The 71040-nt window shown below is 47.2% G+C and overlaps 1 protein-coding gene across 4 annotated transcripts; it reads right to left on the bottom strand.

Annotated features, from left to right (window-relative positions):
* Window positions 1-17754: 17754 nt before the first annotated feature.
* CDC25A (cell division cycle 25A) lies at window positions 17755-41501 on the bottom strand. Of its 4 annotated transcripts, none has more exons than XM_032867931.1 (15): window positions 40826-41501; window positions 39750-39823; window positions 38354-38396; window positions 37808-37844; window positions 37022-37120; window positions 34484-34603; window positions 31712-31846; window positions 31069-31143; window positions 26242-26415; window positions 23552-23650; window positions 21813-21875; window positions 21619-21717; window positions 20441-20571; window positions 18384-18495; window positions 17755-18173 (listed from the first exon to the last, which is right to left on the bottom strand). In XM_032867931.1, exons 1-15 carry the CDS (start codon window positions 40993-40995, stop codon window positions 18033-18035), a joined length of 1572 nt encoding a protein of 523 aa, XP_032723822.1. In that variant the 5' UTR covers window positions 40996-41501; the 3' UTR covers window positions 17755-18032. The 4 variants fall into 4 exon arrangements, with proteins under 4 accessions (XP_032723822.1, XP_032723821.1, XP_032723824.1 ...); XM_032867930.1 differs by having other exon boundaries at window positions 37022-37123; window positions 40826-41500; XM_032867933.1 differs by lacking the exon at window positions 34484-34603.
* Window positions 41502-71040: the final 29539 nt, after the last annotated feature.

Raw genomic sequence — 71040 nt, forward strand, 5'->3', positions numbered from 1 at the left:
CCCTTTCAGTGAAATGGTCTCTCAGGAACTGCCATCCTTGGCTGGCCCCCCAGGTCTGCCAAGTCCAACACTGGCCCTGGGCCAGGAGTTAAAGATGTGCATTGAAGTGACGGACAAAGCTACATTTTTATGTAGGAGTGAAAGGTTGGGGGACTTAGGCCAAACTGTTGGGAAATGCCTGGGCATTTACTATGTTGTGGAAAAGATCATAGCAAGTGGGACAAGAGTAAAGGCCTGGACTGTGAATCCCAGCCTTGCCACCTACTAGCTGTGTGACCTCAGGCAAGTTACTTAACATCTCTGGGCCTCAGTTTCCTCATCTATAAAATGGAAATAGGCATCTTCCAAGGTTACTGTGAAAATTAAGTGAAAGAATGTATGTGACGTTCTTAATTTTGTGCCAAAAGTGACATTTTTCTTCAAGTTTTATTTTTTTAAAAGATTTTATTTATTTATTTCAGACAGAGAAAGAGAATGTGTATGAGAGCAAGAGTGGAGGGAAGGGGCAGAGGGAGAGGGAGAAGCAGATTTTCCACTGAGAAGGGAGCCTGATGCAGGCTTGATCCCAGAACCCTGAGATCATGACCTGAACCAAAGGCAGATGCTTAAACAATGGAGCCACCCAGGCACCCACGTTTTCTTTTTAATAAAGCATTTCCTGAGTACCTGCTGTGCATCGGATCCTCTAGGTGTATGTTCATATGTCCATGCAGTAGAAATTTTCAAGTGCCAATAATGTGCTAGAATTTATGAAATACTCTACTAAAAAAAGAAAGTGGGGTACCTGGGTGGCTCAGTCGGTTAAGCGTCTGCCTTGGGCTCAGGTCATGATCCCCGGGTCTGGAATTGAGCCCCACATTGGGCTGTCCACTCAGCAGAGAGTCTGCTTCTGCCTCTCTCTCTTCCCATCCCCCCTGCTTACTCTAAGTCTTGCTCTCTCATAAAAATGAATAATATCTTAAAAATATATATTATTAAAAAAAAAAAGAAGAAAGAAAGAAAGTGAAGGAGCACCTGGGTGGCTCAGTTGCTTGAGTGTCCAACTCTTGGTTTCTGCTCAGGTCATGAGCTCAGGGACCTGAGATCGAGCCCTGCGTCGGGCTCCACGCTGGGCATGGAACCTGCTTAAGGAATTCCTCTCTACCCCTCCCCACTCCCTAAAAAAAAGAGAAAAAGGAGCTCAAAAAGGATGAAGTGACAATCAAAAAAAATAAGTGAAGATTTATATAGCGCTGGACCACTTTCAAAGCTCTTTTGCACACACTGCCTTGTTTTACCCTTGTTTTAGCCTTGTTTTACCCTTATTTTATCCTTCAAGGTGAAGATGAGGAAACAGAGGCTCTGGGGATATGGTGATTTGCCCAAGATACCAACTAAAACGTGCCACAACAGCCTTAAACTCAGGTCTTCAGATAGTAAATCCAGTTGACTTTACAGGGCACCCCACTGCCAGAAGGACAGGGCAATTAATACATGAGTAAGACGGGACACCTCCCTGCCAGTCTCCACCACTGATGCTTCCAGAACCCTGGACACCTCCCCTCATTTAGTATCTTCCGGGGTGCCCTATTGTATTTACCTGCCGTGACTCATCTCCATATTCCAGGAGCCTTCCCCAAATGAGGTATCATGTTCAGTGGACAATGCCTGAGTCCATCGGGTTCTTAGTTGCCAGCAAGGGCCCAGGTCGTGGCGGTGCCCCGGCTGCCAAGAGGCTGAGGAAGTGAAGGTCTAGCTTCTGTCTGGAAGGGGGGACTTCAAGCAGGAGAGTGTTCAGTGACTCTGGAAGCCATAGAGAGTGCCAGATGTTCTGCGTCCTGGCCTGAATCTGAAACTGGGTGGGTGGGGAGACCATATATGTATACTCAGCCCTAATTAAAGAGCAGAGAATCCTTCCAGCAGAGTCTTGGAGACCCCTATGGGTGCTCAGAGCCGGGATCCCAACCTTCTGATGGCCAAAGGGGTTTGGGTGGATTCCCGGCCAAGGAGTCCTTACTCCGCACAGGCATAGAGACACAAGCCGCCAGCCTTGCCCTGTCCAGGTGCATCAGCCGGGTTCACTGGGATCTGGTCACCCGGAACAGCGGGAGCCTCAGTACTTAGAGGCAGGGTATGGTTTCTGCTGGGGCACCAGATTTGCGGGGAGTCCTCAAGTCCAACCTTGAGCATTCCAACCAACAGTGCCCTGCCCGAGCTGTGGGTTCCAGGGAACAATCTGGATTCCCAAGCTCTGACACCCTGGAAAGTACATAAGCCCACTCCCCATCTCAGTTTCTCTAAGAGGAAACTACTGAGCTTAGGGAAGAGCCAGAGAAACAGGAAAAAAATGAGAGAAATGGCAGGATTAGGATAAATGCAAAATAATCGCATGGACAAGCCCTGGAGAGAGAGAGCAGAGGGAGAGGTGATCGATGTTGCCCAGTGGAGTCTGAGAAAGTTCTTGTGGGGGAGACTGGCAGGAGTCCCCCTGCAAAGCAAGGGAGAGAAAGGTGTTTTGCACGAGGGCACAGCATGTTCAGGGAGAAAATTCTTCGAGCAGGCAAGCTGCTGAGGAACGCTGACCAGTTGGCTGGCTGGACGGGAGGCAGGAAGCAGGCAGGAAACGCCAGTGGGGCAAAATGGGAACAGGAGACCTGGCTGTGACCTTCAGACAGGGGCCAAACGGCTTGGGACATTGAGCAGCTTTGTATGTGAAAGGGCAATTGGCATTTGTGCGGAGAAATAAAGCTGTGTACGTGGAGGGCCAACTCTGCTGCCCATGGCTTCCTGAGAACATTTTCTGTCACACCCTGTGCCCATTTTACAGATGGGGGATGAGACATAGCAGGGGGTTTTCTACAGCAGTGGCTTTGGGTGAGCAGAGAGCTGGACAGAAGAGACCTTGGCAGAACCAAACCACCCCCTTGAGGGTGAGGACCTTCTCTCATGGAAGGAAGCAAGTCCGAGTTGATTAAAGAATTCTCTCTGGGGTGCCTGGCTGGCTCAGTCAATGCAGCTTGCAACTCTTGATCTCGGGGTGGCACGTCTGAGCCCCACGTTGAGTGTAGAGATTATATAAAAATAAAATCTTAAAAAAAATTCTCTCTTCTGATCTTAAGATCTGAAACCTGGGTCCCCTCTCTGGGCCACCACAGCACCACCCTCAACATCTTAAACAAGGCTCCTGGTAATGCTGCCTAGGGCCAGAGTGCTCCCTCCCCAGTCAGGAGAGTCAGGGAAGGAAAGCTTCCAGGAGTAGGAGAGGCCCAGCCCAGTGACCTGGGCTCAGGAGTGAGGACAGAGGCTGATGGAGGCCAAGTGGGGAAAGAATGTCAGCTTCTCACCTGCGGGGCTGTGTTTCCCCATCTGTGAAAGGCAGAGTCTCATACCTGCCTCAGCAAGATTCCCCGAGGTGGTGGGTGTCGGGAGAGGGTGGAGGAGGGAAAGAAACCAGCCCTGCCTGAGCCAGCATATGGAGCAGGTCCGCTGCTGGGCGGGCCACTCCGTACCTCCTTGCTACACGTCAGCCTCAGCTGGTTCTTTGTGGTGAGTCACAGGCCCTCTGTGCCTGCTTCCCCCCTCGACCAAATGGGCTCCATAACGACACTGACTTCCCAGGGTTTCATGACATCTTGGTGTGAGGTGATTTTGGTTGCTATCTTGATCTTGTCTGCTGTTTTGTTTGTTTGTTTGAAGATTATTTATTTATTTATTTGACAGACAGAGATCACAAGTAGGCAGAGAGAGAGAGAGAGAGGAGGAAGCAGGCTCCCTGCTGAGCAGAGAGCCCGATGCGAGGCTCGATCCCAGGACCCTGAGATCATGACCTGAGCCGAAGGCAGAGGCTTTAAACCACTGAGCCACCCAGGCGCCCCTCGTCTGCTGCTTTTGCAGCGAGGTGGAGGATAAGAGATGAACCAGATGCTGAACCTGCTGTAACTTACGTGTTGGGCTCCTAATACTCACACCTGGAACTCTGGAGCACTTATAGGGACTGTTCGGAGTTCCTTGTATGTATCAAGTCCTTTGAATTCCCAAACTGCCCTGCTGGCATCGCGTCTTGTAGGTCAGAAATCTGAGGCTCCCTTCCCCGTTCCCTTATTCGCTCAGTTGCCCACCGAATCCTGTGCTCCCCAGGCGCTCGGTAGCCTGGCGTTGGGTCAGCCCACACTTGTCAACACACCCAGCCCTCCTGGGCCAGCCAGGTGTCTGGGCAAGGCCTTGGAGCTCCCTGTCGCCGCACCCTGTCTCGGCCCCACCTGGCCACCTTCCCTGCCCCACTGGGTAGCTCAGCAGCTGCCAAGGCTTGTCATTCTTCCCCTGCGCGCCCAGTTGTTTGGGTCCTGGCAAATGCCAGGCAGGTGGGGAGCCGAAGCTCTCCCGCCGGCCCAGCTGCCCTCACCCTCAAGGTACAGGGTAGGCGTGGGGCACGGAGCAGGGGAGAGACAGGGTGTCTCCCAGGCTCAGGAGTGCTGAGACTGGACGGCAGCTGAATCATAGTGTTAACTCATCTAGAACTGGAACCCGGGAGAACAAATGCCTGTACATGTCCATCTGGATCCAAGGAGAGACGTGGCGTCCTTGAAACTGACAACAGTGATGTCCTCCACCCAGGAGTGGGGACAACTGATCTCGCTCTTCAACCTAGAATTCAATGGGTCCCAACTTCTCCCCGGATTCTGAACCATGCAGGGCCCATCAGGAACCAGGGAAAGAGGGGACAGCAAAGCTTTCCAGCATAAGTTAGGAAATTAAGTCTCACGGGAATTCAGCAGCTTTGCAGTTCCCCAGGGGAGCGTCTCTGAGCTCAAGGAGGTGAAGGCCAAACACAGAACTGAAGGCCCAAGAGGGGTGGCCTGTCCCAGTCCTCAGAGAGCCAGCCAACCCCCACCTTGGCCCTTCCCACCACCCTGGGCGGCCTTGTGTTGGAGGAAGGAAATGTCCTATGTAAAAGTACTTCGAACATGGGACGCCTGGGTGGCTCAGTTGGTTGGACAACTGCCTTGGGCTCAGGTAATGATCCCGGAGTCCCGGAATCGAGTCCCGCATCGGGCTCCCAGCTCCAAGGGGAGTCTGCTTCTCTCTCTGACCTTCTCCTCGCTCATGCTCTCTCTCACTGTCTCTCTCAAATAAATAAAAATAAAATCTTAAAAAAAAAAAGTATTTCGAACAGAAAAAGAAGACAAAAACAGGTAAAGAATGCTATAAAGGACCTTGAAAATAACGCCCCATCCATTCGAGGAGCCCTGTGTTCCTTGGTGGGGTGGGCTCAGCATGTTGCAGAAAGGGGACAGTGTGTCAGGTCTTAGGGAACTTTCTCTCCTCCAGACCCTCTTCTGTGGGCTCTTTTCCTCACGGCCCTGCACACCTGGTGTACAGGTCCCTGGCCGCTTTCTCACCCTGGTGTTCCTGGAACTCCACCTGTCCCCTGACCTGCGTGTCCCATTCACCTCCCTGTGGCCAGAGACCATGCCTTGATGGTGAGTTGGGGGTGGCCAGTGGCAGAGGTAAGAGGGCCTCAGAGGCTGGGCCCTCACTTTCCTGTTTGGGCAGCAGAAGGAATCACCAGGATGAAGCCTGAAAAATACAGCATGAAGCTTTGTCCCACTCACTCAACCCAAAGCTCCCCACTGAGGGCTCCTGGAAACGTCGCCTTCCCCCTCTGCACCAGTCTGGTGTTCTCCGCAAGCACGCTCAGCTTCATGCATCAGAGCAAGTGGCTTCAATGAGGAGAAAGTCAGGAATGGCGTCGGACTTGGAACCTGCTGGTTGTTAGCTAAGGAACCAGAAGCAACGCACCCATTTTGCTGAGCCGGCATGTTCTCATCAGGAAAATGGGGATAAATCCCACTGGATGAGATTCAAGTGAGCCTGGCCCCATAGAAGCCAGCAGCCCCCAAGTCAGCCTTCAGGAACTTAAGTCTCATGAGACTCTCCACGGAGAAAAGGCTCCATGGGCATGGAGTTTGGAAAAAAGCTGTATCTTCTAGAATGTATGCTGGCAGGGCAAGGATTCTGAGAAGACCTGCCATAAAGAAACCAGATGGAGGGGCGCCTGGGTGGCTCAGCGGGTTAAAGCCTCTGCCTTCTGCTCAGGTCATGATCTCAGGGTCCTGGGATCAAGCCCCACATCAGGCTGTCTGCTCAACAGGGAGCCTGCTTCCTCCTCTCTCTCTCTGTGTGTCAAATAAATAAAGAAAGAATCTTTAAAAAAAAAAAGATCTCTTGGTTCCCCTAGGCTTTAAAAAAAAAAAAACACAAAAAAAAACCCAGATGGAAATTCTTTAAATCGAGGTTTCCCAGACTTGCCCCAGAAATCATTTGTTTGTTTGTTTTTAAGAAGTATTCCACAGGTGGTGTTCTGAGTGTCCTTTCGGCAAATGTTAGATGGCCGTGGGGTTTGGAGAATGGCCACGAGTCCACTTTTGTGGGAGGGGAGCGTTCTACTTAGGAGGAGGGTGGCGCCGCCTAGAGCTTAGGTGGGCCTTCCCCCTGCTCCTGCCCTGCAGGCAGAAGTGGATCTGACATTTACATGATGAAGGGCACTTTGCACGGATTAAAGTGCTAAAGGCTGGTCCCAGGGTCCTGGGATAGAGCCCAGCATCAGGTTCTCTGCCCAGCAGGGAGCCTGCTTCCCACCCCTCTGCCTGCCTCTCTGCCTACTTGTGATCGCTCTCTGTCAAATAAATAAATAAAATCGTAAAAAAAAAAAAAAATAAAGTGGTGAAGGCTCAGGGTGCCTCGAAGGCTGAGTCGGAAGAGCATGCAATACTTGACCTTGGGGTCGTGAGTTCGAGCCCTGCGTTGGGTGTAGAGATTATAAAAAGTAAAAAAAAAAAAAAGAAATTTAAAAAATGTTAAAGGCTCTACCACGTGATTGGCAATTTCACTTCTAGGAACTAATCCTAAGTAAGTCCTTGTGTTTAATGTACACACAAGAACTTCAGCTGAAGCATCACTTGTAAAGAGAAAGAAAGAAGAAAGAAGTCATCCACCTCCAAGGTAATGACTGTCCGAACCTGTGTGCTTCAGTGAAAGTGCAAATCCCACTTACATAAAAAAGAACTTTTTCTTCTCTCTCTGTGTATGTACACAAATACACAATATAATATATATGCTTTGTTTTGATGTTTATGAATGATGCTTCGGTGAACATTCTTGTATCTAGATCTCATGTAGTTACTTATATAGGATAAATTTCTAGAAGTGACATTGTGTCAAAAAAACATTTTAAGGTGAATAAACACAGAAAAATAGAGATAAATGTAGATATATGTCTACATATATTTCCTTATGTATGTATATATGTGTACATATATGTATCTATGGATACATGTGTCTAAATACAGGGGACACACACCTTTATCCATATATCATATGTATTTATATTCTCTATATATTTATAGATGCATAGAAAAGGGTCTAGAAAGGTACAGGGCCAAGTTCACAGGGACAAGCTCATCAGAGGGGTGGGAGGATCAGGAAAAAGGGAAAGGGGGAGAATAGTGAGACTTAGGTACATTTCCATAGTTTTTATTTGTTACCGTGAACACGCATGACTTTGGAAATTTTGGGAAAACTTTGGTTTTAAATTGGGAGGAAGAGCCGCTGAAAGCAGGTTGCAGAGGACGGCTTTTGTTACGTAGCCAACTTGAAGCCTTTGGTTTCCTGCAAACCTCAAGGTCTGGGTGTTTGTTACAAATACAAGCACTACATGGCTGCTGGATCCTCCGATTCACTGGCCTGTGGTTTCAAATAAAATCACTTTTTTTTTTTTTTGCTTGTTTATATTTTAAAAATACTGGAGATCACAATAACGCATAACGTACCACTTAAAAGAAAGACGTCAGAGCTGTGTTCCTTAACCTGCCCGGTCTTCTCTCTGGAAACAGCCCTTGTAATAACCTCCAGTGGACAGGTTGGTGCAGATTCTTGGAGGATTTTATTATTGTTGTTGTTATTTCTTTAAAAAAATATTTTTATTAGGTAAGCTCTACACCCAATGTGGGGTTCGAACTCACGACCCCCAAGATCAAGAGTGGCATGCCCTCTCGCATTACTGACCTTGTTTCTGGGATTCTTGCCCATGCTTTGGAAGTATAGCCTTTATTTTTATTTTTTATTTTTTTAAGATTTTATTTATTTATTTGACAGAGAGAGATCACAAGTAGGCAGAGCGGCAGGCAGAGAGAAAGGGGGAAGCAGGCTCCCAGCTGAGCAGAGAGCCCGATGCAGGGCTCGATGCCAGGACCCTGAGACCACGACCGGAGCCGAATGTAGAGGCTTAACCCACTGAACCACCCAGGCGCCCTGGAAGTACATCCTTTAGAAGTTCATCCAGTCCTGTTCTCTTGGTGTGGACCTTGTTATTTTTGTTTATTGGTCTTTCTTTTTATTTTACACTCACTCATGCAAGGTGGCTCGGCTGGTTGGACTGTCCTGATTGAGAGAGATTTTCTGCATTTTGGGGGAGCGTTCTGTAAGCTTCAGTCTCTGCCTGCTGCCGGTAAGTGGCCATTAGGCTGTCCCTGTGGAAGGACTCAGGCCTTCTAGGCGACCCATGCTCAAGATCCTATGTCTTTGCCATTCTGCCCACATTGTGTGCCCAGCTGTGGATTTCTCATTTGCTCTGCTAAGGATTTATGAGTTTCTTGATTTTGTGGATTCAAGGTTTTCATCAGGCAGCCTTTTAAAAAAAAAAATCGCCTTTCCAGGGGCGGCTGGGTGGTTCAGTTGGTTAAGCGTCTGCTTTCGGCTCAAGCCATGATCCCAGGGTCCTGGGATCGAGGCCCACATCTGGCTCCCTGCTCAGTGGGAAGCCTGTTTCTCCCTCTCTCTCTCCCACTGCTTGTGTTCCCTCTCTCGTTCTGTCTCTTTCTGTCAAATAAATAAAATCTTAAAAAAAAAAATCACCTTTCGTCTATTCTCTTATCCTTTCTTTCTGGGACCCAAACTTGATGAAGTTCGACCTCATTATGTTCCGTTTCTCTCTCTTTCCCCCTCTTTAGGCTCTCAAGTAGGCAGAGAGGCAGGCAGAGAGAGGGGGAGAAGCGGGGGGTGGGGTAGGGAAGCAGGCTCCCCGCTGAGCAGAGAGCCTGATGATGCAGGGCTTGATCCCAGGACCCCGAGACCATGACCTGAGCTGAAGCGCTGAGCCACCCAGGCGCCCCTAGGCTCTCTTGATATGTACTACCAATATATGCCTTACAGTTGCATTTTAAGTAATTCCTTAACATACTTCTCCAGTGGATTCTCTTCAGTTGGGTCTAATCTGTATTTAACCCATCAGTTGAGTTTTAGATTTCAATAATTATTCAGTTTTATAAGAATAATGAGTTCTGGATGTTAATTCAGAAACCTCCTAGTTATACAGTCCCCAGACATGCGGATTTAATCCATGTGTTTGTTTCCGGAATAAGTTCGTAACTTTTGGGGTATCATTTGAATTTGCTTCAGGGACAGTTCTCCTCTCTAACCCCTAAGACAATATACGTGCCTATGTTTAAACAATCATTTCAAAATAAACAATGATAGTACAGTGATTGTGAAAACAAGTTAAAAGCAAAAACAAAAATCTATTTGGTTTAAGTTTTATTTATGTATTTATGTATTTATTGGTTTAAATTTTAAAACATGAAACACAGTACAAACTGCAAGTGTTGTTGTTTTTTTTTTTTTAAAGGAGAATCTACATCCACCATGGAGCCCAATGCCGGGCTTGAATTCAGGGCCCGGAGATCAGGACCTGAGCTGAGATCGAGTCAGAGGCTTAACTGACTGAGCCATCCAGGTGCCCAAAGGGTAATGTGTTTTTTTTTTTTTTTTCCAAAAGGTAATGTTTTTGATGGTGCAAGTCGTACTTTATATTTGAACTATTTTACTGAATCTGCATATTGGTCTAAAATGGAAATTTATTTTCTCATTGTCATTCTTTATATTTATTATTTAATGGTTGGTATACTCTAACATTATTTATTATTGCAACAGGCCAATATGTAAATGTAAGTTTAAAAAAAATACATGAATATAATTAAAAATTATCAACCCATTGGGGCGCCTGGGTGGCTCAGTGGGTTAAAGCCTCTGCCTTTGGCTCAGGTCGTGATCCCAGGGTTCTGGGATTGAGCCCCACATAAGGCTCTCTGCTCAGCAGGGAGCCTGCTTCCTCCTCTCTCTCTGCCTGCTTCTCTGCCTACTTGTGATCTCTGTCTAATAAATAAATTTTAAAAATCTTTAAAAAAAATTATCAACCCACCATCTTTCCCTTCGTTGTAGTAATATTTTTATTTTTTATTAAAAACTTTTTTGCTGGCTTGCTTAAAGTTCAATAAAACAGTAGAAGAAGAAGAAGTAGTAGCAGTAGTTCTGTGTAAAAAGAAGGCATCCCTCAGAGGTGTCAGCATGACATGTGTGAGGACATATACCCAGGGATGGCACAGGAGTCCTGGGTTGGAGGGACGGGGGTGTTGCCCAGGCTCATCCTATTTGGATGAGACCTCTATGACCCAGAGAAGTTAAGTTTTACTCAGGGCCACACAGCTAATTAGGAGTGAAGTCAGAATTGGAACGTAAGCTTTATTTCTTGATTAGAGCCTAGCAATTGCTCGGGACCATCCAAGGGGGAAGGATTTAGGAATAGAAAAGACTGAGATGATTCCCACCCTGTGTCATCCAAAATAAACGCAACAAAAGGGCACCTGGCTGGCTCAGTAGGTGAAGTGTGTGACTCTTGATCTCAGTGTTATGAGCTCCAGCCCCAAGTTGGGTGTAGAGATTACTTACAAATTGTAAAATCTTTTAAGAAAGAAAGTCAGAAGAAAGAAAGTCAGAAGAAAGAAAGAAAGAAAGAAAGAAAGAAAGAAAGAAAGAAAGAAAGAAAGGCGCCTGGGTGGCTCAGTAATGTAAGCGACTGCCTTCAGCTCAGGTCATGATCTCAGGGTCCTGGGATCGAGCCCCACATTGGGCTCCCTACTCAGTGGCAAGTCTGTTTCTCCCTCTCCCTCTGTGATCTCTCTCTCTCTCTCTCAGATAAATAAAAATCTTAAAAAAAAAAAAAAAAGGAAAAAGAAAGAAAGAAAGAAAGAAGAGAACTAAAGAAACCCAACATAGATCTGGTGTCTTTCCATGAGGACCACTTTACTGTATTTATTAAAAACGTACACTGGGGTACCTGGGTGGCTCAGTTAGTTAAGCAACTGCCTTCGTCTCAGGTCATGATCCCAGGGTCCAAGGATCGAGCCCCGCATCAGGCTCCTTGCTCAGCTTTGTCTGTCAAATAAATAAATAAAACCTTAAAAAAAAAAAAAAGTTAAAAAAAATATACGTACACTAATGGCAGGGCGCCTGGCTGGCTAAGTCTGTAGAGTATGCAACTCTTGATCTCAGGGTTGTACGTTCCAACCCCATGGTGGGTGTTGAGATTAAAGCAAAACAAATGAAAAACAAACGAACAAAAAAACCCCAAACACTGATGGGGGCATCTGGCTGGCTCAGTTGTAGCACACGTGACTCATTCTCAGGGTCTTGAGTTCAAACCTACATTGGACATGGAGCCCACTTGAAAGAAAGAAGTAAAAAATAAGTAACTAATTTTATAAAATATATATACACTGATAACCCACTCTCGTCCGTCCTTTTTCTTCCTCTTCTGGTGCTCCTGCTTTGTGGTACGTGAAGCACATGCTTTGTACTAGGCCTTCGGGAACTGCAGCCTGAACGAGGAAGAACAGCACCTTTGCCACACTCAAGGCAGGCAAAATGCCTTTAAATACAACCGGAAGCCAGGGTGGAGTGGGGAGCTCCTGCAGAGACCCCAGCTCCTCCCAGTTACTGGTTCCGGGGAAGAGAAGCTGAAAGGCCAAGGTTTGGGAGGCTAAACTGGGGCACTATCGCCATCTGGTGGCATATTCCGTCCATGGCCATGTTCGTGGCCGCAAGCCCCGCGCGGCGAAATGAGAACAAAGGACGCCCGTAGGTGGAGGCGTCCGGCCGGGCGATCTGTCTCTGCTGGAAGAGGTGACCCGCCCTGGCCATCGCTGGAAGGGGCTGCCTCCTGGTGAGGGTGAGCTCCCTGACCCGGGAGTGTGCAAGCAGGGAGCCCTGGGCCGAACTTGACACGACCTGCAGGCATGATCACTTGCAAATCTGAGTGGCCAAGGTCTTCAAAGATTAGAATCATCAAGGTCATCCGGACTTCCAACCCTCCCGCTAGGTCACAGTCACACGGATGCTGAGAACAGCCCGGGATGCCCCTGCTCGCTGGTGACGCTGTTTCTGCTCCCCTCCTAGGCGCTCCTCCGCCTCCACCCCAGTGTGGGAAGCCTTTGTTCAACCAAGGTCGTGGGGCGCGTTGCAGCCCCAGCCAGCAGAGCTTTCCTTTATCTCTCGGGCCTTCCCGCGGAACGGCCGGTGGCTCCACTCCCCTCCCTTCCCCGTCCCGTCCCTGTCCCTGTCACTGCCATCCTGCCCTCCGGGCTCTCACTGCTTCCCTGGGGCCCTCGGCGCCCCTCCTTCTCCTCCCCCTCCCCGTTCCCCGCGGGGGACCTCTCGCGTACACCAATGCCATTTGGGTGTTTGGGACAAGTTGCTGCCACCACCCTGGATATTTCTCCAAGACCGTTCCTCACGTTCATCCCCCGACCACCCAGGCTTCTGGACAGACAGACGGCTGCCCACACCCGCCCTGTCCACACAGGAGCCTAACCGGCAAGTCCTCACCTCTTAAACTTCTTTTGAAATAATTTCATACTTACAGAAAAGTTGCAAAAATAGTACAAAGAACTCCCTTAGACCGTTTATCAAGAGTCACTGATTTGGGGAGCACCTAGCTGGGTCAGCTGGTAGAGCACAAAACTCTTGATCTCCGGGTTGTGAGCTCCAGCCCCACGGCTGGGCCTAGAGTTTACTTAAAGAAAAAGCCATTGATTTTCCACACTTGTCCCCCCCCCCCCCCCCCCCCCCCCCCCCCCCGCCTTTTAAAGATTTTACTTATTTGTCTGAGAGAGAGCACAAGCAGAGAGAGGACAGGCAGAGGCAGAGGCAGAGAAAGAAGCAGACTCCCCGGTGAGCAAGGAGCAGGATGCAGGACCCAATCCCAGGACCCTGGGACCATGACCTGAGCAAAAGGCAGCTGCTTAATGAACTGAGTCACCCAGGTATCCCTCACCCTTGTCCAATTTGCTTTCTCTCCTCTGTATCTTTTACACACACACATTTACATCTTTTTGTTACTGTTATTAAACCACTTGGAAGTAAATTATATCACAGTCCTTTACTTTTTTTTTTTTTTTTTTTTAAAGAGAGAGAGAGCCTGGATGTGGAGGGGTGAAATTTTTTTTTTTTAAAGATTTTATTTATTTATTTGACAGACAGAGATCACAAGCAGGCAGAGAGGCAGGCAGAGAGAGAGGAAGAAGCAGGCTCCCTGCTGAGCAGAGAGCCCGATGCGGGGCTCGATCCCAGGACCTGAGATCATGACCTGAGCCGAAGGCAGCAGCTTAACCCACTGAGCCACCCAGGCACCCCTAGAGGGGTGAATTTTGAGCAGGCTCTATACCCAGTGAGGGGCCTGACACTGGGCTTGATCTCAGGACCCTGAAATCATGATCTGAGCCAAAATCAAGAGTCTGGCGCTTAAATGACTGAGCCACCCAGATTGCCCCCGCCCTTTTTAAGTAGGCTCCACACCCAAGTTGTGGTTTGAACTCAGGACCTTGAGATCAAGAGTCGCGTGCTCTACTGACTGAGTCAGCCAGGCACTCTCCTGTCATAGTCCTTAACCTTAAATGCAGTGTTATTTCCTGAGAATAAGGATATCCTTAGATACTTACCGAAATCAGAAACTTTAACCCTGAGGCAATCTTTCAACCTTGGTCAACAGTCCATATTGCAATTTCGTGAATTATCCCAAAAATGTCCTTTACAGAACTTTTTGTTTTGGTCCAGGATCCCATATTTCATTTAGTTGTTGGGTCTCTTGAGTCTCCTTTAATCTGGAACGTTCCTCAGCCCCTCTGCGACACTGACATTTATGAAGAATCTAGGCCAGCAGCTTTTCAAGTTCGTCAAGGCAGACACTTCCTTTCCTCTTATATTTTTTTGCTCTAAGTGCCAATGATCTGCCCAGTTCCTCAGGCTTTGCCTTTTGGGTGGTATGCTTCCTTCTGTCCCTCTTGAGCACTATTGGCTCTACACCTGTCTCAATCCCAGCTTCTCCTCCCTGGAAGTGTTACTCCCATGTGCTCCTGGTCTTGAAGGGACTATTTCTCCCACTAGTTGGTGAGCTCCTTGAGAAGAGCCTGCCTGTTACACATCGCCTCATCCTGGGGGTCTACCTAGCACAACTGAAATGTCTGTTGAAGGAGCACGTGAAAGAAACAGATCTTCCACAGCTGCCCTTCTTCCCAGTAGATCTGAAGTGGGTACTGGGGCATCCAAACACCTGAGTTACGGAATGTTGGGACAGGAGTAGCCACAGCACGACATCAACTTCAAATGCCCTTTGTTACTTGTGAGCAAAGGCACCAGGGAGTGAAAAGTGACTTACTGAAGATTCCTTGGCTGGAGAGGTGTGGCCCTTGAGTCATCGCTGGCTCATGCTTTGCTCTTCCTAGAGTCAAGTGGCCTTATGTGGTCTGGTGTGAGAAACAGGGTCATAAAAATCAAAGTGAGGGTCACCTAGGTGGCTCATTCAGTTGCGTGCATCCAGCTCTTGGTTTGGGCTCTGGTAGTGATCTCAGAATCACGGGATCAAGCCTTGCATCGGGCTCGGCGCTCAGCAAGGAGTCAGCTTGGGATTCTCTCTCCCTGCCTCTCTACCCCTCCCCATGTGCATGCACTCTCTCTCAAATAAATAAAATCTTAAGAAGTGAGATGCAGAAAGTGCACAAAATGGAGACATTTATGCAGTTTTACAACATGAAAAGCAGTTCTGTATCTGGTTGCTTAGGAAGCAATCACACTGCCAATGGCAGCAGTTACCTTGGGGGGAATGGGTGGGACTGGACAGTTGACCATTAAGCTCGAATTCACAAACCCCAAGCTCCAGTCATATGCTCTACCGACTGAGCCAGCCAGGTACCCCTGAACTTAAACATTTTTTTACTGAAACCAAGGGATTATGTCTTGCATACAACAGTTGCCCCTAATCTTTTTTAGTGAGCTGTCTTAAGATTCTCAGGGAACTAGCTCTCAACCAAATTTCCAAGCAAGGCTCCAAGGGCAGGGTACATTCTAGAAACAGAACTCTGCCTGTTATTGGAGCATAAGATGAACATAGGGTAAGGCTGGCTTTGTGTCTTAGCACATGGGCTAGAGTTCAAGTTTAATTTTATAGGCAACAAGGAGCCATTAAACTCTCCAGTAAGAATGGGCTGACCTAATTAGACATTTAGCGAGTTGATTATGGCAACAATAGGCTAAGCCAAAAAGCCAGTGGGCTTTTGCAATAATCCAGAGAAGTGTTACTTGCTCGGAGTAAATTTAAAGAGCAAAGTCAGGGAGGAGTGAGGAAGAGAAGACTGGCTCTGAGTAGATGTTGTGGAAGCTTTCTAATGGGCAGAAAAGTGGTTCATTATTCTTTTTGGAGTTCTCCATGATTAAAAAAAGCCCATTTCTTGTCAAGATCATATACACTCACATGACACGTGAATCAAATCCTTATAAGAATGGATACTTGGGATAAATAAAGTTTTCATACGTGAACTAGAAAGATAACAGTCCTCTCAAATAATTTGGGGTAAGAAGATGGGTTCAAGGAAAGTAGTAAAGTCTGGAAACAAATATTAAAGTTTTTTTTTTTTTTTAAGGTTTTATTTTTTTGACAGAGAGACAGCGAGAGACCGAACACAAGCAGGAGTGGGAAAGGGAGAAGCAGGCTTCCTTTCAAGCAGGGAGCCCAATGTGGGGCTTGATCCCAGGACCCCAGGATCATGACCTGAGCTGAAGGCAGACACCTAACCAACTGAGCCACCCAGGAGCCCGGTTCGGGTAAGCTTTTGATATCCCTATTTCATCTTGCGAATCAATCTGAATGCCAAGTTTTTGGAGTCAGGGTAGTAACTGGCAGTTATTCCGGCCATCCCTGGGACCATGCTACATAGGAGCCCTTTGGCCTCTTGAGGAAATAGCCGCGCCTACCCCCGAACCAATGGTTTTAGTCAAGTAGGGTCCCAGAACCTTAAAGGGAAACACAATTCTCTTAAATCCATCAAGAACTAGGCAGAGAGTATGGGTTCAGGATTGTTTTTATTTTCAGAGCGTGCAACAGTTGGTCACCCATGCGAGCTAAGCTGGTACAGTCCGAAGGCCATCCCACCTCCCTTTCCAGGCATCCAACCAACAGAATCCCTACCAACAAGATTAGAGACCAATTGAGAAGTGTCTCAATGTGTGGTGAGAGAGAGAAGAGGCCTTTCTCTTTCTTCCTGTTCCCCTCCTCCCCCACTGACTTTTTTCTAACAAGATTGTTTTATAGCCAAATACAACTCAAACCCGTAACAACAGCAACAAACCATCTCCTGTACCACTGCTTCCCTCCCTACCTCCTGAGGAGGAAGGGAAGTAAAAGGGGAGACTGGCTCTTGTGTTTAAGAAAAAGTTGGCTACACCCCAGTGGAACAAAGATGGCGACGAGGCTGGTGCCTATGGGGGGGGATGAGCAGGAACCAAACAGGCCTGTCCAGAATCAACCAAGTCAGCCCCAGCTGACTTGAGACTGCTCCTTTGAGACCCCCATTTCCACACGGCTAGATGAGGGGGCAACCAGTGACGATCCATCACTCCCTGTCCCTCAAATTCAAACATGATAAACTCAGAAAGTTTTACCTTCAAAATCCACCACGCTGCCTCCTGAGAACCACATTCGGTATCGTCATCTGTATGCACCCATGCCCCTCTCCTAACGCCCAGGACTTCCAGTCCCTCTCTTCACCCTTGGGTGGCCCAGCCAACACTGATTTGATACTCCCTGACTCATACAATGACTATTTTTAGAAAATCAAAAGCTATTCAAGAGTATCAGAGTAACAGAAGACACTCAGCATACACTCTTCTCCCCTATCCCGCAGAGCCCCCCCGCACTGCCCCCCCCCCCCCACTCTAGGACACCTACACTACCACATTCCAACAATGACCTGGGGGTGGCCCAATGGAAGCTGCCTGAAGTGCTTTCCTGACTGGGACTCCTGTACCAGCCAGCGTCACAGGGAACCGGGGTGGGCAAGAGCAGGGTCACCCCCCCCACACACACACATTGATCTCAGTGGCCTTCGAGGTAGTTCTGGGAGGTTTAGCTTATGTCCTGTAGTCAAGTCTGAGTCCAGTGCCCACTCCTACTGGTACCTCAGTCCTTGGCTTTAAATAGCAGCAGCCCCAGTACCACAGTGCCTCCTGGGGGTGACAGAGCTCCTAGGTCTGTCCCTCGACACAAGTTTGCTTCTTCTCTCCCATCTTTTTTTTTTTCTTTTTTAAAGCAGAGGTAGTCCCTGGGATGATAAAACCCTACCCAGAATGGCAGTATTATGACTTAAAGAAGCAGTTAAATAAAAGTCTCCAGGAATTAAAAAAAAAATATTAAAGTGATTGATGAAGTTGAATAAATTAAAGATACGGGTTATCCCACTGAGACGGTTCCCTTCCCAGGCTGTCTTTGGTATCTGGCCAGCAGCATTTCTGCTTCCGTGACTTCTCTCTCACTCTCCGACGCCTCCCCTCCGGAGAGGACAGTGGACCGTAAGGCCCCAGGTGGTCTGTCCAATGGCCGGGGGTGGTCGGGGCGTGAGAAGTCAGAACTTCCTGACTCGGTGCTCGGAACGATGCTGTGGCCAGTGACAGCCTTGGCAGCCAGTCCCGAGGCAGGAGGAAAACGTCTTACAGGGACAGAAGAGGCTCCCAGCCCGGGAGCGCAGAGGCAGGGGTAAGGCGAACCAGCCCCGGTCCTCTCTCTGCACGTTGCGCACACGGCTGGCCCCTTCGCTCACGTTTCTCTGCAGCGAAGAGGGAAGGGGGAAGGCACGGAGGGAAGCTCAGGCTGCTGTAGTCTGGCGTGGCCACCCTCACAGCTTCTTCAGACGGCTGTACATCTCCCTTTTGCTCTTCTCCCCTGCCCAGGTCCGGCTCTTGGTGCGGAACTTCTTCAGGTCTTCTTTGAAGTCCTCGTGGTGCATGGGGCGGTAGCCGGGGGGCTCACAGTGAGACTGCAGATGGGAGAGGACGAGATGAGGGGCCCCCGCCTCATGGCTCCCCCCACGTGCAAGGCTGGGAGCAGCGCCCACTGGACAGCACGTTCCAGGGCCCTTCTCCGTGCAGGGCAGATCCCCAGATGAGACACAGCCATGCCCACCAGACAGATCGGACCGTTCAAGCTGGGTGAGGGGGCACTACGCCCTCCATAGACTCCCCCTTACCTGGCATTTCAGGAAGAACTCCTTGTACCCACCCTTCAGGACATACAGCTCAGGGTAGTGGAGTTTGGGATACTCGTTACCAAGCCGATCTCTCTCTCTCACGTATCGGCACCTACGAAGAAGGCAGGCCAAAGCGAGGTGAGCCCTTGTGACGCAGAGAACATGACACAACGCAGCAAGCGCGGCGGGGCGGTGCAAACACTCCTCACACAGCTTCCCAGTCTCCCGGTCATTCATGGAAACATGTTGAGCTGTGCGTTCCTGGCCACACGTGATCTTTAGGAAGAGTTCCCAGGTGGTGGGAGGGAGACAGTCTCTCCCCAATGGTCCTTCCTCTGAGTTAAACAGCCCTACCATCCGGCCCCTGCCCAGCGTCCTCCCTGCCCCCACCAGAGTGACATGCAGCTGCCCACATGGAGTGACAGCTTCTGAGCCAGCTCCCCACTGCAGTCTCCGCTCCTGGCACATCCACGACCCGGGGTCCCTCCCTTACTTCCTGTGTAAGCCGGCTGCCTTCTTCCTGTGGCTTTTAAAGAGGCTGAGCTGTCTCCTGCCTCAGGGCGCCTCCTTCCACCCTCTGCTTGGACTGAATTCTGAAGATCTTACTAACAGCCCTCACCCGGCCTTGGCTCCTAAGCTCCCGATCCCTGATACCAAAGCCGAAGTCCTCCCAGGGGCCCACAACGTGGCACCCCACCCCCGCCACTCTCCCCATCTCCCCACTCCAGCCACTCCTGCCACCTTGCTGCTCCTCCAACGTGCTGGGGGCACCCACCTCTCATCTTATTTGTCTCCAAAGCACCTTCTAACACACTGAGTAGCTGACTTATTTTTTTGTTTGTCTTTTCTGCCCACCCAGAAATGCAAGCTCCGTGAAGACCAAGATTTTTTGCTCTCCTACGTTTTGCTGTTCCCTGCAGTGCCCAGAACACCTTCTAGCAGGCGAGAGGCAACAGGACCTGTAGAGTGAATGAGTAATCCCACTCGTGAAGGAACAGGAGTCCTCGCTGAAACCCTGCCTCTTCCTATGAACAGTTCTGTGCCAAGTTCAGGGCAAGTCCCTGTCCTTGGGAGGGAGGTGGGGAGACAAGTTGCTGCTGCAGGTGCATGTGGTCCAGTGAGGCAAAACAGCGGCGCTGTGGACGTCAGGTGAAGCACATACAGGCAAAGCTCCCCCCCTTTTTTTTTTACGTAGGGGCATCTGGGCAGCTCAGTTAGTTAAGCATCTCCCTTCGACTCAGGTCATGATCTCAGGGTTCTGGGATCAAGCTCTGTGTGGGGCTCCCTGCTCAGCGGGGAATTTGCTTCTCCCTCCGCCTCCTCCCCACTCCTGCACATGCTCTCTCTCTCAAATAAATAAATTAAAAACAATTTTTTTAAAAGAGATTTGAGTGTGTGTGTGGTGTTGGGGGCGGGGTGGTGGCAGAGGGAGGGAGGTAATCTCAAGCAGACTCCCTGCTGAGCACAGAGCCCAAAGCTGGGGACCATGACTTGAGCCAAAATGAAGAGTTGGGACTTTTAACGGACTGCGCCCCCCAGCTGTCCCCATGTGGCCTGACTTTTGAACTGATTCAAAATGAAAAGGCTATGCAAGAATCTAGGCCTGCGGGCCTATGAAAAGTTTACCTTGGCCCACCCTGGTCAAAGCTGCACCCCGCCCTGCCCCAGCCCCCACCCCCCTCTCCAGCTGTCCCCCTGTTCTCCCAGCACAGACCACACTAGCATCTGAGACAGGGCCAGGCTGGAGAAGGCCCAAAGCCCTTGGCAACAAAAACTGCTAGGTCAAACCTATAAAAAGCCACACTCAAGGAAGCTGTTCATCAAATCAAATGACGGTTTAATAGATAAGAATTTGGGAAAACATCTGCTACACATGAATTTGAACTTTCACAAAGCCAACATTTGCATGCATGCAGGCAAGGGTATGGAAATGACTCAGGAGGTGTGATAGGGTGCTCAGTGTGCTGACGTCTGCCCCGAGTGCGAGCCATCCCCGGCCACATCCCCCCAGTTACCGCGGGCCCGCGCCCCAGAGCCCAGCTGCACGCAACACTCACATGCGAGGACCTCGCTCAGAAGAGAACTCGCAGTGGAACACGACAATGACGCGCTTGCCATCAGTAGGTACAATGGGCTTCTTGAGTAAGAAGTCCTCAACCTCCTCCTCCATGTGCAAGTTCACCGCACCCTGTGGAGGCACCAGAGACTCTTGGCACCCGTACGCATCACACTTGCCAATAAGGATTCTGGGAGAGTCATCTTTAATTGGTACCTCATCATATTCTGTTACGACTACGGTGGACATGACTGGTATTTACGAACTCGGGACTTTCGAAAGCCACTGAGACAGTGGCAAACACCCACGTACTGAATGTATCCCTTTACTATATATTTCAACACTATTTTATTGGTTAAAAGATTAAGCTGGCACAACCAGTCACTTTCTTCCTGGGAAACAGTGTCACAACACCCACCCGCCACCCTGCGGCTTAATTCCATTACAGACTTAGAGGCATCTAAGCCTGGCATAGACGGAGATACGTCCCCAGAGACTGGCTTCTGGTCAGGAGCCTTGGCATGCTCAGGCCTGGCTTAGCAATCAGTGGGTACCACCTAGAAACGCCCTGGATGGTGCCGGTGTGAGGCCTAGGACAGCGAGCATCTGCAGCAGTGCGGTGAGCAGTGCAGGCCAGGCAACGTTCTTCACTGCCCCAGGAATCGAGGCCTCTTTTCAAAAATTCTCATAACCAGCATGTGAGCTAATAAACAGCCAGGTGTCACACCCTCCCCCTTTATTTTACTTTTTATTTTTTAAGTAGGCTCCATGCCCAGTGTGGAGCCCTATTTAGGGCTTGTACTCACAACCCTAGGATCAAGACCTGAGCTGGGATCAAGAGTTAGAGGACGCTTAACCAACTAAGCCACCCACACACCCTGACCATCCTGCCACCTTTTAAAAAATCACATCCGTGGGGCGCCTGGGTGGCTCAGTCTTAAGTATCTGCCTTTAGCTCAGGTCATGATCCCAAGGTCCTGGGACTGAGGTGGGCACCTGGCTCCCTGCTCAGCGGAGAGTCTATTGCTCTCTCTCACTCTTGTTGTCTCTCAAATAAATAAATAAAATCTTAAAAAAAAAAAAAAATTAAAAATAAATAAATAAAATCACAGATCCTGTCAGGGCTCCTTCTATGCCTCCCACAACAGCAGGGCTCACCAGCAAGTCTCAGGAACATACCTTGATGTGGCCTCCTTCATATTCATATGGGTACCGGCAGTCAATGATGACAAATTCTTTAATGAGGTTGGCAAACTTGCCGTTTAAAACAGATGCCATCTGTGGACAGAAAGCCCAGGAGAATCAACTTGGGCTGCCAGGAATAGCTAGAATCAAATACCCCATGGGTGGCAGGATCCAAAAAGACGACTTACAATTTCTGGAGAGATGTATTTTAAATCCTGATGCTTCCCAGCAACTGTATGAAAGAGATAACCCTTGGGGGAAAAAAAAAAAGATACTTAGTAAATCTCAAAAGGCCTATAAATGCAACATTTACACTGCTAGCCTGCCTGGCAAGAGGCAGCTTTATACACAAACCTTAATAGTACAGGCAGGTTACTTATCTAGGCACTTTGTCAACATCCTGACATCGCATGTTTGCTCATACCTAAAAGGCTATTATCCTCATTCTCATGTGTAAAGCTGGGCACCCTATCTGAGGTTAGCTAGCTAGTAAGCCAGAAAACATACAGAAAACTCAGGTAATTTCCTTCCCCCTCCTTGTCAGGAAGCTTCATCTCAGTAGCCAAATTGGCAGGAACATGGTGCTGGGCATTGGAGATGGGAAAAATGAGACCTGGCCTGGCCTTGAGGGGAAAGACAGACACATCGACAAATACTCATTAGGGCAATTCGCTGAATCAAGAGCTCACCCGTCCCCATGGCCATTTGTAAGGTCATTATGACAAATATAACCAACAGCTTCAATTCGAATGGAAGGTTCCATCAACGAGGACACACCCAGTATCTGCTTGCTCTTCCCTTCAGACAGAATTGTCTCCTATTTTTAATCCCCTTACAGGTCTCTATTCCTTCAAAACCTACCTGGCTGAAATGTGAAATATGGCCCAGACCCGTACCTTCCCCAATCTTCTAGCTGGGACAACCCGTCTTCATTTTTCCCAGTCTGCTTATACTGCACTGACCTTCATTTCCATCTACTGTGCAGTCCATGGTCCATGGCACAGCAAGTCTTACCACATGAGAAGTGTTTTTGAGGAAAGGGACTGGGTCTCATACTGGAATCTTTGCTTAATACGTAACAGTAAATGCTTTAACAAATGCTAGCTAAACTAATGAATAAGAAATTGATCTGGTAGCCTTCATGTCCTTGTGGCTGAACCAGCCGCTACCTTCTCTGTCCCACCCTCCTATTTCACCACAGCCCAAAGGCCGCCAAGTCCTCCACTCAGCAAATCCGGATGTATCAGACTTCAGATCTTCCTCCACACTTCCCTGAGGGCCTACTCCCTCAAAGACTTTGCTTCTCTGGACAATAGAGAAATTTGTCAATTTAGGATTTTCTAAGATAACCTTTTGATACAGTCATATTGTGAGGCTACGGGTTTTTTCTTGCTTCTTTGTACTTTACTGCACTACTATTTTTATAATCAGAAACACAGTTCCCAAGGAGCCTGGCCTTTGGGTTGGAGTTGAGGTGGCTGGTTGGTGGCTTCCTACTTTGTCTGATCAGTACCAGTAAGGTTGACAGTGGCAGAGAAAGATACATCAGATCATGAGACTGTTTCCTTACCTTTAAAAACTTCAAACTGTGTCCCCTTGGGGGCATTGCAAGAGCCACTCCAGGGAGGGAGAAAGGCTGAGGGAGGTTCTAGGAAACACCCCAAAGTCCAAATCACATAGCCAGAACTCCTTGCGTCTGTTTAGAATTACCTTGGAGAATGGGGTGCCTGGGTGGCTCAGTGGGTTAAAGCCTCTGACTTTGGCTCAGGTCATGATCCCAGGGTCCTGAGATCAAGCCCCACATCGGGCTCTCTGTTCAGCAGGGAGCCTACTTCCTCCTCTCTCTCTCTCTGCCTGCCTCTCTGCCTACTTGCGATCTCTGTCTGTCATATAAATAAATAAAATCTTAAAAAAAAAAAAGAATTACCTTGGAGAAGTCTCCTATAAGGTCCCTTGGGTCATTATCCAAAATGTTCTCAATGGTGCCCTTTGGGGAAGATGCCAAGGATAAAGACTGATGTAGAATCTGTAACAAATCAAAGGTGGAAAATGAGGCCAGGGTTCCGAATAGGACTTTTGAAAACATTCACCTAGAACATGTCACCAGGAGATGACATGTAAATGTCTGTATTTAGCAAATAAAATATTTTCCTTATTTGATTGAATCTGGAATGAAAAAGACAATGTGGGTCACTGACTAGGTCTATTATTTCAGTGTCTAACTCAAATGTTCTGAAACTAAGTTTTTTTCTTCCCTTTTTAAATTTTTAAAAATTTTTAGAAGATTTATTTGAGAGAGAGAGAGAGAGCGTGTGTGCACAAGTAGGAGAAACAGCAGGCAGAGGGAGAGGGAGAAGCAGGTTTCCCACTGAGCAGAGCCCGATGTGGGGCTTGATCCCAGAATCCTGGGATCATGATCTGGGTTCAAGCCCCATGTAGAGTGTAGAGATTACTTAAAAATAAAATCTTAAAAAAAAAAAGAAAAGAAAGCAGGGCTTTTTGAAGAAGCAATTGACTCCAGGTTGGGACAAGAAATGTACAAGATAAACCTGGAATGCCTTCTGATAGTAGCAAGGAAGTTACCAGACTAGTCAGGCAACTAGTCAACCCCAAAAGGGCTAGTCATAGGGAGGTAAGGATTTCTTAAGCAGGACACAAAAAGCACTGAACAGAGATAAGACTGATGAACTGAAATACATTTAAAAATCAAGAAATTCTGTTCATCAAAAGAACAGTATTAAGAGAAACGGCAAGCCAGAGTGGGAAGATATATAATCTGTCAATACTACACAGCAATAAAAAAAAGGCGAGGGGTAGGGGAGGACCCAACCACGGAAATGATATACAACAAATGATTCTCACAAAAATAATGCTGAACAAGAGAATCCAGACATAAATGAATATATACAGTAGGACCCCAAGGATACAAGATTCAAACATGGGCAAAACTTGGCCACATTGGCAGAGCTCAGATCCGTGTTACTGAGGGGAAGCACAGGAGGGGCTCTGAGGGGCTGCCGGGGCTCCTTCTTGGGTCACAGTTGGGTGTTTATGGGGGATGTTCACTTCAAAGAGATCCAGCATTCATTCTGTCTTTCCCAAGGGTGACCAAAGAGTTTGATGCGCAGAAGTTTCTCTTTGTGGGAACATTCTACCAATAAAGGACGAGTGATGGAACTGCAGGATCAGTTTCTGAAACCTTTGTTAAATGAAACCTAGGCAATATTCATCAATGACTGCCCAGTGGCGGGCTGTGTGATCCAAGTAAACGAATCACCCAGGAAATAGTCATGCCAAAGAAATGGAACCGCAATCTGATTAAGCCTTCCCGGAGTTTAGGTGTACGGGTCATCCAGAGGATAGAAGACAAAGTCAGAATATCCCATAGGACTGGGAACTTCTACAGGACAACTGGTCTGAGTTCTTCAACCGATAAATCTCAAGAAAGAAACAAAAAGATGGAGCCCAGGGGCCCAAATAATAAGAGACCTAGTGACTAACTGCAAGGCACAGACCTTATTTTAACCTAGATTGGAACAAATAAACTGGAAACGCATTTAGGGCACAATTATAAATTACACCGGGGCATCTGGGTGGCTTCGTTGGTTAAGCATCTGACCTGATTTCAGCTCAGATCAAAATCTCAGGATCATGAGACCCAGCCCCAGCCCCTGCTTTCCCTTCTCTCTCTGCCTGCCTCTCTGCCTATTGTGATCTCGCTCTCTCTGTTAAATAAATAAATAAAATCTTTAAAAAAAATTAAACTTTTATTAGGCCATGATAGGTCTGAATTAAAAGAAAACAATGGAACCAGAACACTTAGAAAATACTGAAAAACACTACACCGTTGTGAAACAAACTTAAAATAGTGGGTAATTTGTAGATCCAAGTAGACCAGAAGACAGTGATGTAGCAAACTCAAAGTAGTAAGAAACCATAAGGAAAGTCTATTCTCCCTAACCAAAGAACTAAGAAAAGGGCCGCCTATCAAGGCAGAAAACTAAGACAATACCACCACTGTAGGCAACGCCAAGGGAAAACTGATGGCCCAACACCAGGCCCGGTCAGAAGCAGGGAGCTAACTTGTTCAGCCCTTGCCCAACTGTAATGAAATGCCCAGTCTCCATTCCACTGGAACGGTATCAGCAGAGCCCCTGTGGGGACCCTGAACCCCCACTCCTGCCCAATAATAATGAGGCTTACCCCCATCCAGTGTGTCAAGCGAGGCTGTGTTGGGGGAACCTGAACTTCCACCCCTATCATCCCCGCAGTTATCACAGGCCTAAAATAGAACATTTACATAGACCCGAGTCTTATGATACCCCAAATACACAGGATACAATATAAAGATCACTTGCCATAGCAAGAATCAGGAAGATCTCAACTTGAATAAGAAAAGACAATCAACCAAACCCACCACCACAACTTGGACGCTGGAATTATCTGGCGAGGATTTTAAAGCAGCCATCCTAAAATGCTTCAAGAGCCAACTGGGAACATGCTTGAAACACATGGAAAACAGTAAGTCTTGGCAAAGAAAAAGAACCAAATGGAAATTTCAGAATTGAAAAATACAGTATCATGCTCCTTGAACGAAGAGGCACCTGCCAGACCAACCTCCTGGGGCTTCTCTGGACTGGCTGCCTCCTCGGGACCGGCCCCAGTCATGCTCTTTCTCCGCTTTGTATTTGCGGGCAGGTGCTCCTCTTGAGATCGGTCTGGTCTTTTTAACACTGACCGGGTGACGAAGCTACACGGGGACGAAGAGTCAAACAGCTTGCATCGATTCCCCTACAGAGGAAACAAAAGAGACCCATCTTCCATTAAAACCTGCTCACTTGAGGGGCAGCTGGGTGGCTCTGTTGGTTAGGCAGCCAACTCTGGGTTTCAGCTCAGGTCATGGTCTCAGGGTCCTGGAATCAACTAGAGTCAGGCTCCGCATGGACCCTGAGCACGGAGACTCCTGAGCACGGAGTCTGCTTCAGGATTCTCTCCCCCTCTGCCTCTCCCTTCCCGGTTGCTAGAGCTCTCCCTAAAATAAATAAATCTTAAAACCCAAACCAAACAAAAACCCCTGTTCATTTGGGACAGTAAAGAGGATGGGTGAAGGGCTTGCTGGGAGGAAACACACTGTCCCTTTCTCTAGTCCCAGTGACTGTTGGAGGCCTGGGCACATAGTAGCCACTGAGTACCTGATGCCTACCGAACACGTATACAGCTGACAGGATACGGAGATGAGAAGACAATCAGCTCTCCAAAGCTGTCTACACAGAGTCCCCAAGGTCAAATCACTGTTACCTTCCAGCTGGGAACACATTTTTGGTTTGCCTCCTCCCCACTGTTTGTTAACCTGCACCTTGCTCTCAACCGGTTTTAATACCCCACCTAAATCCAGAAAAGGTATGAAGTTGCTAGATCATGCTAGAAAACAGGGCCAATGAGGTGTTAAGATAGTGCTAAGGGTGTGCGTTTGTAAGAACAGGGGTGCACAGAGGAGCAAGTGCCTTCAAAATTGTGTTCAAAAGTCCTCTTGAGGGGTACCTGGGTGGCTCAGTGGCTTGAGCCTCTGCCTTCGGCTCAGGTCATGATCTCAAGGTCCTGGGATCGAGTCCCGCATCGGGCTCTCTGCTCAGTGGGGAGCCTGCTTCCCCCTCTCTCTCTGTCTGCCTCTCTGCCTACTTGTGATCTCTGTCAAATAAATAAATTAATTAAATCTTTAAAAAAAAAGGTATTAATTAAGGGGAAAAAAAAAAAAGTCCTCTTGACCTGGTCTTTCTAAGACTAATTTTCCAGAGTCCTGAGGCAGCCACTCTGACCAGTGGGAGGGGCAGTCTAAACTCATGTGTCTGTTCATGACTCAGTGTGCCCTGGCTTGGCTTTCCCTTCCATGCAGAATCTACTTTCATACCCCAGTAAACCACTCCTTTTCAAGTTGATACTATAATTGTGATGCGTCCTTGAAATGTTCCAGTTAATCCCTAGAAGAGTGTGCCACTCCCAAACCAACTTTCCCAGAGACCAAGACTATTCCTAAAAAATCTATTCCATATTAATGGAATGTTTTCTGAAAAGCGAGACCAGAGTTCTTTTTTATTTGTTTGTTTTTTAACCTAGAAGAGCTGAAAGCATTTTTGGGGAAGAGGGTCACTACCTTCAACAATCTCAGGGGGAACTGTGAACCACCCCAAGGGCCCAAACCACATTTCCAACACAGCCCAGCAACTCAGAGTCTGCAGTAAGTATCCTTATAAGGCAAGTCCTCACTGTGAAGGGCCCCAGAACTCTATTGGTTAAAAACCTGATTAAACAACAACAAGGGGTGCCTGGGTGGCTCAGTGGGTTAAAGTCTCTGCCTTTGGCTCAGGTCACGATCCCAGGGTCCTGGGATCAAGCCCCACATTGGGCTCTCTGCTCGGTGGGAAGCCTGCTTCCTCCTCTCTCTCTGCTTGCCTCTCTGCCTACTTGTGATCTGTCAAATAAATAAATAAATAAGTAAATCTTTAAAACAAAACAAAAAAACCACCACCAACAAAAAACTGATAGACATTTCCCAAGCTTCCTCATTCTGTACAATTTATGTACATACATAAAGACATACAATTTATGTCTTTCAAAGGGACCTAGTAAATTTAGTCAGAGCATTCGTACTGGGATAGCCCATTAGCAATGCTTATAATTTTTAAGTGATCTTAGGGGTATAGTTCATTTGTCCCATATTGATAGTTCAAGGGCCATGCTAGTTTAAAAATGTAAGGATATCAATTTATATTATACCTAAGTGCATGGGGCTCTCACTTTGTGCTGTGACAGTATCTAATTTTCACCAAGCGTCTGCAAAATAGTTGAGAATGTGTCCCTGTGCATGTATAGCCTCGCTTCTAGCTTTGTTTGAAAGTATCCCTGATGGAAACAGAAGTCTATAGGTGATATACTGAGAGAAAGTCTGTGAGTTACTGTTGTTTGGCAAGTGTTGTGCTAGATGATATGGAACATAAATACACAAGAAAGCTCAAAAAAATACATGAAAAAGATTGAAAAAAAAGGGGGGGGGGCAAATAGTCTTTAGACTAAAGCCTTCATACTTGAAAAGTCTTTTTCCAACTACCGGATGTTAAGAGCAGGCAACAAATGTGATCCTTCCCCTAATCAAGACTCCTTGTTTTACAAGCTGGGAAACATGCAGACAGATGAAATGATCTCTCAAGGTCTCCATTTGTGGGTCTAAACCCAGATCCCTAGGTCCTGTTGTTCCACTTGACCTTTGGTTGTACTCACCTAAGGTGGCATAATTGAGGGCACAGCGCTACCATCCCAAATGCTACGGAGAAGATGGGAGACAGCAAGCTCTCTACGCACCACGTACTTAAACAAAAAGACACCCAACAAAACTGAGGATTTTTTTTTTAAGAGTGTCTCTCCCACTGACAACTTTGGTGCCATTGTCAAGACTTCCCCTTTACCACTATTTACCCCTAAATACCACTTGTTCCTAATTTAGGATTCCTTCAACTATTCCCTCATCTCCCTGTAAATCAGAAAAAGTCTGGAGCACTTTGCCAAATAGTCACAACCAGCGCCCAAGTACTCTGTTTGTTAACTGACCCCTCCTCCCTTCCAGTTAAGGGTCACACTCAAATTCTAGCGTCCCTGGGGAAATCCGTCCAACCCCCTTAGACTGGCAGACGGGTGACACCCGTCACCACCTCACCCCTGCCCACCACATGTCCCCATTCTCCCCCTTCACAGGGCCATGTGCTTTTCCCCAGATGAACTCTCTTTCACACATCCTGCCCCCCAGCAAGTTCCCACACAGCCTGAGACCCTGAGCAAACGTGCCCTCCCTGTGGGATCGGCCCCCGACTTGCTCACAACACTCAGGTGGTGGCTCACAGCTTATGGCTCTTTCTACGGGCATGGACGTTCTTGCCCGTGAAGGGTCCACAAGGCCCACCCATTCGATGGGCTACACGTGACCAATACAGGGTAAGCTGCTGTCTGCTTCCCCACTGGGGGCTCCAGAGCTCCACGGCTACTGTGTGACAGAGACGTGGAAAAATAACTCATTCCTTGCTGTCGTCGTACTGCTGAAAGGGTGAAGTTTTAAAATGGGGGCTGAGTCAAACAAAGGTGTAGCTGAGGATGACAGCGGGGCAAACCCTATGTGGGACAAGATGATGACACACAAGCTATACAAGCTATAACAACAGCCTATGAAGGACACCGGCTAGAAGCGAAGTCTCAGTGTGAAAGCACAGACTGAGTTCACCCACTGATGCCTCAAACTCCTGGCTGAAGCCAAATGTTGGTGGCCGCCACAGCAAGCCGCCTGCCCCTTCTCAAACTCAGAGCACCTCTCTGAGCAGGTAAAGCAGAGGGCCAGAGGGGGCTCTGCTCTGCAGAGGTGGGACACAGAGCTTCATGGGCCACTTTCGGACCCTACACCAATGAAGAAGCCATCCAGGATGTGCCTCTATCCGTAACAGTTGTAAGCAAATGCTTGGCTGGGTCCGAGGCAAGTCTAACTTGACCTAGGCAAAAGAAACACAAATATCTGTCCTAAATATGAGCTGTGAGTGAGTCTATACAGGAGAAATGGAAAAACAGGAAATAGGAAAAACATAAAAATGATATAAAACTTCAGTTATCTACGAGTAACACTCTCAGCACCCTTATGCTCTGAAATAATCTGAAACTCCACGTGGAAAATACCTGCAGTAAAACAGAATCTTTGAGCAGAAAATGTTTGTTCCAAACGTTTGGCAGTATTTGTGCAAATGTTGAAAAACATGGAAAAAACAATCAAGCAAACCTAAGAAAGAGGAGAGCCAGCTCCCCACGTAGGTGTGCCTCTCAGCTCCTGGAAGACATCCTGGGTTTTGAGGCCAACCAAGGCCTGGGCCTGTGAACTCAGCCTCATTCAGGGCCAATCCCTAGACTACCCGGCCCAGCACCCACAGCTGAGAACACAAAGGTGCCATCCATCATGGTCACTTACGAGGGGTTCAATTTAGCAAACATTTTCCTGAGATCTTAAACTAGAAAGTAAGAGAGGTCAGAGTTGAACAGAAAAGACATTAACACACACACACACACACACACACACACACACACACAAGAGGACATTAACTTGACCAAGAAAGGTTGGGATAAACTAAAAATTATAAAATAAGAACTAGTGTGTATGTATCCCTGCCAGACTTCCTCACACACCAATAAGGAAACAAAGAAACAAAAGAAAACAAAGAAACAGGGTGCTTTACACCAGAGAACACCAGTGACCAGTCAAGGGAAAGGCCCACAGACCGAAAGACAGAATCAAATGAAACTATTTCTGATCCCTGTGGTGATGTGGGCAGAAGGATTAGTTTTCCATTTAGTCTAGTCCACTCTGTCCCAGAGGCCTAATTACTCGAGTCTCTCTCCAGACACACAGGAACAACTTACAAGGTTTGTCGTTCTTCTCATGACAAGGGGAGCTGTCCAGAGGCTCGACATGCACGATGGGGTCTCTTCATCATTCTAAAAGAGAAAAACTATTATAAAGATCCAGCAGAGCCTAACAGTTTGAAGGCGTTAGGTGTGACTCTGCCTGAGAAGTATCAGATAGGCCTGGATAGGAAGCCTCAACGTTCGCTCCTCTTTCCCATTGCCCAGTATGTTAAGGTCAGAAAAGCATCACATTTCACAATTCGGGTACCTGAACATGTAGCTAAAAGCACCCCCAACCCCAAGGATATGTGAGGAGGTAGTTTCTAGCTCTCCAGCTTTACACCAGCTCATCCTACACCTTCTTGTTCCCAGTCTCTTGTACAAAATAGACTGTCAGCTCCTTCAGGGTAAGAAGGATCCTCCCGGTGTCTTCTTTTGAACTGTCCTACTTCCACCTCAGATTTAACTAGACTAGGAGCAGAGTCTCAATAAAGAACAAAAATATCAGCCACCCAAAGCCCTGGGGAACTGCAGTTCTTTCTCACGACTTCCCCAGCGTACTCAGTGGAATGGGTAGGAACACATGCGCGCACACACACACACACACACACACACAACTCAGTGGAATGGGTAGGAACACACACACACACCCACCCACCTTCAGATTCTCTCCGTCAAGAAGGTCCATGAAGCCATCATCCTCATCAGACAAAGTGGCTGTCACAGGGGACTGAGGCATAAAAAGAGGGACGAAATTCCCGGGCTCACTGCCATCTCTTTCGTTGGAGGAAAGCTGGAAGACAGAATTCACATCTTGTAAATGACTGATCACACTGGATTCCCTTGGATGGGTCACTAGATTTTATGAGGAAAACATACTGTATTTATTAGAAGTAAAATTGTGGCAGCTACTCATCAAAAGAAAATGCAGCCCAAGATGACAAAGGATTTGATATCTACAGTCCTGAGCAGCATCAGGCCTGGAAGCCTTCAAAAAAACCTCTTCTCAGAAGCAATTCACCTTACAGTGGAGTTGGGGAGAGCCTCTAGCGAAGGGCAAGGTTTGCTTTATCAGAGGACTGTAATCCGCGAAGCGGGTTGTGATACAGCAGGATAACCGGCTGCAAGGAGGAAAGTGATACAGTCTCCGCCCACAGAACTGCCTAGAGAATGCCTATGTGACTCTAGCTCTGACGGGGTTGCGGGGAGAGGAAAGGGTGGCCTGATTCTACAAAGTCTATCCTAGTCCGTTAGACTTGGAATTTGAATGATAAGTACTGTTTTTAACTGAGGAATTACTGTGTACTGGGCACTATGATATCATCTTAAGTGTTCAGTTCCATTTAAACCTCACAACACATTGAGGGGAATTACTCCTTCTCTACTTATTTAACCAATCAGGAAATCAATGCTTGAGAGGTTACCAAGATCACATGGCTCACCCATTTGACTCCAAAGCCCAAGCTTCTCTCCCCACTACATTTTCTCCTAGGAGAGAGAACCATTCCTGGAGTAAAAATGGGGTATTTTACTAGGTGACCCTATGTTGTTCTCTGGGGGGTAACCCCCATCATAAAACTACTATATATTTAATATAGGAAATTTAGACAGATGGCTCATAAGTCTACCATCTAGAGATAAACATTACTGGGGTGCCTAGGTGGCTCAGTCAGTTAAGGGTCTCCTTTCAGCTTGGGTCACGATCCCGGGGTCCTGGGATCAAGCCCCACGTGGCTCCCTGTTCGACGGGGAGTCTGCTTCTCCCTCTCCCACTGCCCCTCTGCCCCGCTCATATTCTCTCTCTCTCAAATAAATAAGTAAAATCTTAAAAAGAGTCTAGATATAAACATTACTAATACAAACATTGCTGATAGTGAACTGTATCTTTTCCGGATACTTCCCAAAGCCAGGAAAAATGTTCAGAGAGGGATTTTTTCCCCACAGTAAGGAAGCAGTCTCAACCTAAGTCCTATAGACAATCCTTAAGACACAAATCCCTTTGTGGCTGGCCTCCTCTGCTTCAGGCACCTGCTTGCTTCACATAAGTTCTAGGTGCCTCTGAACCTCCACAAGTGCTCCCGAGCATGCCTGGGGCATACTGGCAAGTTTTCAGCCAGCAGAACCAAGGGGCAGGTAATTTTATTGTGGGGCAACACCCTTGAAGGCTCACACTAGAATACCACTATTTGTGGGGCGCCTCGGTGGCTCAGCTGGTTAAGCGTCTATCTTTGGCTCAGTTCATGATCCCAGGGTCCTGGGATCAAGTCCCACATTGGGCTCCTTGCTTAGCCGGGAGCCTGCTTCTCCCTTTGCCTGCTGCTCTCCCTGCTTGTGTGCTCTATCTCTCTGACAAATAAATAAACAAAATCTTTAAAAAAAAAATTTACAACACCAGTATTTGTGATCTAAGTTCTGGGATCCCTAGTGCACACGTGATACAGCAAATGATGGACATGTCACCTATAATTAGGGATGACCAGGTGACCACAATAAACCCCGATGTAGTGGTCTTCAAGGGCACACTAAAGAGATTTAGTTTTGGATACCCAGTACTTAAAAGAATTACTGCGTAGTTGGGAATCAGTAGATTTTGTTAAATCCTGGTCTTCTATTTATGTGTCCTTTGGCAAATCACCCAACCTCCCTGACCAGACTTTTCCCAATCCATAAAAGGGGTTAACTCCAGCTACTTCACAGGCTTATGAAGATTTAAAGACCGGAACATATATAGAAGAGCTTTGTGCATATGCTAGACAGAGTAACGATACTGGACCTGGACCTGAACCTGGACCTGACAGCACAAGCCAGACTGGAAAGCTATATTTTCACATGCCAAGTTCCCAGGAAAACCTGGAAACCAAATGTGGTCATTTCGTAGGGCCTCTCTAGCTTCAGCTGTCAGATCCCAGCAGGCAACTTTGGAAGTAGTGATACCTTTGTCTTGCAAAATAACCCTGGTGTAGGTGGCCCCCAGTACTGTCAAGTAGCCCATAGGGAGTGGGTTTACCAGAATCCCTAATAGTTCCTAATAAACCACCTTTGGAAGAAGCCAAATGCTGTCTCTGAACAAAACCACTCTGGAAGTATCTTAGCACCCAGGAAGCACTATGAAAGAGCAAGTTTTAAGACCTATAATCCCACCGTACACACATTTAGAAGAATGACCCAGGATGTCCCATTTTCCCAGAATTGACAAGGTCAATTATTTCTTGCTCAAGTTCAATATTCCAAACATACCATCTCTCACTCTGCTTCTACCTGTCTGCTCTCCAGACACAGCAAAAACACCAAAAAATGTGAGTCTAGTTTCAAATTACAAAGTCAAGGTAAAGACAACAAGAGCTACTATAGTGTTTCCGACTCCAGGTTAAAGAGGATGCTTTAATTCTGTTCCCATGAGGAACTCCCCTGTGAAGGCCAGGGCACATACCATCCGAGCTGGGGCAGAGTTCTGCCTCTGTGTGAAGAGATCTTTACTCTCCTCAAGTCCATGAGAATGCAGGCAGCCACGAGATGCCGGTCTTATTGGCTTCTTAAACTCAAAGGCTTCCTGCAAGACAGTAGAGTCAAGACATCTTCCACTGTCCATGAAAACCAGGGCCTTGGCTGTTGCTCAGGTGAGACAATCAGGGGAGCAGGCACTGCTCGCCTTTGTAACTGTCTCCAAACTAAGGGTTTACCTGTTTCTGAGCTTAACTTCAACACTGGATCTGTGTCACCAAGAATTTCACAGACTCTGTCAACAGCTAACTTCTAAGGCAGCATTTTTATCTCACCACAAAGACTATTTCTTGACAAAAACATAAATACCAGCCATGTATACAAAACACTGAGTTAATAAGCTAAATCAAATCAACAACTTCTAAGCTAAAGCAAAGTGTTTCAATATAATTGCCTGTGAATGGGAGCCAAAACTTCTCCCTCTAGATTTGTTTGAGGATTTTCTATTTCCCACCTTCTTCCTACCAAGAGGAGTTAATTATTTTCCACTTAACAGTTTTTGTACTTCATACTCAAAGCAATGGAAAATTAAGAAAACTACTGTTTTACTCAACGACACGAATGAATCGCGTATGTTGAGTGAAAGCCAGAAGTGACAGAATACATTCTGTATGATTCCATTTACTTCAAGTCTGAAAGCACTTATAAACCCCCACCTAAAAGAGCCACTTCACTTGTGGTGAGCACTCAGAGCAGTAACAGATAGTATCACAGAGTATTTATATGCCAACACAGCACTCAGAACTTTCTGTGCATTAACTCAGAGAACCATCACCGATCACCCCCATTTTACAGATGAGGAAAGCTAGGCCTTACAGGTTAAGTGATGTGCCTAAGCTCACAAGAGCTCTTTAACTACCATCTATGCTGTTTCCCTCCAGAACAAAGTTCCAAGCAGGCAACCCTGGGAAAAGACAAGTTCAGGGGAATATCAGGCATCAGAACAGCTTTCTTGCGTCCAGTAGAAGGCAATATATATCTCTCCCTCTCTATATATACACATACACAGGCCAAGGCAGTGCTCCAAGCACTTGAGGCAGGAACTCACTTCTGCATTCTCCCTCCAAACCACCCCCAAGTGGCTAAGGGAATTACTGGGAGAATTTATGGAGGCAGAAGGTTTTACATGAAGTCTGGGAGATGACAAGGAACATTAACTGTGGCATTTTAGCAGGGAATGGAAGAGGAGGAAATCGACATGGGGATATAGTGAGGATGAAGGCTGGGAAAGTTCAGCCGAGTCACTGAACTGTTTTGGGTGCTTACTCTGTGCAAGGCACCTGGCAGGTCTGAGAAAAGCCAGGCCGGGGTGTTCTTAGCCTTTTCAATGGTCCACCACAAGCTCACCCTCTAAGCTACCAGTTTAGTTACTCTGTAATTCCCAGAGACTTGTTGGCCCTGTTCTTTCAAATACTGCCAAGAAGCCTTTTCCTAAGCTTACAACTCATCCCAGGTGAGCACAAAGAGGCAGGGCCTGGGCAGACCCTTCTGGATAAAAGTATTCATGGTGTAATTACCCCTAAGAGCTACCATTTCAGCAATCCTCCCAGCTGGGAACCATTTTAAATACTTTATATATATTATCTTACTTAATTCCATAATGTCCTACAAGTTTTGCTACTTTGAAATGAAGAGGCCTAAAAAGAAGTAAGTGGGGTGCCTGGATGGCTCAGTCAGTTAAGCATCTGCCTTTGGCTTGGGTCATGATCCCAGGGTCCTGGGATCAAGCCCTGTGTTAGGCTCCTTGCTCAGCAGGGAGCCTGCTGCTCCCTCTCCCTCCTGCTCCCCCTGCTTGTGCTGTCAAATAAATAGACAAAATCTTTTTAAAAAGGTGGGGGAGGATGCCTGGGTGGCTCAGTTGGTTAAGCATCTGTCTTCAGCTCAGGTCATGATCCCGAGGTCCTGGGATCGAGCCCCATGCCCAACATCGGGCTCCCTGCTCAACAGGAAGCCTGCTTCTCCCTCTCCCACTCCCCCTGCTTGTGTCCCCTCTCTCTGTCAAATAAATAAATAAAATCTTTTTTTTTTTTTAAGATTTTATTTATTTGCCAGAGATAGAGAGAGTACACACAAGCAGGCAGAGAGGCAGGCAGAGGCAGCGAGAGAAGCAGGCTCCCTGCCGAGCAAGGAGCCCGATGTGGGACTCAATCCCAGGACCTTGGGATCATGACCTGAGCCGAAGGCAGCGGCTTAACCAACTGAGCCACCCAGGCGTCACTTTTTTTTTTTTTAAAAGATTTTAAATAAATAAAATCTTTAAAAAAAAGAGAGAGAGAGAGAAAAGTAATGGGTCAGGGCCACACAGCTAATAAGCAGGATTCAAACGCAGGTTTCTGACTACAAAGACCATGCATGGCTTCGGTGGTAAAGGTCTAGTCTCCCAGAAAGGAGCCCAGCCACTACTGTGTAAGCCACTGACACTTGTGGCTTTACCTCTATCCTAGGTTAGTATACTGATGACACTCACATTTTCCTTGTTCTCATCCTGGTCCATCAGATGAAAGACATCATGGTCAAGAGAATCAGAATGGCTCCTCTTCAGAGCTGGGCTACATCCCAAGAGCTTCTGCTGTCAAAATGGAAAAAAAAAAAAAAAAAAAGACATTAGGGTACATGACAATGCAATGAAACTCAGGTTCAAAAGAAAAACAAAAATGGCAGTGGAGGGGGTGGGGTAGCTTCTCACACACTGCAGGGGTTAACCCAGAAATGTGGCGAGGGTTCCACCTTGCCACAACATGAGATAGAAGATCCCACTACACAGCTTCCCACCTAACCACACAAGGTTGGTCTACAGCCCTCTAGCAGAGATTTAGGGTGCCAAATCAACCCCAAAACATCATCTGCAAAAAAAAAAAGAATACTTCCTGTATCTAACTGGTAGTTAGAACTGAAAGGTGAGAGGCACCTGGGTGGCTCAGTGGGTTAAAGCCTCTGCCTTCAGCTCAGGTCATGGTCTCAGGGTCCTGGGATCAAGCCCCACATCAGGATCTCTGCTCAGCAGGGAGTCTGCTTCCTCCCCTCTCTCTGCCTGCTTCTCTGACTACTTGTGATCTCTATCAAATAAATAAATAAAATCTTAAGAAAAAAAAACTGAAAAGTGAGGTTGTTTAGCTGTTTAGGTGTTTGGAGTGCTTACAAGACTAAGGAAAAGCAGGTTTTGCTGTCTAAATTAAGTTCTACCATCAAGGTCATGCTGATAGCTAAGGAGACAGATAATACGAATTAGCTTGAAATAAACAAGGGAACTTACAGGCAGGAAACTTATTCTCCTCATGGGGTTTTCAAGGCTGCAAAGAAATCATTAGATAAACTATGAAAATAAAACAAGAGAGAGGTATTCATATTAGCAGATGCAGTGTCTAGTCTATAGTCTGGGGAGGGGGCAGTCAAACATCCCCATTTTAAGCAAAATGGAAGAACAGACTTCTGAGGCTGTGTCCTGTTCTCACAAGCACCCCTAACATTACTGGGCTTCTAGGTAAAAAGAGCAAGCCCAGGTCTTCTCTTAAAATTCACATTTCTCTTAAGTCTCTGATGCCAGAGGGTGAAGTAAAGGCTTGGGCAAGACTTGAAGAGAACACCACAAATTACAGTGAAATAAAGGATGGTAAGTCCTAAAATTTGCTGACACAAACAACTCATTCTCTAAAGGCATCAGACTTATTTGCAGGATCCACAAGTCTTACTAGGGGCAGCTAAATCCAGGGCTCCCATCCAGAGCACAAAGAATTTCAATAAAACATTATTAAGAGGAGTCTTTCCTAAGTACAAACTTTTAAAACCAGTGAATACATACTTTTCTTTACTGTCCAAGGGCCCAGGAGAATCCAGACAGAAGCCTGTGGGAAATAATAAAACCTCAGGAAATAATGCACAAAACACCATTTTGGCATTAAATAAAGCAAAAATACTACTAGTACTGTTTCTTTAAGCCATCAGTCAAGACTCACGGCTTGGACTTCTGCCAGAATTACAGGGGCATCACTATTTGACTGTCAAAAACTTCATCTCTGCACAAGTCTTAACATTTCCATAGTATAACTACCAATCCCCTTGCCCTTCTTGCAAACACCATCAAACGAATAGGATATGAGAGCTGAACATAATCTTTTAAGGACTGGTTGGTTATTCAGACAGAGATTATCCAGGTAACTTTCTGTTGAGTTCTGACCATGGAAAGAATAGGTACCAGCTTTCTGGAGGAGTTTTGACTTCAAATATTTTATCTTGTCAGATCATATGTGTAATCTGGGGCTTGGAAAAATACATTTATCAGGCCTATCACAAGCCGAGTTTTCACTGCCTTTAACAAAATAACACCAAGTAAGGTGCTCATCTCATCAAAGGGAGCAAGGTGTAGGAGACACTCCTCTCAGGATGGCCCAGACCCACCAGCGTCTGCTCTAGCCTACACCTGTCCTCACGATAGCCACATAACTGCAGAAGTCAAGAGCTAGCTCTGGTATTCTCACTTGCCACGCTGCTGCAAGTAAGAGTCCTATCCCTCATTCTTAAGAAGCCTACATTTTAAGATCTTTGCTCTTGCAGTTCCCTAACCTAAAGCATCTATGTAAATACAACCATGAATTTATGAATTAGAATAAAACGCACTGGCCCGGGGCGCCTGGGTGGCTCAGTGGGTTAAATCCTCTGCCTTCAGCTCAGGTCATGATCTCAGGGTCCTGGGATCGAGCCCCACATCGGGCTCTCTGCTCAGCGGGGAGCCTGCTTCCTCCTGTCTCTCTGCCTGCCTCTCTGCCAACTTGTGATCTCTGTCAAATAAATAAATAAAATCTTAAAAAAAAAAAAAAACACAAAAAAACGCACTGGCTCGTTTCCTCCATAGCAGGCTCACTGAAACAATCATTTGACTCTGCGTTTCAACTGATATGCTTTTCTGGTCTTGGTGTTATGGTTCATTTTACCCAGATACTCAACCTCAAGATCAAGCACACACCACCTCTCCATGCATACCCTGGGGACACTTGTTTCCTCCATAAACTACTACACGGCCTTCTTTGGCCTTCTTTGTCCTGTTCTACCGGTGTTTGTCACGGAATCCCATGACTCTTGTTTACTGTCACAACTAGGCACCACACTCAGTTTCTGGGTGAAGTGCCCGTTACAAGAAATTCCAAGTCTTGATCCCCATGTAGCAAATACGTAATAAATGTTGAAGACTAAAGGAATACCTGAATCGGTTGACTCGGAGGAGCCCATTCTCTGCAGACTGCTGTTTCTCACCTCCAGTGGCTGTTCATACTCACTGAAAGCAAGAGAAAGAATTTTCTATAAATTTCTAAAACATAATGACAAGGTTATATACAGGAGACAGGCCACGAGGTTACCAAGTATCCAGGCTGCTCTCAACCACCTCCTTCTAAGGCCACACCACAGCCACATTTTGCCACCCAAAACACCCAGTTAGCACTTGAATATAAAAGATGAGAAGGGAGTGGGTAGGCATGGCCTGGGCCACACTGTAAACAAGAGGACCACCATGCTGGAGTATTTCCTGAAGTGAGAGCATGTGTTCTAGGTACCTGCTAGGATGAAAGGTGAATCAGACAAGTTCCTGCTTTTCAGAGGCTGGAAAACGTACAAGACCTGTGCTTACAGAGACAATGGGACGTCCAAAACTGAAGGGAGAGCAGCTGCACCACAAACACCGTGGGATGCGTATTTTGCCATAAGGAAAAGCCCAGGGAGCGTTTTTGGATGGAAAGCTGAATAAAAAGGCCTGGCCATAGGAAAGCGGGGTGGAGATCACGAATGTGCACGGGGTGAGGAACTGTGATGATTTTGCACATATGCCAGGAAAGAAAATGCCATGTCTCTCTGTAGAGAAGGAACAAAGCTCGCAGGAAGCTAAGATCCTTCGAGATGGTTCAGCAAAGGATGGAAGTGAGCGCCTGGAAGGGTCCGCTTTGCCCTCGTGGGGGTAGATTACAAAGAGCTTCCTGGGATTGGGACAGAAGAAAAGTACAAAGCAGTCTGAAAAGGGTGGCCAAGGTGGGGAACCCGGGCCGACCCCACCCCCTACCGGGCCAGGCTCGGGGCTGAGGGCAGCCCTGGAGGGTCCGAACGGCCTCTCCCGCCCCACGTTCCGCCTGGGGGGAGGGTGCACATGGCGGGCCCCAGCTCAGCCGGGCGGCTGACAGGTCTCGTCCCGCTCCCGGCCGGTTTCCCAGCCGGACCCCCCACCCCCACCCCGAGCGCAGGCTGGGAGTCCAGCGGCCTGCGGCACCGCTCGCCAGACCCTCCTCACCTGCCCAGCCCCTGCAGCTGGTCCATGGTGACCGTCAGGTTGGTGACAGGAGACAGGCCCCCAGAGGCTGGCGCGCTGAACAGCGCTTTCACGACCGGCTGCGGTGCGGGAGGGGTGCTGCAGGCGAAGAGCAGGCGGCGGCGGTGCGGGGGCTCCGGGCCCAGTTCCATGGCGGCGCCGGGCCTCCCGGGGCTCCCGCTCTCTCTTCCTCCGCCTCTGCCTCCGCCTCCGTCCGCCCGCCCGGCCCCGCCCCGCCGGCACCGGCCTCGGCCGCGCGCCCCGCCTCGGGCGCCCGCGGGTCAAACACAAACACGACCCCGCGGTTCAGGGACGCGGCTGCCGCGGGCAAGCGGCGCGGACGGGCGGGCGTCCAGACCCGGCAGGCGCCAGCGACATGCACGGGTGATTCCCCCGCACCCCGCGAGGCCAGCGGGCGGGCGGGCGCCGGCAACCTGAAGATTAAATCCAAACAAACGCGTCGGGTCGAGAAGAGAGAGCGGCCAGGGCCGCAAGGCAACGGCCTGGGCTCACTGTCTTCGCTTTTCTCTCTTTTTTTGCCCGAAGCCGGGGTCGCGGAGCACCAAGTGGACCTTCACCTCCCTTCCGGGCTGTCGCTGCTGAGGTGGCCTTTCGCGGTAATAGCTGATCACTAGGGACCTCCGCTGCCCCGCCCCCCTTTCCTAGTTGGCGCCAAACGGAATCCACCAATCAGCAAGCAACTTCTCCTCCTCGCTCCCGAATGGCAGCTACGCTGGGCCAATGAGAGGGGAAGAAGGAAGAGGCTCGCGTGGCTCGGCGAGGTCACCCGCTCTCCCTAAGGGGCGGGGCCTAGAGAAGGCCTGAGCAGATCCGAATGAGAGGGAGCTCAGAGGTCAATGAAAACTCCCAGCAGAACCTGCGAGACGCGGGTAGAGACGGCGAGACCTCTCTTGCCCCGTTGCATGCTGGGAAGCGTAGTTCGCACCCCCCACGGCCGTCCAGGCACCTCCCACCCGCTGTGGCCACCGCTGCATGGCCCCTTCCCGGAGGTCCACACACGGAGGGGACCTGAGCCTGGAGAGAGCCGTCCCGGCCACTGGGGGCCGGCCCGAGCCCAGCCTTGGTCTGACCTATAACCATGCGGTATTGTAGGCCCCTTTCTTCCCGGGGCCTACAGGTCCCAATTTTGTAACTGAATGACCTAAGGACTGGACTCTGCGTCTTGAACTCCAGGCTCCCAAAGCGAAGCACGTCACACTCTTGCGGTGCTGGTCACGAACTGACCACACAGACTTGAACCCTACTATACAGGCTGCTGGACTCCGCATTCCTTACTTACCTCCATTTTAAGTTCACACTGTATTTTTTCAAAATCATTTCCTTCGTTTCTAACCTTTCTTACCCTTTTGGGTGCTCCAAGATAGCAATGCCATAAATACAATAATAAACACTTATATGGTGTTTATGTGCCAGACACTGTTCCAAGTGCTTTATCTGTACTAATTCATTTAATCCTTACAACACTGTGGGGGAGGAGTTGTTCCCATTTTAGAGGTGACCGTATTTATTTTTATATCTCCTACCTCAGTGGCAGGTCCTAGAATGAATGGTTTTATAAAAGGGGCATAGGTACAGTGATCAGGCAGCAAGAGGACTTGTCTGTAGACAGCATGCTTAGAGCAGACACTATGCTAATTTGGATTGTATAGTTATTTTAGGTGTCTGCTGGAGATTATGACCATTACCTCTGCTTAGGGCCAACCATTAAATACATTCATTTAAGTATTTCTTTGAAAAGCTTTTGCTTTCAAAGATTTGTATTACACAAATAATACAAAATAATTATAGCCTTTAGAAAATACAGATAAGCACAATTTAAAACATCTGTAATTTTACCATCATCAAGGACACAACTGTCAACATTTTAAACGTTTTTTTTTTTAACATTTTAAATTTTTTGTGTGTGTGTGCATTGTAAGCATACAATCAGCATTCGTTTCTGAGTCAAATAAAGGAATTGAAAGCTCTCCCTCCTGGGGATACCTTGGGGGCTCAGTCAGTTAAGACAGTTAAGTGTCTACCTTTGGCTCAGGCCCTGATTCTGAGGTCGTGGGATCGAGTCTCGCATGGTGCTCCCTGCTCAGCAGGGAGCCTGCTTCTCCCTCGGGCTGCTGCTTCCTCTGCTTGTGCGCTCTCACTCGCGCGCGCTCTCTCTCTCTGATGAATAAATAAATAAATAGAATCTTTTAAAAAAAGAAAGTTCTCCCTCCTTGCTTGAGTAGACATTCCCCGAATGGGATCAGCCCAAGAAGACTAACATGTGGAAACACTTGCGCTAGCAAGTCCAAGTACTGGAATAAAAACGTGATGTCTGAAATGCAAAATGGCAGCAGAAGGAAAAGCATAGTTTCACCAAACCGTTTCCCCCCATTCACTTGGGCATGCTCTCTGAAATCCCAGAGGAGCACTGGGGGACGGTAAGAACCATGCACTGAGCTGGGAGGTCTGAGTTCTAATATGATTCTGCTTTGGGGCAAGTCAATTTTTTGCTCATTCATTCAGTCTCTATTAAGAGCTTACCAATTTGCTAGATCCAAACAGAGTCAGTGTTTTCCTGACCACTAGCCTGAAATGCCCTTCTTACCCCCATAGTCACTTCACTCAGCAAATATCCACCCTTTCCAGGAAAGCTCTACCCTCAAGACATCCTAACTGATCTATTCCTCTGTTATCATCCACGTTCCGGGCACTATATGTTTACATTTGATTCTGTGATTATTGGATCAGGGTGAGTCTCCCCGCCAAAATGACTACAAACTTTAAAGGGTAGGGACCCAGCCTTTTTCTCCCCCTTGTATAGTACCAGCCAGTGCCTGATACTCCTCAGAACATACAGATTGAATACATGTTACAAAGAAAAAGTTTAACCCCTATGCGGAGGGGGAGGGGAAGAAGAAGAAGAAAAAAAGAAAAAGTATGAATGCTTTGAATTTTTTTTTAAGATTGTATTTATTTATTTGACAGAGAGAGAGAGATCACAAGCAGGCAGAGAGGCAGGCAGAGAGAGAGGAAAGGAAGCAGGCTCCCCGCCCAGCAGAGAGCCCGACGCGGGGCTCGATCCCAGGATCCCGGGACCACGACCCGAGCCAAAGGCAGAGGCTTTAACCCACTGAGCCACCCAGGCGCCCCTGAATTTTTTTTTTTTTAAGATTTTATTTATTTATTTGAGAGAGAGAGAGTGCGCCCAGAGAGAGTGAGAGAGCACATGCTGGGCCAGAGGTAGAGGGAGAAGCAGATTCCCACCAAGCGGGGAGCCTGATGCGGGTCTCGATTCCAGGACTCTGGGATCGTGACCTGGGTCAGAGGCAGACATTTAACTGCTGAGCCATCCTGGCACCCCGATCTGAGTGTTTAATAAGGGAATCTGATCTGATCTGGTATGTCCCTCAGGAAATGTCCAGAAGGATAAATCCTTAGGAGGTAGAAGAGCGTGTTGTGGCCAGAGGGAGATGCCCTAAGCAAAGGCTCTGAGGCTCATGGAGTCGCAGGTGCACAGCAGAGAACAGTGGGAGAAGAGGAGGCTGGGGAGGGCCCAGACTCTGCAAGGGCTTGGGGATCACATTCTGGAACTTGGACTTTCTCAAAGGCTATGGGAAACAAAGCAAGGTTTACATTTACATGTTAAGCAGATAACCTTGGCTGCAGAGTGGGGAACTGATTTCAGAGCAGCAGTGGGAGAGCTGGGGAGACCAGTTTGGGGGGGATCACAAGGTCCCACTGTGAGAAGGTGGTGACTTGAACGAGGTGGGAGGTGATGCAGAGTGGGGAAGGAGGCCTTCATTGTACCTGTGAGTGATAACTGAGGTGGACCACAGCTGTGTCTCCCAAATAGTGAGCTACCCCGGCAGGGTTCCACTCCTTGGCAACCACAGAAACTTGGCTTTTAAATCTGCATTAGGTATGGCAGTGCCTTGTCCATTTTCTTGGAGAAGGGAGTCCCCTTGTTAAAAACAAACAAACAAATCTGCATAATTTCCCATCAGTGTATCAGACTTAATTTCTGGGGCAAAAGAAATGTTTCTTTTCTGATTTCATGTTTTACGTGTGTTCATTCTCCTTTCACCCACCTGTGCTGGTAGCAGGTTTGGGTTGATTCTGCCTGGTTATGGGAGGCAGCACGAGACTCCCCCCAGAGGTTATCAGGTTTTGGTTTAAACTAAGGAGGGGGACCAGTGTAACCAGTATCTTAGATGCCGTCAAGGTGAGGCGGAGTCCCTACATTCGGAAGCTCCCAAATTCTGGTTCTACAGCACAGTTGTCTGATACGTATTTATTGAGTACATAATCCAAAGGTCTGGTACAAATTCATATGATACCAAAAAGCCCTAGAGTAAATCTCCTCCTCACCCCGTGCCAGCTACCCTGTTGTCTTCCCTGTTGGTTGCCACCGTGGTCAGCTTTTTTGTGTCTCCTAGAGTCTGTGTCTATGCTAACAGCTAGTACCACATAGACTTTTGATTTTTCATGGACAGCAACATGTTATAAACACTGTCCTGAACATTCCTTTTTTCACTTGGTCTATCTTGGAGTTGGTTCAATAACAGAGTTCGTCAGTTTCTTTCTTTTTCTTTTCCTTCCTTCTTCCTTCCTTCCTTCCTTTCTTTAAAGATTTTATTTATTCATTTGAGAGAGCATGTGTATGTGATTGGGGGAGGGGAGAAAGGCAGAGGGAAAGGCTGAGCAGGGAGCCCGACATGGGACTCAATCCCAGGACTCCTAAAATCATGATCTGAGCTGAAGACAGGTGCTTAACCTACTGAGCCACCCAGGCGCCCCCTCAGTTTCTTTTCTGATGACTACCGAGTTTGGGAACTTTTTTGAAAATACCAACGCTCTAGTCTCCCTTGGATTTTTGATGACACAATTTTAGCGTGGGATCTGCCTGGAATCTGTGTGATCAGAAGGCTCTCTGAATTAGATACACAGCCTCTGATACACAGCCAGTTTGGGGAACCGCTGAACTGTTTGGATTTTAAGGACATCGAGGACCAGAGATCACACACATTATTTTTTTAAAGATTTTATGTATTTATTTGACAGAGATCACAAGTAGGCAGAGAAGCAGAGAGAGAGGAAGGGAAGCAGGCTCCCTGCCAAGCAGAAACCCGCCCCCCCGATGTGGGGCTCGATCCCAGGACCCTGGGATCATGACCTGAGCCGAAGGCAGAGGCTTTAACCTACTGAGCCACCCAGGTGCCCCCACACACATTATTTTGATATGTAATCTGTATTCTTACTATACTGTACTGGGCAACCAGTTTTGATGGATGGTATTCTGAGCACAGGCAACATCTTGTCTCATGGCTAAATGTCTGCTCTCGAATGACAGTCTTTTCTAGCAGGTGCCAGTCCATTTCCTCAACAGTGTCACCCACTCCTGCTACTTCTTGAGCCTTGTCCCCGCAGAGCTACCAAGTTCCTGTCTCCAGCCAGAATCTCCCTCCTGAATTCCAGCCCCTCAATTGAATACACCTAGAAATGGTCCATTGGCCACTCAACTCTACTTGGCTTAAGATCTCATCTCTTTCCTTCCAAGCTTCTGTCCCTCCCCAGGGCCCTTGGCAGGAAAGGGCACCGTATCTTCTTTCTCCTCACTGCTGCCCTGGTCTAAGGGGACTCCCAAGTCCTGGCCCTAAGTGAGTCTTCTAAATGCAAATCTGATCTCTTCTTCCCTCTTCCTCTGCTCAAAGCCCTGCCTATACCCCCCACATTGCTTAAAGCAGGGACTCTCACACCTTTTGGGCCCGTGACCCAGAACATACGTTTCAAAAACTTTCCAATACATCGTTTACTCATACTTCATGCAACATACTCTTTTCTATTTTATCTTATGTCACTTAAAAAGACCTGGTAATGAGGGGGTGCCTGGGTGGCTCAGTGGATTAAGCATGCACGGACTCTTGACTTGGGCTCAAGTCCAGATCTCAGGGTTTGGAGATCTAGCTACGTGCTGGGCGTGTCGGCTGCTTAAGATTCTTTCTCTTCCTTTAACCCTCCCCACCCTCTTTCTTTCCTTAAAGAAACAAAAACAAAAAACAAAAACAAACAAAATTGGGTGCCTGGGTGGCTCAGTCAGTTAAGTGGCTGCCTTCAGCTCAGGTCATGATCCCAGGGTCCTGGGAGTGAGTCCTGCATTGGGCTCCCTGATCAGCGGAGAGCCTGCTTCTCCCTTTCTGCCTGCTGCTCTGCCTGCTTGTGCTCTCTCTCTGTCAAATAAATAAATAAATAAATTCTTAAAAAAAAAACCCAAAACAAGCAAAAGTTAATGTTATGATGGCTTTCAACCTATAGTTTGAAAAGCGATGGGTGGTGGGCTGAAGCAAAACCTTTGGCCCAGGACACCAGATCCTTTATCCTGAGGCACCTTCCTCTCCTGCTCCATCTCCTTTTTCCCTCAAAGCACTCCAGCACCAGCCATGACCCTCCTGGCCCTCCAGAAACCCGACACTATTTAGGCCTTTCTGCTTGTCACAGTTCCCATGGGTCTGGGGTGACCTCCCCTGACCAGTCCACTAATTGAAGCATTTTCTTCTCTTAAATATGAAGAGTTTCTTCCCTCTGCTCCTGTCTAGGGAGTTTCATACTTGGTTCAATATCCCTATTCTTGGAACGCCTGAGTGGTTCAGTCAGTTAAGTGTCTACCTTTGACTCAGGTCATGATCCCAGGGTCTCGGGATCGAGTTCTCCATCAAGCTCCCTGCTCAGCTGTTTCTCTCCCTTCCTGCAGCTCTCCCTGCTTGTACTCTCTCTCTCCATCTGACAAATAAATAAATGAAAATCTTAAAAAAAAAAACAAACACCCAAAAACAATCAAACCCTATTCCTGCATTCATTCTTTCAACAAATATTTATGGGTCACTGGGACCAACCAGGAAGGTTGGAAATAAAAATGCCACCATCCCTACCCTCCGGGCTTCCATCTGCCAAATACAATCTCACAGAATGATAATTCTAGTAATGGAGTCATCACCATGATAATGGTTGCCTTTGTGGTTGGTGCAACCTGGAGGAGGGGAGGAGATGGAGATGGGGAAGGCTAGAGGAAGTGGGGTACTTCCCAAACAAGATTAAAGCCACTGAAGCTTGAAGGCTGTAGGTCCTTGGAAAAAGGGAATTTAGTGTCCGGTGAGGTGGGGTGCTTTCTAAGGAGAAGAGCCCCCTGAAGCTAGGTGAGAACAGCACTTTTTGGGAACTACTTCTCAATTGCCCCAGCCAAGTCTTAGAATGGGGGTAGTTGTGAGGGACCCATGAAGGAGGAAGGAGTCCTCTCTTGAAGGACTTAAAGTTTGCTGAAGGGTTGGGTCTGTGGCCCGTGGAAGGGGTGGAGGGTGGGTGATAATGGGATTAGAATTGTTGCAAGTGGGTCAGTGGGGGGAGAGTGCAAAGGCCTGCAAGGTAGTCCTGCGTGAGGAAAGGTGACATCCTGAACCAAGGTAGGGGCTTTAGGAATAGGAGGAGGGGAGTGACCTTGAGAGGAAGGTAGGGCTCATGGGATCTTGATAACAGAGTTGAGGGGTTCAGGGGGAAGAAGCAGTCTGGAATGAATCCTTGGCAATGACAAGCAACTGGGTGGATGGTAACATTATTTCAACACTAGGCAGCAAAGTCTTGGAGGAATTTGGTTAAGTTCCATTTTGTGCTTGTGTGCTATGTGGGCTTGGCACTCAGGAGAGAAGTTTGGGATTCATTAGCATGAGGATGGTAAGACTGTTGAGGATGTGCAAAAAGTGTTTTTGGAAACTGGGTGTTAGGAGTGTCACCATGGAAGACGGGGTGTAGCAGGAGAGGCCTCTATAGAGGTAGAACTAGGGAAGGAACCACAAGGGAGGGACTGGCCTGTCCATGGTTGGGACAGGCCCTGAAGGGAGTCAGGGAAGGTGGCCAGATGGAGGTCTTAGTCATGTTGAGTGGGTGAGAGAGGCAGGAGGTAAGGAAGTAGCCACAGGAAGGCTCTAGAAAGGTAAGAGATGGCACAAAAGGTACATTGTGGTTCATAAGTGCACCAAAACATTTAAACAAATGTTCATAGCTTCATTATTCATTTTAGCTCCAAACAGAGAACAACCCAAATGCCTATCAACAATAGTATGGGTAGATCGAGGTTCTTTCATACAGCAACGAGAAGAAGAGAACTACCTATACTATGGATGAATCAAATCCGCGTGAAAATAAGCCAGATGCAGAAGAGGACATGCTGTTTGATTCTGCTGACATAACGTTTTATAAAATGGAATCCTTTTTTTTTTTTTTTTTTAAGATTTTATTTAGTTGAAGGAGAATGAGAGCCGGCGTGAGAGGGGAAAGGTCAGAGGGAGAAGTAGACCCCTTACTGAGCAGGGAGCCTGATGCAGGACCCAATCCCGGGACTCCAGGATCATGACCTGAGCTGATGGCAGTCACTCAAGCAACTGAGCCACCCAGGTGTCCGGAAGTCCTGCTTTTTAATCTTTGGTGATAGAAGTTAGGGTACTGGTCATCTATGGGGTGGGGTGGTAACTAGAAGGGACTGTAAGGAGAGCTTTGGGGAATGGATCATATGGTTTCTTGATCTGGGTGCTGGTGGCATGAATGTGTTCACCCTGTGGAAACTCACGGAGCTGCACACTCACGGTTGGTTCATGTTTCTGCGTGATTGGTATATTTCTTAATTTATTTTTAATTTTCTTTTTTAAAAGATTTTATTTATTTTTGAGAGAGAGAGAGAGAGAGAGAGAGAGAGCGAGCATGAAGGGGGAGGGGCAGAAGGAGAGGGAGAAGTAGGTTCCCTGCTGGGCAGGGACCCGCATCCCTCCACCCCTGCCCCACAATGCTGGGCTCAGTTCTAGGACCGTGAGATCCTGACCTGAGCCCAAGGCAGATGTTTAACTGATTGAGCCACCCAGGTGCCGCTTGTTTTTTTTTTTTTTTTTTTAAAGATTTATTTTTGAGTAATCTCTACACGCAACATAGGGCTCAGTCCTACAACCCTGAGTCAAGAGTCACATGCTCCATGGACTGAGCCAGCCAGGTGCTCCTGAAATGTTTATTGTTAATAATAAAAATTATTAGTAAATTATATATATATATTTCATATATATATGAAATAAAACCTGCCCTTGATGCCACTTCCCCCTGCAGCTATAGTCTTTCCCTTCACAGTTAAACTCAAAAAAGTTGTCTCTAATTTCCCTGTTCTCATTTTGTCTTAAACCCACTCTGATCAACATTCACCGTCTGTACTCTGTGGAAATGGTGTTTGGCAAGTTCTCCAGGGAACCCTCATTTTCCTGAATCTGGTGACCAATTCCTACACCTTGTCCTACTCCCCAGAAGCTGTCTGTTACAGCACTGAATACAGTTGACTACTCCCTTCTAGAAACATTTGCTTCACTTGACTTTCAGGACACCATTCTCCAGATTTTCCTCCTACCTCAAATTGCTCCTATAAAAAGATGTTATAGAGAGGTCATGATAGAGGTAGCTGTTTGGCCCCGCAAGGGTGGGAACCGGGCATAGGGAGAAAGCCTCGGGTCTCCTGGGTAAGCCAGAGGCTCTTCTGGGCTTGTTCCCAGAGGCATGAGGAGAAATGTGTGGCGTGGATGAAGATTAAGAATTTGAGTGTTATCCTGAAAGTGGTGAGTTTGGAAAGGGCCTCTGAGAAGCTGTCCCCCCCCCCCATAGAATATGGACTAGACTTAGGGAGCTGGCAGGTCCATAGGGTCCCTTTCTCTCCAGAAAAGGTTGAGGTCTTCTCTGCCACTCTTCTCCCTGATGGTCATGGTGTAGCACCTGAGGTGGCCGCCAGGGGGCACTTGTTTCCCAGGAGAATATTCTCTGGGAAAGGATTGAGGAGTGTTGCTTGGCAGAAGAGGGGGGCTGTAGTCAGAGAGGCTTGGGATGGAAGCAAAGCGCGTGTGGAAAAAAACGAATGCAACCTAATTGTTAGGGAGGACCTGGATCCTCAAACCTGTGTTGTTGGTCTCAGCTGGTCCTTTATCTTCTGTGTCAGCCTCTTGGCCGCTCTTGGTCTCAATTTTACCCTCAAGGAAATGGGAGGAATGACCCCTGATCAGTCTACCACACAGAGGCATTAGCAAGAGAGAACAAATAGTTTCAATACTCCTCAGAAATTTGAAATGAAGTGTACTGGAGAGAAGCAGGGGGTTGCTGAACCTTGCTGTCCCCCATGCTGCCCCTGTGCTGATGTAACCTAATGAGTGTGTGACACTACACTTGAAATTGTTTAAAAGCATAGAGTTGAACAAAAATAAAAATGGCTGTGCTAATGCTTCAGCAAAGCTTGATTTTTTATTTTTATTTATAATTTTATTATTTATTTATTTGACAGAGAGAGAGAGATCACAAGTAGGCAGAGAGGCAGCCAGAGAGAGAGGAAGGGAAGCAGGCTCCCGGCTAAGCAGAGAGCCCGATGCAAGGCTCAATCCCAGGACCCTGGGATCATGACCCGAGCCAAGGGCAGAGGCTTTAACACATTGAGCCACCCAGGCGCCCCCAGCAAAGCCTGATTCTAAGGTAATCTTTTTCCTCTCTTCCGCAGACCTCCCCTCCTCTCTTCTTGAGCCCTTTTTCTTTTTTAAGTTTTCTTTTTTTATTTTTTAGTAATCTCTATACCCCAACGTGGGGCTTGAACTCAGGACCCTGAGATCAAGGGTCACATGCTCCTCCCACCGAGCCAGCCAGGCATCCCCCTTCTTGGCCTTTCGTTTCAGGAACCCAGTACAGCCCTGAAGACAAGACAAATGAGGTTGGCAGCACTTACACAATTCTTGTCAAAACCGGCTAGATCCCATATTTCCCTATAACCAACCCCCTCCACCCCTGCCCCAGTCCCTTCCTCCGGGCAGTCATGCTGTTTCAAAGGCCTTAGCCTGCTGCCACCTCCTTTGCCCAACAAAGCAAGAAAGCTGTTGTTCTCCTTATACCTAGACTCTGTCTTCATGCCATATTTCAGCTCAGAGTACAGAGACTGGTTTTCAACAACACACTCATGTACACTACTGTGATTAACTATAGAGTGCTACACACTTTGAGACAGGGATTCCCCAGCAGGTAGAGGTGGTGAGGCCTGAGTTAGATCAGAGGCATCGGGAAGGGAATGGAGGACACTGGAGCAATAGGGAGTCATAGTAGGTTCTAGAGTGGTGGGAGGGCATCATTCTAAAGGGCCAGGTTTTCTTGTGAGCTTTCCTGGGGTCATCCCTCTGGAAGTCAGAGGTCCTGGGGAGTAGCTGAGCTCTTCCTACAGCTTACAGCTGGGTGGTGTCCCTTCCTCCCCTGACCAGAACATACAGGGAGGGGAGGAAACACTGTGCGGGTGGCTGGAGGGGGCTGGAGACCCACAAGCTGGACCTGTGGTATCATTGCCCCGTCCTGGTCTTTCTCAATCCCTGGGCCTCTGGGAAGTGAAATTGTTCCTGAGACTCCCTCCCATCCTGGTTGAGTTAGACTATCTTGCACCATCTAGCTGTTAGCTGGTTGACAAATGGCCGCATTAAGCAAGGCCTTGTGTGAGGGGATTGCAGGTGGGAGTCTGGGGGGGTTAGTTTCCTGGACCTGTCCCTTTCCAGCCCTGAGCAGTGCCTGCCCTAGAGAGAATTGAGGCTGGACCTATTCTGAACTTTTTACACCTAAAATCCAGACTCTAAGGCCTGCTTCAGGCCTTCTGGGATGCTTGGGAGTTCTGTGAAAAAAAGGGGGCAAACCTGAGGAAATTAGGGTTAATCAGAGTGAAACAGGTTCTTTTTCTGCAGGACTCATCAGAAGCTTTAACTAGCAAATGTGTATTGCGAGTCTCCAAGAACCAGCGAGGGAGGTTTTACATACTTACTTGAATAAGGGACCCTTTTCATAGAGCCTTGTATGACCACTATTCCATGGAACACACTCTGACACTAAATCCAGTGTGCCCCCCCCACATTCATTTCACACATGAGGAAATAGAATGCAGGGGGGGGTGCCCTCAGCCCCAGGTTGGTGGGCTCTGCTCCTGAGTATGACTTGGGTCTCCCGTCCCTGGGCACCTTCAGAGCCTTCCCAAGTGGGCAGGGAGGGGACACTGCAGGCCTCTTCTTCCTCACCACCAGCCCCTTCTCTCATTGGGGCTCAAGGGCCAGCTCGTGTAAGCTTGGGTTTTGTGGTCCCAGAGAGTTGAGGAGAGAGAACAACACACCTTCCTGGAAGGATATGCCCACACATTGCCAGTGCTTATTTCCCCACTGTACAGCTTTTATTTTATTTTATTTTAACATTAAAAAAAATAATCTCTATGCCCAATATGGGGTTTGAACTCACATCCCAGGGATCCAGAGTCATGTGCTCTACTGACTGAGCCAGGGACGTGGTCCCCCACCCCCCAGTCTACAGCTTTTAAAATTGAGGTATACATTATCTACCATAAAATTCACAATTTTAGCAGTTATTTATATGAGTTTTGACAAACGTATGCAATTGTGTAATTATCGGCACAATCAAGATGTGGAACGTTTTCATCACCCTAACCCATTCCCTCAAAAACCCCTTTGTCGTCACTCTCTCCTTCCCAACCCCAGCCTCCGGCAGCCACTGATCTGGTTTCTACCGCTCTAGCTTTGCTTGTCTTGGAAGTGTCATGTGACTAGCATCCTACAATAGGTGATCTTCTGTATCTTGCTTCCTTCCCTGAGCATAATGTCTATGAGGTTTATTCATGGTGTGTGTACTGGCATTTCTTTCCTTTTTACTTACCCATTCCATTCCGTCGTGTGGATGTTTGGGCCTGCTGATGGATGTTTGGGGTGCTCCTGGGTTTGACTATTCTCAGTGAAGTTGCTGTGCACCTTCTCATACAAGGTTTTGGGTTGGAGGTATGTTTTCATATTGTTTCTTTGGATAAGCTCTGTGCCCGCTTGAACTTACAACCCTGAGATCAAGCGTTGTGTATTCTACTGACTAAGCCAGCCAGGTGCCCCACATTTCCTGATGGTGATGACCCCGTTGTGGAATTTCTGGGTTGTATGATAAGCTTACCCTTTTCTTTTCTTTTTTTTTTTTTTTTTTTTTTTTTTTTAGATTTTACTTATTTATTTGACACAGAGAGATCACAAGTAGGCAGAGAAGCAGGCAGAGAGAGAGGGGGAAGCAGGCTCCCCGTGGAGCAGAGAGCCCAATATGGGTCTCGATCCCAGGACCCTGGGATCATGACCTGAGCCGAAGGCAGAGGCTTTAACCCACTGAGCCACCCAGGCACCCCAACCTTACCCTTTTCAAAATGATTCCTGGTTGTCCTTCTCCCATCGCCTGCAGAGGGGAGTGGTGGGGTGTGCAGATAGATGGGCTGAGGCTGGGAGAGGCTAAGGGGTAACCTGGGCCTCAGCCTTCCTTCCATCTGTCTCAGTAGCAGGTATCTTCACGAGCTGCTCTGTCCTGCCCGGGGCTGGCCTCCCTTTACTCAGCTGTGACATGATAATAGCACTATAACCCTCCGTGTCTGTCTCAGATGCTCTTTCGGGGATGAAAGGAGGTGGGCAGGGATTATCTCTGGAAGCTGTGAGGGGCCTGCATTCTGAGGGGTGGGATGGACGTCAGTGGTACTTGACAGACAGAATACGGTCCTGGGAGACGGCCTCCCTTTGAGAGCTCTTTGCTCTCTCAAGTCCATGTGGGCATGACAATAACCAGTTCCTGAGAAACTTGAGAGGATCCTTTTAGCCGGGAACTGAGTCGGCTAGGGCTAATATTTTTTGGGTTATCAAAGGCCACCCATTTGCCATAAACCCATTTGCCTTGGAATATGGAACTATAAAGGAAGAAGAACATTTTGTAAGGAGACCAAGGAAGAAAGTGTCTCCACCACTGTCCTATACACATGTGGCTACTTAAATTTAAATTAATGCAAGTTAAATTAAGAAATCAGTTTATGCAGGTCGCCTGGGTGGCTCAGTCGGTTAAGTGTCTGCCTTCAGCTCAGGTGGTGGTGATCCCAGGGTCCTGGGGTCGAGCCCTTCTTTGGACTCCCTGCTCAGTGGGGAGCCTGCTTCTCATTGGGGAGTCTGCTTCTCCCTCTGCCCCTCTCTCTCTGTCTCTCATGAATAAATAAGTAAAATCTTTTTTAAAAAAGGTCTATTTATTTGTGAGAGATAGAGTGGGAGAGAGAGCATGTGCCCAGCAGGAGGGGCAGAGGAAGAGGGGAAAGAGAATCTTTTTAAAAAAGATTTTAGGGGCTCCTGGGTGGCTCAGTGGGTTGAAGCCTCTGCCTTCAGCTTTGGTCATGATCCCAGGCTTCTGGGATCAAGCCCTGCATCGGGCTCTCTGCTTGGGGGGAGGTCCGCTGCCTCCTCTCTCTCTCTGCCTGCTTCTCTGCCTACTTGTGATCTCTGTCTGTCAAATAAATAAATTAAATTAAATTAAAAAGATTTTATTTATTTGTTTGAGAGAAAGAAAGCGAGAGCCTGACCATGAGTCAGCGGGGAGGAGCAGAGGGAGAGGGAGAAGCAGCCTCCCTGTTGAACAGGGAGCCTGACCCGGTGCTCGATCCCAGGACCTGGGGACCAAGACCTGAGCTGAAGGCAGATGCCTAATGGACAGAACCACCCAGGTGTCCCAAGGGGAGAGAGAATTTTAAGCACAGTCAGGGCAGAGCCCCATGGGGGGCTTGAAGTGGGGTTCAGTCCCATGACCCCGAGATCATGACTTGAGCCAAAACCAAGAGTTGGAAGCTTAACCGACTGTGCCATGCAGGCACCTCTCAGGTTGGGTCTCAGTTTCAGGGTGGTGAGTTCAAGCTCTGTGTTCCAACTCCACGACCAGCATGGAGCCCACTTAAAAAAAAAAAAAAAAAGAAGAAATCAGTTTAGGCTATACTAGCCACATTTCAAGTGCTTAATAGCTATGGTGGTTAATGGCTACCATATTGGATTGCACAGACATAGACTGTTTCCTTCATCACAGAAAGTTCTATCAGACAGCCTGATTGAAACCCCAAACCCTTGCCTTTGGGAGGCTCACTATGTTAGAACATACCTGGTGGACTGAGGCAGGCTTCATAGAGGTCAGCGGGCTTAGAGAAAAGAATCCCAAAGCTCTGGGGGCAGAGCTCATCATGAGACAGTTGACTTCACGGGGACCCTGGGGTTGGCTGGTGGGGGACATGGCCCCTGAGATGGACAGGTGGACATAGTGAGAACCTTGCAGAGGTAGAGGGGTGGGACTGGGGCAGGGTGGAAAAGGAAGTGTCTGGGTGGGGTAGATATTGGAGGGGAAGGTTTGATGGGATGATGAGGAAGTTCATTTGAAGTATAGACAGTGGGCCTTCTTCGGGGTGCGACGGGGTGAGTGTCAGATGTTTCAGGAGAAATGAGCCAGGCCTCATGAGGCCATCTCCTTGGCCAGAGCCCCACAAGGGGAAATCATGACCACTTCCTGCTCTGAGTCCTGCCTTCAGGATTGTAGTGCTCTGTTGGATGATCTCAGCACAACTCTCAGGAGTCAGTGTTGTGTGCAGGTCTCAGCCGATCCATAAACAATGTTGTGGCTGGACCAACCCTTGTGGTTCTTATCATAACAGCAAGATGCTGCTCAGCAGTAATCATCAGGAAACTTCAACTGGGAGGGGGAAAGAATAAAGGTTTATCACTTACAAGATCTGGAAATTACACAGCACACTTGCGGCCACACAGCAAGGTTTCAGGTAGAGACAGAGTGCAAGCTAGCAAGGGCCTGGGGTTCTGCTTTTATTGGGGTCAAGGGTGGGGGCCTAGGGTTTCTGAGGCTCATTCTTTATTGGTGAATTTATAATATAAGAGCATGAATTTAAAGGGTGGAAAGAGAAAAAGCACAGGGCCTAAATGATCAGCTATCAAAATCCACCAAGATCTCTAAAACAAAGGACCCTGGGAGGTGGGGGATAGAGGTCGGGAACCTGGGGGTTTTTTTTGTTTGTTTTGTTTTGTTTTGTTTTTAATCTTGTGGTGTGGCTGGCCCCGTGTTTATTCAAGGTAGCTATCCGGAGCTGATGCTTCTTTGAAGTGGATTCCTCCATAATGGGTAATCAAAGCTTAAGTCTGGTACTTGCATTACAAAAAAGAAAAAAAAACAAACAAACCCACAACCAACTCTCTGGGTTAACACCACAACCCACCCTGTGGTGTGAAGGTATCCAAGCCAATGGTGAGGACATGAGCTACCCAGGTAGCTGATAAAGTCAGGGTTTGTAATGCAGAAAGTACACGTCTACATAGGATTATAGCAGCAAATGTTATTTTATTTTATTTTTTGTTTTTTTAAAGATTTTATTTATGGGGCTCCTGGGTGGCTCAGTGGATTAAGCCTCTGCATTCGGCTCAGGTCATGATCTCAGGGTCCTGGGATCGAGCCCCGCATTGGGCTCCCTGCTCAGTAGGGAGACTGCTCCCCCCCACCCCGCCTGCCTCTGTCTACTAGTGATCTCTCCGTCAAATAAATAAATAAAATCTTTTTTAAAAAATAAAGATTTTATTTATTTATTTGAGAGAGAGAGAGTGCGTGTGTGTGTGCACAGGGGAAGGTTAGGGGAAGAGGGAGAGGAAGAGGCAGACTCCTCATTGAACAGGGAGCCCGATTCGGGGCTCGATGCCAGGACCGTGGGATCATGACCTGAGCCAAAGGCAGCCGCTTAACCGACTGAGCCACCAGCACCATAGCAAATTTTATAATAATTCTGCAGGCCATAGTGTGAAATCCAGTCTGTAGCCACATCCCAAACTTGAGGGTCCTACCATGAAAACAAGTTAATGATCTTGAGGGCCCTGGGACTCTGCCGAAGGATTTGGGCAATATTGTGGAAAGTGTTAATATTTGGGGCCATCCTGTGTAGTAGGTATGAACCTGTCCTGAGTTGGCAGGTTGGTCCATATTGCCTCGAACCAAATTGCTGTAAGTCATAGATAGCTTAAGCGTGGAGGTTTCCTTACATCCTGAAAAAACAAAACTAAAGAACCATCATGTTTCAAACAAAAAAAACATAAAAATTACAGTCATCTTCATCAATTCATTCAGTTCCATGTAATTAATTAATTCTTGTTGATCTTAATCTTTTGTTGGTCTTATGAAGCCATGAATTTCTCCATTAGAGCTCTGTTAATTTTTATCTGTTCAATGGTATGATCTGAAAGTTACCAGAATCTTGTACTTGTCAGAATCGTTCCCATGAATCTCACTGAAGATGAAGCACTTTTGTAAAAGCTTCAGAGGAAAACAGTAACTGTGAATAACAAAAGACTTAAAAATAACTGTGGTTAAAGATCTTATTTGAGGGGCTCCTGAGTGGCTCGGTGGGTTATAGCCTCTGCCTTCAGCTCAGGTCATGATTCCAGGGTCCTGGGATCAAGCCCCACATCGGGCTCTCTGCTCAGTGGGGAGCCTGCTTCCTCCCCTCTCTCTGCCTGCCTCTCTGCCTACTTGTGATCTCTATCAAATAAATAAATAAATAAAAATCTTAAAAAAAAAAAAAATCTTAGGGCGCCTGGGTGGCTCAGTGGGTTAAGCTGCTGCCTTCGGCTCAGGTCATGATCTCAGGGTCCTGGGATCGAGTCCTGCATCCGGCTCTCTGCTCAGCAAGGAGCCTGCTTCCCTCTCTCTCTCTCTCTCTCTGCCTGCCTCTCCATCTACTTGTGATCTCTCTGTCAAATAAATAAATAAAATCTTTAAAAAAAAAATCTTATTTGAGTTCGTTGCAATGCAGTTGACAAAGAAGTTTGGTTATTTCAGTGACACAACATTTCAAGATAATAACTAGAATTATGACTGATAACATAAGACCAGGGCATATCAGAATTTTAGGAATTTCATAAACTTTCTCAAACACTTACATACTTACACAAATACAATATAAAGAAGGTGTAGTTACTTTTTATTTCACAATGCTTTCCATATAATTTAACATATCAAATAAGCCTAATTAGGGACAACTAGGTGGCTCAGTTGGTTAAGCATCTGCCTTCAGCTCAGGTCACCATCCCGGGGCCCTGGGATCTAGCCCTGCCTCGGGGTTCCCAACTCAGCGGGGAGCCTGCTGCTCTCTCTCCTCCCTCTGCTGCGTCCCCTCCTTGTCCTCTCTCTCTTTCAATTAAATAAATAAAATATTAAAAAAATAAGCCTAATTAGTTTGTTTCCTTTATTTATTTATTTATTTGACAGAGAGAGAGATCACAAGTAGATGGGAGAGGCAGGAAGAGAGAGAGAGAGAGAGAGAGGGAAGCAGGCTCCCCGCTGAGCAGAGAGCCCGATGTGGGACTCGATCCCAGGACCCTGAGATCATGACCCGAGCCGAAGGCAGCGGCTTAACCCACTGAGCCACCCAGGTGCCCCCTAATGTTTCCTTTTTATAAGGAGAGAGAAAAAATATTTTGAGATGGTTCAGGGCCCCTCTGGGTAATCTCAGAGTTGGTTTTGAAGTCTCCAAGTCTTCATTTGGAATTTGATTTTGGGGGGGAATTTATAAAAAATAGCAAAAGATTTGGATGCTTGATTAAAAAGGATCACAAGTCACTGTGAAACAATACTTATACATGTAACCAAAGTGACAATACAAGATTTTATAGGCGGGGCACCTGGGTAGCTCAGTGGGTTAAGCCTCTGCCTTCAGCTCAGGTCATGATCTCAGGGTCCTGGCCCCACATTGGGCTCCCTGCTCAGCAGGGAGCCTGCTTCCCCCTCTCTCTCTGCCTGCCTCTCTGCCTACTTGTGATCTCTGTCTGTCAAATGAATAAATAAAATCTTTATTTTATTTTCTTTTTTTTTTAAGATTATTTATTTATTTATTTGAGAGAGGAACAGGGAAAGAGAGCCTGAGAGGGGAGAAGGTCAGAGGGAGAAGCAGACTCCCCATGAAGCGGGAAGCCCGAGGCGGGACTCGATCCCAGGACTCTAGGATCATGATCTGAGCTGAAGGCAGTCGCTTAACCAACTGAGCCACCCAGGCGCCCCTAAATAAAATCTTTAAAAAAAAGAAAGATTTTATAGGCGAATATAGAAGATTACATAACTGTAAAAAAAGACTTTAGTTCTTAATAGAGAAGATTCAACTGTCTTTGGTAATCAAAGATGGGATAAAGACAACATGAAGCACAGAAAATTTTTTTTTAAAGATTTTATTTATTTATTTGACAGAGAGAGATCACAAGTAGGCAGAGAGACAGGCAGAGAGAGAGAGAGAGAGGAGGAAGCAGGCTCCCTGCTGAGCAGAGAGCCCGATGCGGGGCTTGATCCCAGGACCCTGGAATCATGACCTGAGCTGAAGGCAGAGGCTTTAACCCACTGAGCCACCCAGGAGCCCCAACACAGAAAATTATTTTGAGAAAACACAAATTCCTTGCTTTCTCTCCAGATTACTTAAAAGGTAAAGAAAACCTTTCACAACCTCTCCTCAGGAGCAGACTGATACTCAAAACTGTCCTTTTAGCAGTAAAAGAAAATTTCTTAAGTGTAGTATTGATATTAAAGTTTATTTTATTTTTAAAATTTTTTAATTTTTAAAAATATTTTATTTATTTATTTGACAGAGTCAGAGAGCACAAGGAGGGGAATGGCAGAGGAAGAGGGAGAAGCAGGATCCTTGCTGAGCAAGGAGCCTGATTCGGGGCTGGATGCCAGGACTCCGGGATCATGACCTGAGCTGAAGGCAGATGCTTAACTGGCTGAGCCACCCAGGTGCCTCTCTCTCTCTCCCCAAATATCTATACCATTTTGTTCTTTATTCTCCTTTTTCCCATTCTGAAATAACTAGCTTTGCTTTAGGAAGAATTACTTTCGTTTCCCTTAAAAATTCATCTCAATACCTCATACCTTTCTTATCCCAAAACACACCGTACTTTCTTTGTAGACAGAAGTTTTAATTGCATATATATATATATATTTTAAGATTTTATTTATTTTATTTGACAGAGAGAGATCACAAATAGGCAGAGAGGTGGGCAGAGAGAGAGAGAGAGAGAGAGAGAAGCAGGCTCCCTGCTGAGCAGAGAGCCCGATGCGGGACTTGATCCCAGGACCCTGAGATCGTGACCTGAGCCGAAGGCAGCGGCTTAACCCACTGAGCCACCCAGGTGCCCCTTAATTGCATATATTAATTGGGATTCTTAACCCTTATAAACCTGAATTTCTAGGGAAAATTAAGAAGTAAGAAGTTGTGAACTAAAAAGTAAGCAATTATGAACTGTTACACCAGCATTCTTTAGATTGGCAAATTGATGAATACATTTCATAATATCTAGAGACATACATTTCTCCATAGCACAATTTTTCAAAGTGACACAAGATATGTTTTCTAACATCTAACAAGATGTTTTCCAAATATCTTTAGTTCCTCTGTAGTAAGAGGTCAAAAGTAAGTAAACTAAGACATATTTAGCAATTAAGATTTCAGTATATCATCCTATTTGGAAGTGACATAGGTATTCAATGAATTCCCATCATATAATTTTTTTTAGATTTTATTTATTTATTTGCCAGACAGAGATCACAAGTAGGCGGGGGGAGTGGTGAGGAGGCTCCCTGCTGAGCAGAGAGCCCGATGTGGGGTTCGATCCTAGGACCCTGGGATCATGACCGGAGCCGGAGGCAGAGGCGCTAACCCACTGAGCCACCCAGGCGCCCCCATCATATAATTTAACTTAGCAAAATACTAAGAGTGGAAGCTATCAAAGATTTGGGAAACTGTGTTTTTAGGGTTTTTTTTAGTTATCTCTACACCCAAAATGTGGCCCAAACTCATAACCCAAAGATTAAGAGTCCCATGCTCTCCTGACCGAGCCGGCCCGGCACCCTGGGAAAGTATTATTAAGCAGACATACCATCACGCATAATCATTGTTAAAAGTTCACTTAGAAACTGTTATCTCACTTATGTTTACGTAAGTCAGCTGTTCCCAGCAATTACATCTAGACCACTCATGAAAACTTCATTAGACATTAGATAAAGTCAGCCATCATCCCAAGCTACTTTCCTTGCTCACAAATTTTATAATAGAGATAACATAAATTTATTTGACTAGTAAACCCATGTAGAGTAATGTAAGTTGTTTATCTGCTTTGTATTTAATGTTGATAACTCTGAAGACATACCTATTTTAATTAAGTCAAACTTAAAGCCAACTTTAATTAAGCCCAAACTAGCTTTTATTTAGTATGATCTCACATCATGTAAACCTGAAAACGCTTATTTTAAAGCCAATTAAAATAAAGCTCTTACACAAATTAAAATTTTAAAAAAGGTTTTATTTTTAAGCAATCTTTATAGTCAACGTGGGGCTAGAACTCACAACCCTGAGATCAAGAGTCACGTGCTCTACTGACTGATGCCCCACAAATTGATTTTGACAATACCATCTGGAGATAGAAAAATATTATGTATCTACAACGTACATGTACACACACACACTAACATACAGCAGATAAAAAGACCTTATAGTTTTGGTTCTAAAGTTTTAGCCATGAGTCAGGTATAAAAATATAAAAGTCAATAGTTTATAAAAGAACAGTTGGATACAAATTGGGTCTCTGGCAGAGGAACAAGTTATGGTTACCTACTCCAATGGCTAAAGCTTCTTCTTCTTCTTTGTTTTTTTTTTTTTCTTTTACTAATATTTGTGGAGAAGACTTTTAAGATTTGTATTTGTCCTTGATAAGTAATGTTAAAGAGGTTGTGGACTAGATTTTTGGGCAATAGAACTTTTTTTAATTTTTAAATTTTATTCATCTGTTTGTCAGAGAGAGCACAAGCAAGAGGAGTGGCAGGCAAGAAGTGGCAGGGAGAAGCAGACTCCCTGCAGAGCAAGAAGCCCAATGCAGGACTCTGTCTCAGGATCTTGGGATCATGACCTGAGCCAAAGGGAGACACTTAACCGACTGAGCCACCCAGGTGCCCCGATACAAGGCATAGTTTTTGATCTCAGTTTCTACTTCTTGATTTTTTTTCCTGCTACCTTAATCTTACTACATGTTGTTACTAGAAAATTTCAGATGACATTTCCTTGAGTCCTCTTGGTAGGTGGCTGCTTTCCTTTCTAGGGTGTCCCAAGAGGTGTCTCTGGGATTGGTGTCAGCCTCCACTAGCATAATACACACAGAGTTTTTGGGTAAAGCCCCCAGTCTTGTGTGTTGGTGTGCTGTGGCACAGAGCATGCCCAGGAAGCTTCCGTGGAGTTCTGCGTTTATCAGCAGGCTGGCGCATGACCTCAGGGCTCTTAGGAGGCACTGGCCCTAGATATTCAGGATGTTTATATTGGTCTGTTAATTTTTTTGACATCGTACCAAGGATTGGACCCAAAGAATCCCATCGGGGCAGAGGACAAAGAGCAGGAGCAGTGAGTGGTGACACAGAGACAAAAGGTCTCTGTTGTATATTTCCCCTCGTGGTGCCATTGGTTTCTCGTTGCAAGGCTATTCACCCTTCTGGGATAGGACACGTAGTAGCAGCACTACTCCCCTAACTCTGTAGTTGCAGGGAGAGGTCTCCCATCCTCACCTCTGGGAATATTCCTGTGTGTCTTTAGCCAGAGCCTCTTGGGCAGTGACAATGGCTTTATGATCCAATTTACCCTCCTTAGTTCTTCTTGGCTGCAAGGCAAGAGGGATGCCTACACATATTAACAGTCAATGATGGCCTTTATAATAGGTGGTCTAATTGTCTCATTAGAACATAGAGCCTTGGGGGGGCACCTGGGGTGGCTCAGTGGGTTAAGCCTCTGCCTGCGGCTCAGGTCATGATCTCAGGGTCCTGGGATCAAGCCCCGCATCGGGCTCTCTGCTCGGCGGGGAGCCTGCTTCCTCCTCTCTCTCTGCCTGCCTCTCTGCCTACTTGTGATCTCTGTCTGTCAAATAAATAAATAAAATCTTAAAAAAAAAAAAAAAGAACATAGAGCCTCGACCGTGGACTGTAGCTATCTTTATAGCCTTAGCACCCAACACCGGGGATGCACCAGGGCACCCGGAGTGAATAAATCCCATTTTATTTTGTTTTGTTTGAAGAGTTATTTATTTATTTGAGAGAGGGACAGTGTGTGCGAGGGAGTATGAGTGTGGGGGGAGGGACAGAGGGAGAAGGAGAGAGGGAATCTCAAGCCTCCTCCCGGCTGAGCGTGGAGCCAGAAGCAGGGCTTGATCCCACCACCCTGAGATCCTGACCTGAGCCAAAAATCAAGAGCAGATACTTAACCAACTGAGCCATCCAGGCGCCCCATGAATCCTATTTTATACCCCCCTCTGCTAAACACCAGAATACTTTTCAGTAATAGCTGTATAAATAAGTAATAATTTTTATTTTCTCGATTTATTCTTTAGGTTTATAACAATGTAAAGGGGAAAAAATTGAAATTTAAAGTCATTTAAATTCAATAAAATATTTTATATATATATATATATATATATATATATATATATATATATGAACATAGCCTGATCACACTGCTCTGAGGACATCATTAGATTATTAAGGCAGCGGTGACCTTTTGGGCTGGACACTACAGGCAACAACACACAACAGAGGCAATATGTGAAGCATATAGCGACCAAATGACACCCGCATGCGGTGCTCCTTTCCTAGACGGTGTTCACTGAGTTAGGTGGTTAATAAGCAAGTCACAGGTAAAGTGCATTCCCCTTGGTTAGTGGCAGGGGCAGTCGTGCAATCCCAACTGTGCCATTTGTTGTATGTTGGTCTTGGCCTATCAATGGCCTATGTTGTGGCTAGAGCAGCCCTCATGGTTCTTGTTATAATTGCAAGATGCCCTTCAGCTGTAACCGTTAGGAAACTCTGAAAGAAAAAAAAAGCAAGTGTATTACTTGTAAGACCTGGGAATTACAAGGCACACTTAGGGCCACACAATGAGTCCCCAGGAAGAGAGAAGAAGCAAGAGAGAGCAAGCCCGGGGTTCTGCTTTTGTTGGGGTTGAGTGTGAGGGCCTAGGCTCACTTATTACTGACGAATTTAAAGGAAGAGGAAAAAAACCAAGTGGCCCAGATGGTCAGTTACCGAAATCAACCAAGATCTCTAAAACAAAGGACCTTCAGTGTGGGGAGGTGACCTGGCTTTTTTTGTTTTTGTTTGTTTGTTTGTTTTGTTTATAGGGCCTCTCAAGCTTTTGCTCCTCTCTGCCATCCAGGATTTCATCTATTTTTCATGCCAGCCACTAATAATTTGCCAGACATTCCATGTTAATGCTGTGAAGAGGGCTACTTGGTGGCCTGGCTTTTTACCTAGCCAAGTGGCTGGTCATGTGTTTATTTGAGACAGCCATCTTTGCTATTTTATTATTTATTTTATTTTATTTCTTAAAGATTTTTTTTTTTTAATTTGACACAGAGATCACAAGTAGGCAGAGAGGCAGGCAGAGAGAGAGGGGGAAGCAGGCTCCCCACTGAGCAGAGAGCCCAATGTGGGGCTCCATCCCAGGACCCTGAGACCATGACCCCAGCCAAAGGCAGAGGCTTAACCCACTGAGCCACCCAGGTGCTCTGGGGGCAATCTAATCTTAAGTTGACATTTGCATTATAAAAAAAAAGTGAAAACCAGCTACCTGTCAGGGTTTATACTACAGACTGGCTGGGCAGAGGCCCCAGTGAATCTTGGCTTTGATAAGCTCCAGTGGGTGGATCCCACTGGTTGCCCTTGTTGTTCCAATGAAGGATTTTGATGAACTCACCTGGCTAGATTACCAGGGTTGAGAACAGATAGATAGTTCTGAGTTATGACTCTGAGCAGTTGCCTTGGCTAGGTTCTTTCGGGTTGTATTAGATGTGAGGCTAAAGGAGACTTGGGCTAACCCCCAGTTCCAGCACATATAGGGCCTGCCTGGAGATGGTCCTTACTGCCCAGTCCCTTGGGGGCGTTTGGCCTTGGCCAGGGAGACCCAAGTTGGCATATCATTTCCCTTCTACCCTCATAGTCTGGTGGTGAATCCAGGGGCAAACTGAGCTGGGGCCTTTCTCCCCACCTTATGTCAGGACATGAACTTGAGTTCATTCCAGACCCTAAACTTTACCCTCCTAGAGATAGTAAGCCCCACAGAGGAGCTCGTAAGACCTCTAGAAAACTGTGGCTTTCTGGAAAAGGAGGTAAAGTAGGGGTCACACCAGAGAGATCTCTTCCTCAAGGGTCATCATGTGTCTTCTTCCCTGGTTGCTTTGGCTTTTGTTCTGTCATCCCTTCTGTCTGAGCCTCCTGGTGAGTCAGCCGGCTGGGCGTTACCTCTTCTTGTGGGTCTCCTCAGAGGGACAGGGAAGCTGAAAGGTGAGAGGCTAGCTTGAAGTAGCAAGGTACCTTCCTGAGTGGGCCACTTCAAGGATGAAAGCCAAGGACACTCCCTCCAGAACCCAGTGGGGCCTTGAACCAAGCTGAGGAAACCACAGAGAAGCTAGGGTTCAGGAACAGGAGAGGGGATTGTGTTCCTGCTGGGGGGTGGGGCAGCAGGGAGGAAGGCATCTGGGCTTCCAGAGTTTCTCAGAAGATCTGCAGCAGGGGATTTAGAAGAGGTCCCCCATGTGATTCGGGCAGATTCCCATCTCCTCAGGAGATTTGCCGCTGCAGGCCAGCTACACCCAGTGGACAAGAAGGCGGCCTCCTCCAGAGATATAACTCGTGATTAGAATAACCGCCCACTGCTGAAGATACAGCACTGCCTTAGTGAAGAACTCTGGGAACCCAAATTTTCCTGTGTGAGGAGGGAACTCCGCATCTGCCTCTGCAGGAGGGTGGGGCCTGGGAGTGAGCATGTGTGTGGGGGAGTATGTTTTGGGGCACATGGGTGGCTCAGATGATTGTCTGTCTTTGGCTCCGGTCATGATCTCAGGGTCCTGGGATTGAGCCGCACATCGGGCTCCCTGCTCAGCAGGGAGCTTGCTTCCCGCTCGCTCTCTGCCTGCCTCTCTGCCTACTCGTGATCTCTCTCTCTGTCAAATAAATAAACAAAATGGATTAAAAAAATAAAATAAAAATAAAGTGTTTTTAATAGGAATGATTTTTTGGTACTTTTTGTTTTGTTTTGTTTTGCAGTTTCTTAAATAATTTTATTTATTTATTTGAGACAGATAGATACAGAAAGATCATGAGCAGTGGGAGAGGCAGAGGGAGAAGCAGACTCCCAGGTGAGCCAGGAGCCTGATGTGGGGCTCGATCCCAGGACCCTAGGATCATGACCTGAGACAAAGACAGACGCTTAACCATCTGAGCCACCCAGGCATTCTGGGAGTGTGTTTTCTGTGTGTTCACTCTGACTGGGACTCCTCAGTGGCTTCTCCTGGGGACATGGTGGACCCTTCCCTCATTGACTCTAAAGTTGGTGACTATCTCTTTTGAGCAAGGAGTCCCCTGCCTTGGACGTCATTCCCACTGGGGAGAGATTTCCTGTGGAGGGGAGGGGAGATGCTCTCCTCTCTTCAGCCCTATTTCAGTGAGTTTGGAAACTCAGAGTCCGCAGAGCAGCCCTGGTGCCCTTGCCATCACCAAGGCAAAAAAACCTGTGTCTTTGGGGTTGTCATAGTAACAACACCTTGAGAGCATGCCTGGGGCCATAGAATCTTACAGCCATGACTGCCCGTGGATATGCTGCCCATCATCTCTGGCCACCTGAGCCTGGATGTGATGCGTGCGTGGCTTTTCTGTGCCATCTGTCCCCTCTGAGTTCAGAGCAGTCCTGTGAGGAGGTCAGGGCAAGGGGTCACCACCACAATTCCCATTTGGCAGAGGAGGAGACTGAGGCCAGAGAGTGGGTTGCCTAAGGTCACAGAGGGAGGTCTTAGTGGGTCAGATCTTTTTCAGCCGAGCCTATACTGTGACCACACCTGTTTCCTTCAGGATAGCTTCTGTCTCTCTGCACCCAATTCTTCAGCTCCAGAACCCCTGTCCCAACCTTCTTTACCTCTACCATCTTTTCCTATTTCCTGGGTCAAGAGACTGAGATTCAGCTTCACTGGGTATATCAGAAATGGAGGGGCTGAACTGGGAGGTGGCTGGCCAGGGCAAGGGCCGGGGCTTTTCTTCAGGTGTCTCCTGACCACAGTAGAGGATGGAGAGTTGTGGGATCTCTGCCATCCTTGTGCAGGCCTGAGGGATGCTCTATGCCCTGGGAAGCTCAACACTATTACAGCCTTGGCGTGGCCTCAGTAGAGCCTTGACGCCTAGTAGTGAACTAGTCACTACTCATGGAACTTGGTGGACCTTCTCACTGTCATGCCTTGGCTCACACTGTCTATACTTGCTGTGTGTGTGTTTTTTTTTTAATTGAATTGAATTTTTTTTCAGTGTTCCAAAATTCATTGTTTATGCACCACACCCAGTGCTCCATGCAATGTGTGCCCTCCTTAATACCCACCACCAGGCTCACCCAAACCCCCTCTACTGGCTGTGTTTACTGGTCTTCCACAATACCATGGCAGCCCCCTCTAACACAGATATTGTGTCCTTGTCCATCTTCCTGCTGAACGGGGAGCTTCTTGGGAGTGGAGATCACCTCTGAATCACCTCTGGGCCTCCACCGTACACATGACACAGAATCGAAAGGCATCAGGACATTCTGGAAGCACACACAGGGCAAAGGTGACTGTGGTTGTCTCTTCCACTTTGAATTTTTTAGTGGACTTCTCATGGATTCTCTTCATCATGTGAATGGAAGAAAGAATCTCATCGTGATCGGGATTGGGCTTCTCCCAGGACCCACAGGGGACCCACACCCGTATGTGGCTGAGCTTTGTCAAGGGCAACCTTCACTTGTTTCCATCCATTGCTCTTCTCACACAGAGCACTTGGCCCTTCAGGGAATCTGGTCTTTCCAAGCTGCTCTCGCTGTCCCCCCGCCCACAAGGAACTTCCTCCATTTTCTTTCTCCAGGTTTTCTCTTCTTTCTCCTCCTCTTTCTCTTCTTGTAATTATAAGCACTGTTAAAGGACATAGTCTCCTTAGAGACTCAAACAAGCACAGTACAAAAGTCCTTTTGACAGTTTGGATCCCTCAAACAAGCCCAGTACAAAAGTCCTTTTGACAGTTTGGATCCCTACTCCACTCATCCCAATCTCCACCTCAGAGATAACCTTCATTCATCAACTGGGAGCATACCCGTCCTGATCTTTTTCTAGATCTTTGTATGTGTTGATGAATGCCAAAAAATAGAGAGTCTTATATTACGGTGGTTGATGTTTTACATAAATGGAATCATCTGCACATATTATTCTGCAATTTCACTTTTCCTCTACATAATTATATTGGCATCTTCCTACTTTTTTTAAAAGAGATTTTATTTATTTATTTGACAGAGAGAGAGAGAGCACAAGCAAGGAGAGTAGGAGAGGAGAGGGAGAAGTAGACTCCCCGCTGAGCAGGGAGCCTGACATGGGGCCTGATCCTAGGACTCAGGGATCATGACTTGAGACAAAGGCATACGCCCAACTGACTGAGCCACCCAGGTACCCTGGCATCTTCCTACTTTTAATTGAAATATATATGTATATTTATATGAATGTATGAAAAAATGTACTAATCATAAGTGTGCAGATTGCTGAGTTTTTGCTAAGTGAACACATTAGTGTAACCAGCCCCCAGAAGTCCCCTCGTCCCTCTTCAAAGGGCTACTTGTCCCTATAATCATGACCTTGACTTTGAATTCCATAGACTAGTGCCAGATTTTAAAATTTATAGAAAATAGAACCATACAGTATATACTCTTTTGCATACAAGCTCTTCATGTATCAGGACATTTGAGAGAATCACCTATGTTGTATACAATTACAGTTTGTTCAACTTTTTGTTGCTGAGTAGTATTCCATTCAATGTCCATTCAATATCACATTCCATTCAATATCACAATATTGTTATTCTTTTGCTATTGATGGTTATTTGGGTAGTTTCCAGCTCATTCTTTTTATTTTAGTTAATTAATTAGAAAGATTTTATTTATTTATCTGAGAGAGAGAGCATGCACACATAAGTGGGGGAAGGGCAGTGGGAGAGAGAAAATCCCAAAGAGACTCTGCTGAGCCCATCGCAAGGTCCAATCCCACGATCCTGAGATCATGACCCGAACCAAGTCAAGAGTTGGCTGCTTTTTTTTTTTAAATAAGATTTTATTTATTTATTTGACAGAGAGAGAGAGAGATCACAAGGAGGCAGAAAGGCAGACAGAGAGAAGGGGAAGCAGGCTCCCTGCCAAGCAGAGAGCCTGATGCGGGACTCGATCCCAGGACCCTGAGACCATGACCAAGCCGAAGGCAGAGGCTCAACCCACTGAGCCACCCAGGCGCCCGAGAGTCAGCTTCTTAACGGGCTGAGCCACTCAGGCACCCCTCCAGCTCATTCATTTTATTTTTTTAATTTTAATTTTTATTTATTTTTAAAAATATTTATTTATTTGAGGGAGAGAGAGCATGAGTGGGAGCGGTGGGGGGAGGGGCAGACGGCGTGGACGAAGCCAACTCCCTGCTGAGGACCCAGGACCCTGGGATCAGGATCTGAGCCAAAGGCAGACACTTAACCTACTGAACCACCCAAGTGCCCCCAACTCATTCGTTTTAAATGGCTGCCCTGTAGACCATAGAGTGGACATACCCTTTCTCACTGACATGTGTTTGGATAATTTCTGGTTCCCCAACTAGGCCCAGCAAAGCTGCATGGAGCATCTTGGTTCACGCTTCCTCATCCACATCCTTGAGGGAGGTTCCTGAAGAGTGGGGCTTCGGGGGTCACACCGGCAATGGCCTGGGCTTCTCCTGGTGAGCAGGTCCCGGGGAGGCGGGCAGCTGTGGATCGATGGCTGCCATCCTCTTTCTCCCTCAGGAGGTTCTCTGATCCCTCACCTCGAAGTTCACATGGGAGGCATTCCTCCATGGAGAAGACAATGGCCTTGCAAGCAGATATAATAATATCTTCTATGTTATTGACAAGGAGGAGGGGCAGCTGGTGAACATCTTAAGTTTGCATACATGGTCAGCAGGTTAGGCAGGGGGCAACCCAAGTCACTCAGCCAGGGCCCTACTATTTCTCTTACACCACTTAGCATGGATGGCCTGGAAGTCCGGGGCTCTGGGGCGGGGATAGAGGAGGTGTTCACACACAAGCGAGGCCGTGCTTTGTGCAGACTGTGCGTTTTAAGGGCTGAGCATGACAGGGAAGGAAAGGACATCTGTCTCAGCCAGACTGGGAGGAGGAATAGAGGTGGACTGGGAAAGGTGGGAGTCCAA

The sequence above is a fragment of the Lontra canadensis genome, unplaced genomic scaffold, assembly GCF_010015895.1.
Source record: "Lontra canadensis isolate GAN:19392208 unplaced genomic scaffold, GSC_riverotter_1.0 scaffold35, whole genome shotgun sequence".
NCBI classification, from domain to species: Eukaryota; Metazoa; Chordata; class Mammalia; order Carnivora; family Mustelidae; genus Lontra; species Lontra canadensis.

What these genes read in the sequence shown, in the direction of transcription:
- CDC25A (XM_032867930.1), bottom strand. Translation starts at nt 40,995, where the DNA reads ATGGAACTGGGCCCGGAGCCCCCGCACCGCCGCCGCCTGCTCTTCGCC. An exon ending in ACTCTGCCCCAGCTCGGATG is followed by an intron (nt 31,847 to 34,483) that starts GTATGTGCCCTG and finishes TCTGTCTTCCAG; the next exon opens with CTTTCCTCCAACGAAAGAGA. An exon ending in AGTTCTTCCTGAAATGCCAG is followed by an intron (nt 18,174 to 18,383) that starts GTAAGGGGGAGT and finishes TCCCATCTGCAG; the next exon opens with TCTCACTGTGAGCCCCCCGG.